This window comes from Lithobates pipiens, unplaced genomic scaffold (genome assembly GCF_037356315.1).
Source record: "Lithobates pipiens isolate NorthernLeopardFrog02 unplaced genomic scaffold, aLitPip1_a1.2 Scaffold_16, whole genome shotgun sequence".
Taxonomy (NCBI): Eukaryota; Metazoa; Chordata; class Amphibia; order Anura; family Ranidae; genus Lithobates; species Lithobates pipiens.
Window position 1 is genome coordinate 551,368,195 of NW_027507748.1, and position 72,089 is coordinate 551,440,283.

The window sequence follows — 72,089 nt, forward strand, 5'->3', positions numbered from 1 at the left end:
ATGGGACACAAATCAAAGAAAAATTTCCAAAAGAGACACTGGGGCTGATTTACAAAGCATTTGCGCCATGAGTTGAGGCCGTTTTCATACTCACAAAGCATTTGCGCCGGTAACACAGCGCAATTCCCCATTTACAATTTACTATCATGTTGCCAGCGCAGGGGCGGCCGCGATCTGTGCGCCGCTATAGACCTGGCGCACAGCATCTTAAACTCAGAATTAAAAGAAGCTGGCAGTGCCAATATTATGGGGGCAATGTGAGGAAGTATAGATAGCAAGCTTGCTGCGCCTGCAAATACACTTGGAACTGCGCTAGGTCAATTTATGCACTGCACATGCGCAAGCTGCATTTGCGCCTGTTCAAGTGCTCTGGTTCACTGCGCCGGCAAAATCTTAGTAAATGTCAAGCCACGTAGGTTAATTTGCATAAGTTGAACAGGGTCCCCCCCCCAAGGCACCTTGTCCCCATGTTGTTGAGGACAAGGGCCTCATCCCCACAACCCTGGCTGGTGGTTGTGGGGGTCCTTCTTTTCTTCATCCTTCAGTTTCTTCCTCCGATCCTCTTCTTCTTGCTCCGGTGTTCTCGTCCGGCATCTTCCTCCACGGCTTCTCTTCTTCGTTCTCGGGCCGCTCCACGCAATGGGAGGCTCCCGCTGTGACACTTTTCTTTTTCTGACAGGTCTTATCTAACGGAGGGCGGGGCCACCCGGAGACCCCACCCCCTCTGATGGATGGAACCGTGCATCATAGGGGGCAAGGTCACGGCTGGCCACGCCCTCCGTTATACAAGACCTGTCAGAAGAAGAGAATCATCGCACAGCGGGAGCATCCCATTGCGCGGAGCGGCCCGAGAATGAAGAAGAGACACTGTGGAGGAAGATGCTGGATGAGAACATCGGAGCAAGAAGAAGAGGATCGGAGGAAGAAGAAGATGGAGGAAGAAGACCAGAAGAAAGAAGATGAAAGAAGACTTTAATAAAGGAATTGTCAAAAATTGTCTCTTGTAATTTTTGTCACTTTTTTGGTGAAATGGTAGGGGTAGTTTTGTACCCCCTTACCATTTCATAAGGGGGGGGCAGGATCTGGGGGTCCCCTTGTTAAAGGGGGCTTCCGGATTCTGATAAGCCCACCGGCCAGGGTTGTGGGGATGAGGCCCTTGTCCTCATCAACATGGGGACAAGGTGCTTTGGGGGGACCCCAAAGTATCCTTCCAATGTTGAGGGCATGTGGCCTGGTACGGTTCAGGAGGGGGGGCGCTCTCCCATCCCCCCTCTTTTCCTGCAGCCTGCCAGGTTGCATGCTTGGATAAGGGTCTGGGGATTTTGAGAGGGACCCCCACGCCATTTTTTTTTTTGGTGCAGGGCTCCCCTTAAAATCCATGCCAGACCTGAAGGGCCTGGTATGGATTTTGAGTGGGGCCCCACACCATTTATTTTTTTTGGCGCGGGGCTCCCCTTAAAATCCATGCCAGACCTGAAGGGCCTGATATGCTCTTGGAGGGGAACCCATGCCGTATTTTTTTAAAGTCGCCTGGCCTGGGGCGACTTAAAGTCGTGTTGTAAGTCGCTCCAAGTCGCGCTGTCATTCACACTCAAGTTGTGTCCAAGTTGCCTCTCAAAGTCACGCTGGAAGTCGTGTTGCCCCTGTGTGAATGGACTGTTAATGATACCCCGTGTGCGCTATTATCAATTGCGCTGGAATATTATGTGTGCGCCGGTTCATATGCTCACTTGATAATTTATCTGGCACACAAATGGAGGTACAAACCTGCGCAGCGCATTCATCTTAGTAAATCAGCCCCACTGTGTAGCAGGGAAATTCAAACAGCTTTTTATTGCCGTCTGAATTCCCAGGGGAAAGTGGGGGCAAATCTCCTAAACAAAACATTAGACAGCAATAAAAAACATGACAGAAGTTTGGACCCTACCCTACCATATCCAAAACGATTTAAAGTTTTTAAATGAAAAGAAAATTTGCATGCCTCTTGCACCATAAACCTGTTTTATAATGTAGTAGAAAGGCAACAAGAATGTTGATCTCCTGCAGTGCTGATGCCAAACAATATGCCGCTGAGCAGAAAGGAATTTTGACCTACCTGTAAATTCTATATCTTGGAACATAATACATAACTGGATATTCATAGATCTTGGGTTAAAGGCAGCTACCTTAAAGGGGTTGTAAAGGCAGAAGGGTTTTTATCTTAATGCATTCTATGCATTAAGATGAAAAAAAAAAAAAAAACTGCGCAGAAGCCCCCCTTAGCCCTCCTAATACTTACCTGAGCCCCATCTCTATACAGCGATGTTGCACAAGACACTCGGCTGCCCAGGACTCTCCTGCTCATTGGCTGAGACGGCAGCGACGTTCCATTGGCTCCCACTGCTGTCAAAGTCACTGAGCCAATGAGGAGAGAGGGGGCAGGGCCTAGACCAGGCTCCGTGTCTGACACACAGAGTTGCAGCTCGGTTAGGGTGCCCCCATAGCAAGCTCCTTTCTGTGGGGGCACTCGTCATGAGGGAGGGGCCTGTGAAGAGAAGGATCCGGGCTGCTATGTGCAAAACCACTACACAGAGCAGGTAAGTATCACATGTTTGTTATTTTTAGAGAAAAATAAATAAAAAAACGAGACAATCACAAGGTGATTAGACACTGGCAAAGATTTTGGACACACCCCATTGGGCATACCTCTATAACAGTCTGTTTCGCAAGCAATGCAGAGTAACACAAGAACATAGGGGCAGGTGCCCTCTGTACTGTACTCCAAAAAATTTAAATTTACAGGTAAGTTGTAATTACGTTTATCTCCATCATACAGTACACAAGTTCAATTTTCATAGGCCCTGGGATGTTCCCAAGCAATCAGAGGGCAACAACAAGGCAAACAAAACTGTACCAACAGGCCCAAAACAGACAAAGGTCAAAGACCAAACTCAGAGTGTTACTGAAAGAACATTGTGACCCAAAGCTGCATCTGCACAGGAAAATCCATCTGTTAGAACTTAAAAAGGGTATGAACTAAGGACCAGGTGGAGGCCTAACTAAGCTGAGCATCAGATGCTTGAAGTCAGAATTGGTGGAGTGAGCACATAAGGGTACTGGAGGCATCTTATTTTTTAGAACATAAGCACTTACAATGTTTATCCATCTAGCAACAGTGGATGTTGAAGCAGGGTGTCCTTTTCATACCCGTTGGCAAGACAGAGATTTAGCTTTCGTGATAGAGGCTGTGGCTCTCCGATAGACCCTGTTAGCACTGACTACATCCAAAAACGGACAGCAATTTCCTAAGGATGTGTAGGGGCAGGGCACAACAACAAAGGACAATGTCTTTATTAGGGTGAAAGGCTGATACCATCTTAGATAGAAAGGAGGGTCTTTGACAAAAGAATACTTTATATTTGTAAAATATTAGGACGGGATAGCCACTATATAGGCCAATTTGCATTAGAGATCACCTAAGGGAAGTTCCCTAATGGGTTCATAGGGTGGTTTCTGCAGGGCAGAGAAAACTAAATTGAGATCCAAAGGAAAACAGGGTACTGCAATGGGGGTTTCTCCATAAAACATCTTGGATGAAGGTTTTAACAAGTGAAAGGGAAGCCAAAGGTTTCTTTTTGTAGATTTGGATGGACAAGGCTGAAACCTGTCCCTTAAGACTACTTAGAAGCAAAGTGTTGTTCAAGTTCTAACTACAAGAAAGACAGAATGTGAGGCACAGAGTTGTCTCTGTGGTTGAAATGCCTGTGTTCCTAGAAATCAAAAAAGGATTTCCAGGTACAGTAGTAGCTTTTTTTTAAAGTAGCTTTTCTGTCTTTGAGTAACGTATAACTAACAGTCAGGCATACCCTTGTTCTTCAAGACCTGGGTTCATGGCTTCAACAGCTATACCATTGAAGCCAGTGACTGAGAAGCAGAATGCAGCAGGAGGGGGGGGCTTTGCAATAGCAGGTCTGGTCTGTTTGGAAGAGGACAGCGATTGTCTAGAAGACGGTCTCTCAGTACTCAGATGGGCATGGCGAGACAAAGCAGCATCAAGTGTGAATATACCATATCTCTTAAACAGAGTGCTCTTAATCTCAGCCTTTTACCTGTATAAATGACACCTGTCCAAAGAAGCAATCAGATTCCAATCTCTCCCCCATGGCCAAGAACAAAGAGCTGTCCAAGGATGTCAGGGACAAGATTTTAGACCTACACAAGGTTGGTGAGAGAGTAACAACAGTTGGTGCGATTATTTGCAAATGGAAGAAACACAAAATAATTATCAATCTCCCTTGGTCTGGGGCTCCATGCAAGATCTCACCTCGTGGAGTTTCAATGATCATGAGAACGGTGAGGAATCAGCCCAGAACTACACAAGAGAATCTTGTCAATCTCAAGGCAGCTGGGACCATAGTCACCAAGAAAACAATTGGTAACACATTACACCGTGAAGGGATGAAAAACTGCAGCGCTCACAAAGTCCTCCTGCTCCAGAAAGCACATGGCCCATCTGAAATTTGCTAATGAACATCTGAATGATTCAGAGGAGAACTGGTGAAAGTGTTGTGGTCAGATGAGAACAAAATGTAGCTTTTTGGCATCAACTCAACACGTTTGGAGTTGGAGGAATGCTGCCTATGACCCCAAGAACACCATCAAACTTGGAGGTGGAAACATTATGCTTTGGTGTTTTTTTTCTGCTAAGGGGACAGGACAACTTCACAGGATCAAAGGGACGATGGACGGGGCCATGTAACGTCAAATCTTGAATGAAAACCTCCTTCCCTCAGCCAAGGCATTGAAAATGGGTCGTGGATGGGTACTCCAGCATGACAAGGATCCAAAACACAAGGCCAAAGCAAAAAAGGAGTGGCTAAAGAAGCACATTAAGATCCTGGAGTGGCCTAGCTACAGTGCCTTGCGAAAGTATTCGGCCCCCTTGAACTTTTCAACCTTTTGCCATATTTCAGGCTTCAAACATAAAGATATAACATTTTTATTTTTTGTGAAGAATCACCAACAAGTAGGACACAATTGTGAAGTGGAACGAAATCTATTGGATTTTTGAAACTTTTTTAACTAATAAAAAAATGCAAAGTGGGGCGTGCAAAAATATTCGGCCCCCCTGCATTAATACTTTGTAGAGCCACCTTTTGCTGCGATTACAGCTGCAAGTCGCTTGGGGTATGTCTCTATCAGTTTTGCACATCGAGAGACTGAAATTCTTGCCCATTCTTCCTTGCAAAACAGCTCGAGCTCAGTGAGGTTGGATGTAGAGGGTTTGTGAACAGCAGTTTTCAGCTCTTTCCACAGATTCTCGATTGGATTCAGGTCTGGACTTTGACTTGGCCATTCTAACACCTGGATACGTTTATTTGTGAACCATTCCTTTGTAGATTTTGCTGTATGTTTGGGATCATTGTCTTGGAAGATAAATCTCCGTCCCAGTTTCAGGTCTTTTGCAGACTCCAACAGGTTTTCATCCAGAATGGTCCTGTCCCCTCAATTTTAACCATCTTCCCTGTCCCTGCTGAAGAAAAGCAGGCCCAAACCATGATGCTGCCACCACCATGTTTGACAGTGGGGATGGTGTGTTGAGGGTAATGAGCTGTGTTGCTTTTACGCCAAACATATCATTTTGCATTGTGGGCAAAAAGTTCGATTTTGGTTTCATCTGACCAGAGAACCTTCTTCCACATGTTTGGTGTGTCTCCCAGGTGGCTTGTGGCAAACTTTAGACAAGACTTTTTATGGATATCTTTGAGAAATGGCTTTCTTCTTGCCACTCTTCCATAAAGGCCAGATTTGTGCAGTGTACGACTGATTGTTGTCCTATGGACAGACTCTCCCACCTCAGCTGTAGTTCTCTGCAGTTCATCCAGAGTGATCATGGGCCTCTTGGCTGCATCTCTGATCAGTCTTCTCCTTATCTGAGATGAAAGTTTAGAGGGACGGCCAGGTCTTGGTAGATTTGCATACTCCTTCCATTTCAAAATGATCGCTTGCACAGTGCTCCTTGGGATGTTTAAAGCTTGGGAAATCTTTTTGTATCCAAATCCGGCTTTAAACTTCTCCACAACAGTATTATGGACCTGCCTGGTGCGTTCTTTGGTCTTCATGATGCTCTCTGCGCTTTCAACAGAACCCTGAGACTATCACAGAGCAGGTGCATTTATACAGAGACTTGATTACACACAGGTGGATTCTATTTATCACCATCAGTCATTTAGGACAACATTGGATCATTCAGAGATCCTCGCTGAACTTCTGGAATGAGTTTGCTGCACTGAAAGTAAAGGGGCCGAATAATTTTGCACGCACCACTTTTCAGTTTTTTATTTGCTAAAAAAGTTTAAAATTATCCAATAGATTTCGTTCCACTTCACTAATGTCCCACTTGTTGGTGATTCTTCGCAAAAAATTAAAATTGTATATCTTTATGTTTGAAGCCTGAAATGTGGCAAAAGGTTGAAAAGTTCAAGGGGGTCGAATACTTTCGCAAGGCACTGTAGTCTCCAGACCTTAATCCTATAGAAAATATGTGGAGGGAGCTGAAGGTTCAAGTTACCAAACGTCAGCCTCGAAAAGGAGTGGGACAAAATCCTTCCTGAGATGTGTGCAAACCTGGTGGCCAACTACAAGAAACGTCTGACCTCTGATTGCCAACAAGGGTTTTCCCACCAAGTACTAAGTCATGTTTTGCAAAGGAGTCAAATACTAATTTCACTCATTAACCACTTGAGGACCGCCGTATTGCCATTGTACGTCAGCACAATGGCACAGGCAGGCATAATCACGTACATCTACGTGATTGCCTTCCAGCGGGTGGGGGGTCCGATCGGACCCCCTCCCGCTGGTTACGGCGGTCCGATTCGGTCCAGGAGCGCTCCGTGATGAGGGGATGGCCGTTGGTTTTCGGCCACCCCCTCTGGATCGCTCCTGGCCAATGAGAAGCTTCCTCCCCTGTGTATTGTTTACACAGGAAGGAGGAAGTGATGTCATTCTCCTCGGGGCGGTCTTTTTGACCGGACTACGAGGAGAACAGTAAAAGTAAGTGTGCACCAACACTACACTGACATGTAGGTACACACAGGCACACAAACCCCCCCCGATCGCCCCCCCTCCCCCCCCAGTCACAGTGTCACTGATTGCATTGATCATTTCTTTACTGATCAATGCATTCAGTGTCAGTTGTGACAGTAAAAACTGTCAGGACAGTTAGTGTTAGGTCCAGGGTAGCCCCCTATCACCCCCCAATAAAGATTTAACCCCCTGATTGCCCCTAGAGTTAACCCTTTCACCCCCTTTTGCCAGTGTCACTAAGCGATCATTTTTCTGATCGCTGCATGTGTCGCTAGGTAGCTAGTTATTTTTTTAGGTTCACCGCCAGGTTTTTATAGCGCTAGGTACCCCGATATACTACCCAATAATGTTTTTAACCCCCTGATTGCCGCTAGTTAACCCTTTCACCCCCTTTTGCCAGTGTCACTAAGCGATCGTTTTTCTGATCGCTGCATTAGTGTCGCTACAGTCGCTAGGTAGCTAGTTATTTTTTTAGGTTCACCGCCAGGTTTTTATAGCGCTAGGTACCCCGATATACTACCCAATAATGTTTTTAACCCCCTGATTGCCGCTAGTTAACCCTTTCACCCCCTTTTGCCAGTGTCACTAAGCGATCATTTTTCTGAACGCTGCATCAGTGTCGCTAGTTAGCTAGTTATTTTTTTAGGTTCACCGCCAGGTTTTTATAGCGCTAGGTACCCCGATATACTACCCAATAATGGTTTTAACCCCCTGATTGCTGCTAGTTAACCCTTTCACCCCCTTTCACCAGCGATCACAGTATAAGGCCGCGTACACACGGGCGGACTGTTCGCCCAACCTTGTCCGCTGAACAGTGTTTGGGCGGACAGTCCGCTCGTGTGTGGGCTTTCAGCGGACAGTTTCAGCGGACAGTTGGACGGACAAAGTCTTTCGGAAATTCCGAAAAACTGTCCGCTGAAACTGTGTTTGAGCGAACAGTCCGCCCGTGTGTGGGCTTGTCCGCTGTACTTTCGAAATGAGCGGACTGTTCCCGCTCGGAAAGTCCGCCCATTTCGAGCGCGTGTACAGGTAGGCGGGGCCCGCGAAGGAGACGTCGCGGGCTCCGCCGCCTGGAATGGGCTTAAAGGGGAACCCCAACGCCGAAAAAAATCGGCGTGGGGGTTCCCCCCAAGTCCACACCAGACCCTTGTCCGAGCACGCTACCCGGCCGGCCAGGAAAGGGGGGCGAGCGAGCGCGCCCCCCCTCCTGAGCCGTACCAGGCCGCGTGCCCTCAACATGGGGGGTGCCTTGGGGAAGGGGGGGCCGCGCGGCCCCCCCACCCCAAAGCACCTTGTCCCCATGTTGATGAGGACAAGGGCCTCTTCCCGACAACCCTGGCCGTTGGTTGTCGGGGTCTGCGGGCGGGGGGCTTATCGGAATCCGGGAGCGCCCTTTAAGAAGGGGGCCCCCGGATACCGGCCCCCCACCCTATGTGAATGAGTATGAGGTACAATGTACCCCTACCCATTCACCTGTGAACTAAAGTACAATAAAAAACACAACACAGAGAAAAAATATTTTATTGCACAGCTCCGGGGGTCTTCCGTCTTCGGGGGTCTTCTCGCCGGACTCCTCCGCTATGTGTGTGTAGCTCTTTTGCTAGCGGAGGAGTCCGGCTTTCTTCCTCCCCGCCGCCGGCCTCTTCTCCCGACTTCGGGGGTCTTGTCCCCCTCTTCGGTTCTTCTGCCGGGCCACCGCGCCTGGTCCGGTGGCCCGGTCTTCTGTCGCCGTCTTCCGTTCTTCTGTCGCCGACTTCGGTTCTTCTGCCGGGCCACCGCGCCTTCTTGTAGCTCTTTTACAGGCGGTGGCCCGGTCTTCTGTCGCCGCCGCCGCCTTCCGTTCTTGTTCTTCTTCTTGTTCTTCTTCTTCTCCTGGAGATGTTGACTCGACGAGCTCTCCGGCCGGAATGCCAGGGACACGCTCCGCTGCCACTTATATAGTGACAATGGGGCGGTGTCACATGGTATATGTCACATGGGTTGGTCACATGGGTTGATGTCACATGGGGACTATGACATCGTAAGGGGGCGGGGTCACCATGTGACCAACCCATGTGACATATACCATGTGACACCGCCCCATTGTCACTATATAAGTGACCGCACAGCGCGGCTCTGGCATTCCGGCCGGAGAGATCGTCGAGTCAACATCTCCAGGAGAAGAAGAAGAACAAGAAGAAGAACAAGAACGGAAGGCGGCGGCGGCGACAGAAGACCGGGCCACCGCCTGTAAAAGAGCTACAAGAAGGCGCGGTGGCCCGGCAGAAGAACCGAAGTCGGCGACAGAAGAACGGAAGACGGCGACAGAAGACCGGGCCACCGGACCAGGCGCGGTGGCCCGGCAGAAGAACCGAAGAGGGGGACAAGACCCCCGAAGTCGGGAGAAGAGGCCGGCGGCGGGGAGGAAGAAAGCCGGACTCCTCCGCTAGCAAAAGAGCTACACACACATAGCGGAGGAGTCCGGCGAGAAGACCCCCGAAGACGGAAGACCCCCGGAGCTGTGCAATAAAATATTTTTTCTCTGTGTTGTGTTTTTTATTGTACTTTAGTTCACAGGTGAATGGGTAGGGGTACATTGTACCCCATACTCATTCACATAGGGTGGGGGGCCGGTATCCGGGGGCCCCCTTCTTAAAGGGCGCTCCCGGATTCCGATAAGCCCCCCGCCCGCAGACCCCGACAACCAACGGCCAGGGTTGTCGGGAAGAGGCCCTTGTCCTCATCAACATGGGGACAAGGTGCTTTGGGGTGGGGGGGCCGCGCGGCCCCCCCTTCCCCAAGGCACACCCCATGTTGAGGGCACGCGGCCTGGTACGGCTCAGGAGGGGGGGCGCGCTCGCTCGCCCCCCTTTCCTGGCCGGCCGGGTAGCGTGCTCGGACAAGGGTCTGGTGTGGACTTGGGGGGAACCCCCACGCCGATTTTTTTCGGCGTTGGGGTTCCCCTTTAAGCCCATTCCAGGCGGCGGAGCCCGCGACGTCTCCTTCGCGGGCCCCGCCTACCTGTACACGCGCTCGAAATGGGCGGATTTGCCTCCGCCTTACGTGGGCGAGTCCGTTCATTTCAAAAGTTGAGCGAACTGTTTGCCCAACCTTGTTCGTCAAACAGTCCGCTCGTGTGTGGGCAAGTCCGCTCATGCAAATTTTGAGCGGACTGTTTGATGAAACGGTTTGCCGAACAAGGTTGGGCGAACAGTCCGCCCGTGTGTACGCGGCCTAAGTGTCACTGGTGACGCTGGTTAGCCAGTTAGTTATTTAGGTTCCCCGTCAGGTTTTTATATAGCGCCAGGGACCCCCATATACTACCTAATAAAAATTTGAACCCCCTGATTGCCCCTAGTTAACCCTTTCACCACTGATCACCGTATAAGTGTTACGGGTGACTCTGGTTAGTTTGTTTTTTATAGCATTTTATATTCAAATCCGGAAGGCAGTGCTTGGTTTTCGGGGTCCCGTACGTGGCTAGGCTCCCAAAAAGTCCCCCACATGTGGTATCCCCGTACTCGGGAGAAGCAGCAGAATTTATTTTGGGGTGTAATTTGACTTCTGCACATAGCATGTGTGAGCAATATATCATTTAGTGACAACTTTGTGCAAAAAAAAAAAAAAGTTTGTAATATTCCCGCAACTTTTGGCAAAATATAAAATATTCCATGGACTCAACATGCCTCTCAGTAAATAGCTTGGGGTGTCTACTTTCCAAAATGGGGTCATTTGGGGGGGTTTTGTGCTATTTTGGCATTTTATGGCCTTCGAAACTGTGATAGGTAGTGAGGAGTTAAATCAAAAATTTGCACCCTTAGAAATCCTGAAGGTGGTGATTGGTTTTCGGGGTGCCGTGCGCGACTAGACTCCCAAAAAGTCCCACACATGTGGTATCCCCGTACTCGGGAGAAGCAGCAGAATGTATTTTGGGGTGTCATTTCACATATGCCCATAGCATGTGTGAGCAATATATCATTTAGTGACAACTTGGTGCAAAAAAAAAAAGTTTGTAATATTCCCGCAACTTGTGGCAAAATATCATTTAGTGACAACTTTTTGTAAAAAAATTTTTTTTTTTTTTTTTTTGTCATTATTCAATCCCTTAGGACAAAAAAAATAAAATATTCAATGGGCTCAACATACCCATCAGCAATTTCCTTGGGGTGTCTACTTTCCAAAATGGGGTCATTTGGGGGGGATTTGTACTGCCCTGCCATTTTAGCACCTCAAGAAATGAGATCGGCAGTCATAAATTAAAAGCTGTGTAAATTCCAGAAAATGTACTCTAGTTTGTAGACGCTATAACTTTTGCGCAAACCAAAAAATATACGCTTATTGACATTTTTTTTACTAAAGACATGTGGCTAAATAAATTTTGCCCTCAATGTATGACTAAAATTTAGTTTATTCGATTTTTCTTATAACAAAAAGAAGAAAATATCTTTTTTTTTCAAAATTTTCGCTCTTTTTCCATTTATATCGCAAAAAAAAAAAATCGCAGAGGCAATCAAATACCATCAAAAGAAAGCTCTATTTGTGGGAAGAAAAGGACGCAAATTTCGTTTGGGTGCAATATTGCATGACCGCGCAATTACCAGTTAAAGCAGCGCAGTGCGAAATTGCAAAAAGACCTCTGGTCCTTAAGGTGTTTATTGGTCCGGAGCTGAAGTGGTTAAAATTCAATTCTTAACTTTTTTTAAATTCGTTTTTCTGGAATTTTTCGTTGTTATTCTGTCTGACTGTTAAAATAAACCTACCATTAAAATTATAGGCTGATCACTTCTTTGTCAGTGGGAAAACATACAAAATCAGCAGGGGATCAAATACTTTTTTTCCTTCACTTTAAATACTGGTGTTAAAGTAGGCCCTGCTCATGTACAAGTGAATTATCTCCTTGCGATATGAGTGCTTTGTAACCCTGTATCACCTGAGACTAAGCTCTGAAAGGTGGAATTTTTACAGCCAAGCTTGAAAGTGTAAATACTCCATAGTGAATAAAGTCAAGCACATTTCCGGTTTGCTGACAATTTTAGTGTAAAAAAAAAAAAATACTATTCAGATACTAGGTTTTATTTTCGCTACAAGGCTACAGTAAAAAGGTATGGCAGCTAGATGAACCTTTCCCTGTATGGGTCCAGCTTCACCCATCAAGGTGGGCATACCTACTGTGCATCAGACTCTGTGGTCTGGACTGTGGTCAGTACGAGTAAAATAAATAAAATGCCCGGTGTCAATGGAAATAATAAAAAAAAGCTCCTGCATAGATGGTCAGTGAGAGTAAAAATTGCCCCTGTGGCAGTGGAAAATAATGCTGCCCAATCACTTGTGTCTATGGAATTAGTAAAGCCCCCCCCCCCCCCATAGGTTTCAGGAGAGTAGTAAAATTTCCTCCTATCCCCCATCCTGCATCTGTGCCAGTGGGAACAGTAAAGACCCCCTAGTATCGGTGTCAGTTGTAGTACTAAAAGACCCCTACAACATTAGTGTCAGTAGTCACTTTATCAGCACAGGCTCCATGTCCTTTGCTGCTCCTTGTGACATCACTTACAGGACTATAAAGGCATTATTGGGCGAGCGATCAATCACAATGATTGCCAGGTGATGGAAATTGGAGTTCCAGTGACCAGCATCCCCTCTGGGCTTGAGGGGCCTTCTTCATTGTGGGAGCCAGTTTATGGCAACAAGCAGGCTGTAATTTGGGAGCCACTTTGCTTGAAGATGGAAGGAAAGAAAGTACTGTATCATGGTGGACATTCACAGATATGTATACAACTCCGAGACTGGATGAAAAGTCTAACTTGAATGTCTAATGCTAGCCAGGGGTTGGGGTGGGGGAATCTTTAATCTTCAGTATATAACTATACCAGACACTGTAATTCAGAAACTATGTTACCCTTCACGAGCTGCCACTTAGGGAAGAATGCCTCCAACGGAAAGAGACTAAATCCACTGAACATGACTGATCTCTATGAAATTACAGCATCAACATAGACACTCACAAGGTAATGTTTATAGTGAACTCAAGGACTGAAAAGCCTCTGCATCAAATAACACGGGTTAATTTAATAACACAGGAGAATGCAGAATCTGATGCACCTCTACATAGAAACCAATCAGCTTCCAGTTTTTATTAGTCAAAACTTAATTGAACAAGCTGAAGTCAGAAGTGGATTGGCTACCATGCATAGCTGCACCAGATTTTGCACTCTCCAGTTTTAATAAATCAACCCCACTATGTTAACCTTTGATGACAACAGAGCTCTATTAACTTAGCGGTTTTCATTTTCCTGAATTTGTATTTATCTTAAGTGCACAACCGCAAAAAAGCTCAGCTTCCGCCTAGGTTCACATTGATGCAATTTGCCGGCAATGGCACCGTTCGAATCAGTCCAGCGCGGACTTTGCGGAGCTACACCGATTCCCAAAAGTAGTTTCTGTACTTTTGGCGACTTACGGTGCGATTTCAATAGACATTTGTGCCCCCCGAAGTCGGACTGACATGCAGGTATGAAATTGTGTGTGTTCAGCTGAACTCGCACAATTTCTAACCCTCTCCAATTTGAACCTAGGCTCAGACATATTATTTTATTTTGTTTTGAATAAAAGAAAGGAAAAGCACACCAACCTGGTGTAGTACAAATGTATTAAAGCTGAATTCTAAGCAGCCATAAAAAGACACAAATTATTTCAGCTCCGTAATCACTAATATCTCATTAAATGTGGGCTGTAAGAGAAGAAACACCACAAAGAGCCAATCAGTTCATTTTCTGACAGGAAGCATACTGGTTAGCAGAGAAAGCCAATTCACAGAAATAAGCTCACCACTGTGCCGCTTCTTCACTGTTCAGTTGCAGGATGGGGCATGCCCAGGATGACCTGGGCTCAGAAGAATTGGGTCGAATGATGCTGGCCATCAGACTGAGGGCATTTTGTGGTAGAAAAAAAAAATGTACTGTGAGAAATCTCTGGATTGAAGGTAAACATTGCAGTTAAAGTGTATTTTGCTACATTATCTTTTATGGGATTTTTTTTTTCTTATTTTGGCTAGAGTTCAGCACTAAACAAACATCATCAAACTGCACCCACAAGTGTAGGCAGTTGCAGTACCCATCTGTTATCCAGTAGAGGCCTTCTGCTTGTGATCTATGGTGGGAATCGCAACTAAAAAGTTCAGAAAGGCTGATTTTAGCTGAAGAACAAGGCCCCCCTAAAACGTTGTATATGACAGTATCCCAAAAATTCACTGCACATTGACGGGGCTGCTAACCTGGAAGTGAAAGGAGTTCTTTTGCACTGTTTTTCAGTGGGTTGTTGCCCTTCAGCCAGTCCCAACCTTTTAACCTGCAAACCCCACTATTGGCCAAGATAAGCAAGCTTTTCACATGCAGAAAACTTTGGCTGGGCTACTGAAAGGATCTTCAGACCTTTCACACCTATGAGTACATTGTAAGGAATTTTGTTTAGTAAACCCCTTTAAAATCACAAGCTCATCTTTAACATTTATATTGGTAGCAGTTTCTACCAGCTTTGAACTACAAAACCTACGTTTCCATCGAATTAGCATCAGTGTGTTTTCAGACATACAAAAAAATAGCCAAAGTTATTGGCTTCTAAGCCATTCTAAACATTCCACTTTGGCACTGGGCGCTTTTGAGGCGTTAGCAGTGCAGTGTTTTTGAAGGTCAAGTGGCTCAAAATAACCAATTTTGAAGCGCTTTTGTGCGCTTCTCATTCATTTCAATGGAGCTTTTTTAAACACTCCAAAGATGCTGCTTGCAGGAGTTTTTCACCGCCCGCCCCAGTCTCTAGTGTTATTTCCTACAATGTGCAACTTCAAGACAACCGAATTGTGGTGCAAAAATGTATGTTTATTACACCTTCTATTTTATTACAAAAAGTAGTAACAAACAGTACAATATAGGAGTTTAAATAAACGTGATGGTGTAGTCTTTTCACAAGGAAAATGTATACAGAGATGAGACTGGAAAACAGGAATATAGTGGCTGCAGAGGCTTCCTAAGTCACTGACATAGTATATATACACATTACCTTACTGGTTCAATGGACAGAGCCACTGTTTTCCATTTGTTTGGTGATGTAGAAGTAGCTCTCATATTCCCCTGATGTTGCTCACAGCCTCTTCTCTGCAGGTGACCAGTATATACCTATCTGAACTGGTACATTATACTATCTTCAGAAAACGAGACATTATTTCATGTACTTGAACATTACTAGACAACAGTTTTCGTTTGACATTTTCACACAGAACGTGATCAATGATCAACATTTCAGTGTGGCTCAAATTAACTTGGGCTGCTCTGCTCTTGGCAAATCACAGATGTAATTTAATCTATAGTGTCACCTTATAGGAAACACATAATTATGGTGTCCTGGAGTATCAGACAGAATAATGGTGCTTGAAACAGACCTCAACTTTCTCCTACCGTATCCCAAGACACTACTGATCCCCAGAAAAGTCTCTTGTTCTACCCCAACTTAAACTCTGAATGGAACATTGTGCTTGATTTTATGTTACCTGACTGCAATTAAAGGGAAACCACAGCGTATTTTCAGTGAGTACTCATTATGGGGGAGATGTACTGAAACAGGTGCACAGATTCTGGTGCAACTGTGCATAGTAACCAATCCACCTCTAGGTTTTATTGTCAAAGCTTAATTGAACAAGCTAGATAGAAGCTGATTACTGTGTGCACCAGTTTTAGTAAATCCCCCCCTATATGTCATCATTACCATTTTTACCTAAACATGGTTTTTATTCAAGTATCACATTTTTACTTGCATACATATTTTAAATTATGGTATTTTATAAAAAAAACACAAGAACATTCTCCCTCTAGTGGTCACCTGTATGCACTTTTTCGATAGCATGGAAAACTGTTAAAAGTTTTTTTCTTTTCTTTTACTATTTGGGTCCCAGATAGGAAGATTTATTACCTACATTTGTCCTGGTTGCAAATGTCACAGGGACAAAAAGTAATAGAGAATTAAAATGGTTCAGTTGCACACTTCGCCCCATGTGGTGTGAAGAGCCAAGTGTTTACATTTTTGTAATAAGGCGCTGATTTTAGTGCAAAATGCATCTACCTGCTTGCCCCCCACTGTACTTGCACTGTCTGTCATCTGGTTTTAATGCTCTGATTGAATAGAGTGTTGGAGTGCAGGTATCCGGATTTTCCTTGTTTGACATTGTGCAGTACTTGATCTTGGCTTGCACCAGACTGGAGGCGCTATAAAGGGATTAACAGAGGTCTCACACCTGGAGCAGCGATATAGTGCTTTTTACATTTTTGTAATGGTAGCCCATACTAGCGAATTAAAGAGAATCAAGAGTACAGATTCACCTGCACAGCCAAGTTTAGCAGTATGCAAGGATGGGTGCACAGTTACCCACGGCACATAGTTTGTGCATTCAGGCCCCCGCACCCATCCCTGTGTACCTGTCGAACTCGGCTGCTGTGCAGGCACGTCATTACAGCCAATGCACTTCCATATAGCAACACGGGCTGCCTGCAAGCAGCTTGTTTACCATGCTGAGCACCCATATGAATTTTACAGCTGCCAGAGACCTTGAAGGGGATTTTACTACTTTTGGAGAGATTTTCCTCTCTCTTTCTGTTAAGTTTTTTAAACAGAAATTAAAAAGAAACCTTCCCAAAGAAACAACTAATATGGCTAAAAAAAAGACATGGGTTTTAAACCTTTCCTACTAAGCAAAAAAAATATATATATATTTTAAATTGAATTTATAGAGAATCTTTTGTTTCAAGCAGCCCTAACGCACTTGCAGAGAAAGGATAAATAATGAAGCACAGTCACTGTGGAGTACAACCAAAGTAGAAAGCGGAGCCTGCATGTGTAATAAGAAAATATAGCTGCCCATGTAAAAAATAATTACAAGGTACACATAGAAACAAGGTTTTTTTTTAACAAATCATCAGCATAATCACACTGACATACATATCTAAAAACACTGTTAAAAAAAAAACAAAAAAACTATAGTTTCCCTTTAAATTTAGAATTGCAACTAATCTACATACAATTCCATGCAATTAATCATTTACTAGACCAAGAGGGGTTTCCTCAGTAATATGTAGCAGATGGTAGGAAAGGTCTCCCTTAAAAAGCAAAATACTTTAGTGGTCTTAATTCTTATAGCTCTGGCCCTGCATAAATGGATTCACTGCAAGAACACCCTGGCAGCCTAGATGCCCTAACATTTCATTGTAGTCTTGAGACCAATTACATCCTCCTCCAAGTTGTCAGTTTCATTTAAATGAAAAGATTTGATATTTTATGCTGCCAAATCTTCTCCTACCAAGTTGTTATACAAACAGTAATATACTGTAATTTTGTACTTGTCACAATTCACCCTTGGTATTGCTTTATACTGTAAATATACATGCTGTTCATAATGTACCACTGTCTAGTTAGCCTATGTGGGGCTGACTATTTTATAGCTGCAACCCATTTACCTGGCTTATTTTTATAACTGCAGCTGTTATTTAAAGTTCACCTTTCATGACACGTTACACCCATATTCGAGGTGTAACATGTAACATTTTATGTATGCACCAGCCCCCGCTCCCTTTTCCCTGTGTCTGCTGCCACAATTCAAAAAAGACACGGCCAGGTGGGAATGGAAAACGACAAGGTCCAGCAGCCTTTGCAGCTGTCAGCTTGTAGCTTTCAATGCACTGTGGTAGTTCATTGAGTCTTCCTGACAGAATGTAACGGCTTCCTTATACACTGAAAGATCTGAAGGAGACCTGCATGGCATGAGCGATCTGCTGATCACTGGTACAATGCTTTACAAGTCTCCAAAACGAATAAATAATAAATGCCTTTTTTTTACCCGCAAAAAAATGTGCATGTATTATTTTTTGTCACAAGGTAAACTTATCCTTTAAGTGGCAGAGGTCTAAAAACTGATGGCAAATAAGATCCCAATGATCAAATGTCCTGTGGGCAATCTAAAAAAGTTATCTCCTGGACAATTCTCACATTTTATCCTAGGAAAACTACAATGAAACAAGTGAACAAGAAATAAAGTAAACAGAAAATGCCAAACATGTCCCCAGGAAATCTAGCCCACAATAAATGCCTTCTGCTACTAATTTGAAGCCTTCTACAAGTCCAGTTCTAGGTCTTCAATTTCCTCCTCTAATGCTTTCCTCCTGGACAGCTTTTCTAACTGCTCTTTGGATGGCTGTTTAATCTCTCCACAGTCAATTTTTTGCTGTAGGTCCTCCACCTGTCGAAGCTTCTTACGGAGATTCTTGAGTTTCTTTGCCTTCTCAGCTGCTGGGTTCTCGTTGGTCATTTTGTCCTTTGCTTCTGTGGTTTCTGAAATGTTAACCTTCTCCAGTTCCTGTCTGGCCTCTTCCACTGGCTCCCGCTCACCTTTATCTTGTTTTCTTTTCTGACTGCGCTTCATATTCCTTTTGGCTGTCTTAGAAAGGGCGGTTTCTGTTTCTGGTTTTGTGGACTGCTGTGTCTTGTTAGCAGGGGGTTCTTGATGGCTCAGGCCTGGAGGAAGTGAAGGCTTGCTTTTGAAAAATTTGACATATTTGTTTTCATAACTGTAGGGGGAGAGATAAAAAATTGCTTGTTTAAATGCAGGACAAACAGTTTTACAAAAAATGGCCTAGACACAAAATTTTCTGTGACCATTTATTAAAAAGATTTTTATTAACTTGAAGAGACCTAAATGGAAACAAAAACGACAGTGATAGTAAGGCTTTGTTTTTGTTTTTATTAAAACAACATGTCACCCTTACCTGCTCTGTGTAGTGGTCTTGCACAGATCAACTCTGATCCTCCTCTTCTCGGGTATGTCACTGGCTCCTCTCCTCCAATGAGTGCCCCCATAGCAAGCCGCTTGCTATAGGGACACTCACGCATGCTCGCTCCTGAGCCACACGCTGTGTCTCCATAAGACACACAGAGTGGGGCTCAGTCCTGCCCCACACTCCCTTGTCACTGGCCATGATTGACAGCAGCGGACGCCAATGGCTTCTGTATCGCTCCTGTATCTGAGCGAGCCTTGGCTCTCATGCACATCGCTGGATCAAGATTGGGCTCATGCAGGTATTTAGGGGGGCTGCAGGTTGGAGCTGCATGTAGATTATTTACCTTACTGCAGTGAATACAATAATGTAAAAAAAAATAAATAAATAATAATCTTCTGCCTTTACAACCACTTTAAGGCCTTATGTTCACACAGAACTGCTGTGCCCCCAATACAATATGCAAAATCAGCTTAGAAAGAGTTTAAATGCAGTTCAGGAGGTCAGAAGCACCTTTGAAGGAGAGCCTTCCTAAACTGCTCTGATATACAAGCTGAATGCAATTGAAAACAAGCTGTTCTTCCTACTTCACATTCCCCCCTGGTTCCAATCTTGTTTTTTGAAAGGCAAGCAGACTCCAAGAGCACAAGCATCTAATCAACTCACTGCCCTCTCAAATGTCTACACACCTTTTGATCTATAGTTTAACAAATGTTCTTATTGGTGCCTGGCATTTACCATTAGAATGACATCTACTATCAGACAGCAGACATGCAGATATTTAAATACTATATGTGGTCTTTTTGGAGTCCTGACACCAAACCCAGTAGCAAACCTCCAGTGATTTATCACACAATTTAAAAGGAACTGCATTATAATGTGACCAATGTCCTCTGCACAAACCTCCTTCTCACTAGAACATATAAGGATTATGGATAGAAGGAGAAGCTAGTATTTTGGTTGTGCAATGTCTGAAAGCTGCACATAACTTTCATAACTTTTGGGAACATTAATTGTGATCAATCCAGTACAAGTGACATTCCAAGTTTCAAAAATCTTTGCTAGTTCATAAAAATATATTTGGGTGGCAAGGTTACCACTAAACCACATGCAAACTCTAAAAGTCCACTTGCGCATTACAAGTAGATCAAATGTATAGGCTTTCAACTTAAAGCAGAACTAAATTCCTGAATATACTCACCTCCATCTTCCAGTGATGCAGCCATTACACGGCTCGCTGGCCGTGGTCATCCTCTCCCCGGGTGACAGGTTTTCAGCCTCTTGACTGGGCGGTGTGGGGACATCATCCCACACATGTGCAGGGCAGTCAGTCATTCCAGCATAGCTGGAGTGCACACTAAGCCGCACATGTGCAGCCAAGTGCACATTCAATAGAAAACTGCAAACAGGCAGGTAAGTGTGTATTATTGCAGAAGAGACATACAGGGCCTTGCAAAAGTATCACCCCCCCTTGGCATTTTTCGTGTTTTGTTAAAAAAAAAAAATTGAACTAAAGGCTGTAATTTATCTAAATTATATGTGATGGATCAGAACACAATAGTCTAAGATGGTGAAGTAAATTAGAAAAATGTATACATAAAACAATTTTTCAGAAACAAAAACTGATAATTGGCATGTGCGTATGTATTCAACCCCTTTGTTATGAAGCCCATAAAAATCTCTGGGTATTGGAGCACGTGTGTGAAGTCATCCTCTTTTTCTGATCAGGATTATCATCACTAGAGTCCCTTTTTGGATAGTAAGATATTAAGGAATAATACTAAATTTCGTTCACTGTGAGCTTGCTTGTTACAAAAAAAAATAGGATTTTTTGTACTCATTGTAAAATCCTTTTCTCTGTAGTTCCATCGACAGACACAGCTCCTCTCTTAGACCATTGGGTTGTTACGCCACCTTCAGGAGAGGACTAGGCATAACATGTTAACATGTAATAATAAAACTTTCTAATTCCGCCCAGGGGCGGTCCCTTAGGCAACAACCCCACAGCCTGCATTGCAGCTTCAGTATGTCAACAAGCAGTATAACGCAGAGAAAAATAGGAGGGGGGGGGGGGGGTGCTGTGTCAGTCGGTGAACTACAGAGAAAAGGATTTTACGGTGAGTACAAAAAAAAATCCTATTTTCTCTTACGTTCACCGACTGACACAGCTCCTCTCTTAGACCATTGGGATGTCCCCAAACAGTGCCAAATGAGGGGTGGGAAAACAGCATAAAGCTTCACCCATAATGTCATATGGGAACTAGTATAAAAACTTTACCCACAAAAACAACAATGTGTGGGAATAACCAAAACTTTTTTACACACAAAAAAAAAAAAAAAAAAAAACAGGGTGCTCCTCAACTGAGAGTCACTACCTCCAAACCGCACCAGAACTGCGGTAACAAATGCAACAGTGCATTACTTAAAAAGGTACTGCGTTTTTACCCAAAAAACAGGAAAAAAATTTAAGTGCAATTGCAATTATACAGCCGCCTGCAAAACTTTGCTGCCAAAACAGGCATCAGCCGATGCACTGATATCTACCTTGTAGAATTTTGTAAAACTGAACAGACGACCAAGTCGCCGCTTTACACACTTGAGTGACAGATGCTTGATGTCGGAAGGCCCAAGATGTTCCGACTGCCCATGTGGCGTGGGCTGTGATCGGAAAGGGGGGCACCTGCCCCTTCAAGGCATAGGCCTGTACTACAATCTGTCTGATCCACCTGGAAATGGTGGCTGACGAGATGACCATGCCTTTTCTTCGGACCAGCCACCGAAACAAACAAGGAATCTGACTTCCGAAAGGGAGCAGTAGCAGACAAATACACCCTCAGAGCCCGAACCACGTCCAGGGAATGAAGGGCCACCTCCTTAGGATGTGTCGGCTTAGGACACAGAGATGGTAACACAATGTCTTCATTGATGTGCAACGCCAAAACCACCTTCGGCAGGAAAGAAGGTTGCGGACGCAACACCACCCTTGTGGATAACCAGATAGGGCGACTTGCAAGACAAGGCCGCCAATTCTGAAACCCTCCTGGCCGAAGTAATGGCCACTAGAAAGACCACTTTCTGGGAAAGGGTCAACAGAGGGATCTCTCTGATATTTTCATATGGCGTTTTTTGAAGCGCCGATAACACCAGGTTCAGATTCCACGGGGGTAATGGTGGACACACCGAAGGAACCACATGTCGGACCCCTTGAACAAAAGTGCTCGCTAGAGAATGAGATGCCAGGAGGTCGCTGAAAAAAAAAAAACAGTCAAAAGCTGATATTTAAATAAAAAACAAACAAAAATATCGCGCTTGGGGCAAAACCCAAGAGCTGCAACTGAAAACCATCAAATATCAAAATTATGGCTCAAATCAAAAAAGTTATACATAAAGTTGCGCTAAATATGCGTGAAAGCCAAGGTGAAAAGAGTAATAAAACTCAATATAAATTATATAGAAAAAACGAATAAATCAAACAAGCACCATATAAGAAATTCAATCAAAAAAAAGGAAGTGCTATCAATCCCCCCGACTTGGAATTGCCGGGAACCACAGCACAGGGATTACTTCACCTGTGCCCGAAAATCATCAAATAGTCCCGTCGGAGCAGCACAGTGGTGTAGTGGGTAGCACTTTCACCTAGCAGCTAATAGGGTTGCTGGTTCAAATCCCAACCAAGACACTATCTGCCTGGAGTTTGCATGTTCTCCCTGTGCCTGCGTGGGTTTCCTCCGGGTACTCCGGTTTTCTCCTACACTCCAAAGACATGCTGGTAGGTTAATTAGACCCTGTCCAAAAAAAAAATTGCCCATAATATGTGTATGTGTATGTCACAGTTGTAAGTGTGTCGGGACTCCACAGGTTATAAATAGCTGCAGATGGACACCGGTGGCAAGAAAAGCGCCCTGAGGCGATTCAGTTCGAATAGGTAGCGCTATACAAGTCATTCATTCATTCATTCATTCATTGATGATTTACGGGCACAGGTGAAGTAATTCCCGGCAATTCCAAGTCGGGGGGATTGATAGAGAAGTGGAGGTCTGGAGTGTGACAAAGAATGCTGCAAGATAAGGATTAACTACTTCTGTTCTTTCCCCAGCCTGATCAGACTCTTGTATCCTGGTTGTTAGATTAGGAGGTTTGCGCATCGAAAAACCTTTGTATTTGACGATTCATTGGAGAGCTCTAGATAATTCCAGGAATTCAGAGTGATAGGATGGCCACCTTGCCTTTTCTCCGTGGTGACCAAGAGGAAAAGAAGGACGTTCGACGGGTTCCGAAACTCTTCGACCCGGGCCAGTAATCTTCGAATGATCCGCACTTACTCACGCCCCCAGTAGTGTGTGGGAACGGAATACGCTCAAGCGAACCATGCAGAGGGCTGCCTGCCAGCGCTAACGACTCCGTTGATTTGGAGTCCACCCATTGCGGTAAGAGTCAAACTTTTTTCCGGTCTGGAAGCGATAGTGGCAAAACCAGGAAGGTCTCATCGAATTTGTGAAAAGGACCGATTTCCCTGTTCATTATTCTTTAGTTGGAACCAGGATTTCTTAATTATAAGGACTTCTTTTTTTTGATTGAATTTCTTATATGGTGCTTGTTTGATTTATTTGTTTTTTCTATATAATTTATATTGAGTTTTATTGCTCTTTTCACCTTAGCTTTCACACATATTTAGCAAAAGCTGATATTTGTCCTTTAAGGGTTCTTAAAACCAATTTCTGGTCTACTCCTTGCTGAAGAAATAGCAGGATCCTGGAAATAGAAAAGGAACGCGGATGCCATCCTTTCTCCTCACACATGGAGATGTAGGCTTTCCAGGTACGATGATATCTTCCGGGAGGAAGCTTTTTCGCGCTCTCAGCATAGTTGGAATCACCAAGTCTGAAAGACCCCCGGTTCCTCAACACCTGGCTCTCAATCAGGGCCGTTTTAAGGCAGGGCAAAAGGGGCAGCTGCCCTGGGCCCTGTCATTGTTATGGGGCCCAAAGCAGCTGCCTCATACTTAACAACTATCCCAGTTTAAATTTCCTTGTCTCTTGCTGTGTCCTGATATCTCAGTGTGAAGTCCTGCCCAGCTCTGCCCTATTGCTGTGTACAGATAACTGACCTACAGACCCTGTGTTTACATGTAAATAACCAGCAGTCATATGTAAATAGCAGCAGCATTCATATATAAATAAAGGCGGCATCCATATGTATAGCATGGCCCCTGGAGTGAGGAGATGATGTGCTGTAACCTCTAGCAACTAATCAGTGAGTTGTAATGTGTGCTGTAACCTCTAGCAACCAGTCAGTGAGCGGTAATTATACACTGTAAACTCTGGCAACCAATCGCAATAGCTGCCTGATCTGATTTAATAAAACGATTTTGAGTCTAGCTGCTATTTTATGTCTCAGAGCATGTGGAGAGCAAAACTGCATGGGGGAGGGGGAGGGTGCAAGAAAAGTTTTGCCCAGGGTCCAATCAATATTAACCCTTTCATGACTAAGCCTATTTTTGGAATTTGGTGTTTACAAGTTAAAATCCATATTTTTTGCTAGAAAATTACTTGGAACCCCCAAACATTATATATATTTTTTTAGCAGAGACTCTAGAGAATAAAACGGCGATTGTTGCAATATTTTATATCACACAGTATTTGCGCAGAGGTTTTAAACGCAACTTTTTGGGAAAAGGGACAATTTCACGAATAAAAAAAAAAACAAAAAAACAGTAAAATTAGCCCAATTTTTTTGCGTAATGTGAAAGATAATGTTACGCCGAGTAAATAGATACCAAACATGTCACACTTTATAATTGCGCGCACTTGTGGATTGACGACAAAGTACGGTACTTAAAAATCTCAAAAGGCGACGCTTTAAATTTTTTTTACGGTTACCAGGTAAGCGTTACAGAGGAGGTCTAGTGCAAGAATTATTACTCTCGCTCTGACGATCGCGGTGATACCTCACATGTGTGATTTGAACACCGTTTACATACGCGGGCGCGACTTCCATATGCGTTTTCTTTGCTTCGCGAGCTCGCGGGGACGACGGGCGCTTTAAAAAAAAAAATTTTTATTTTTTGATTTATTTTCAAATTACTAATTTTTTTTTTTTTTTTTTTAATTGATCACTTTTATTGCTGTCACAAGGAATGTAAACATCACTTGTGACAGTAATAGGTGGCGACAGGTACTCTTTATTGAGGGATCGGGGGTCTAAAAGACCCCCCACCCCTCCTTTACACTTCAATGTATTCAGATCGCCGAAAACGGCGATTCTGAATACCGGATATTTTTTTTAAACCGGCGCCATTGGCAGCCGAGTAAACGGGAAGTGACGTCATGACGTCGCTTCCGTGTTTACGATGAGGAGCCTGGAACGAAGCCGATTACGGCTTCATTCCAAGTCCCTTCCCAGCAGCCGGAGGCAGCGGAATTTGAATCGGTGCTCCCGATCGAGCGGGAGCACCAGTAACAGCGGCGGGAGGGGGGGGACGTCCCCTCCCGCTCCTCCGGCATAACAGCCGAGCAGCTTTTAGCCGCATCGGTTGTTATGCCTGGATAGCCAATCGCCTGCTGAAAAAAACGGTACCGGGATGATGCCTGCAGGTTCGGGCATCATCCCGGTATACCCCCCGGAAGCAGAGTACGCACATCTGCGTACGCTCGGCAGGAAGGGGTTAAAGACGGCCCTGCTCTCAATAGCAAAACCAGCGACGGTAAAGCAGGATGGAGAATCGGACCTTGAGACAGAAGGTCTTCTCGTAACGGCAGTCGCCAGGGGGCGTCTGCCACCAGGCGCACTAGTTCTGCGTACCAGGGATGCAGGGACCAATCTGGGGCAATCAGAATTACTGGAATCTCCTCGGCTTCCACTCTGCGGAGCAAACGTAGCAACAGTTTCACCGGAGGAAAGGCATAAATCACCTGGTACTGATCCCATGGAGCCACCAGCACGTCTGACGCGTCTGCCCAAGGATCTCTTGTCCTGGACACAAATCTCGGTATCTTCTGATTGAGACGGGAGGCCAGAAGATCCATGTCTGGTGTGCCCCATCCCAGGCACAGTAGCCTGAACACCTCTGGGTGCAACGCCCATTCTCCTGGGTCCGGCATCTGGTGACTTAGATAGTCCGCGTGCCAGTTCTCCACTCCTGGGATGTAAATGGCTGACAGGGCCGGTACATGTCCCTCTGCCCATTGAAGGATGTGAGCAACCTCCTGTGCGGCGGCCAAGCTTCTTGTTCCTCCTTGGTGATTGACGTACACCACCACCGTGGCATTGTCTGACTGGGTCCTGATCGGACGCCCTCGAAGTCTTATTGACCATGTGGAGAGGCATAGCCTGATCGCTCTCAGTTCGAGCAGATTGATTGGCAACTTGGATTCCTCCACCAACCAGAGGCCCTGGGTCGACTGAACTCTCATTACTCCCCCCCAGCCGGATAGGCTGGCGTCCGTTGTGATCACTGTCCATTTCAGAGGTAGGAACGACTTCCCGGACCGAAGTGCCGGGGACCTCAGCCACCAGAGCAGGGAATCCCTGACTAACTGGCTCACCTGAATCTACCGATCCAGGGACAACGGAACTTTGCCCCATTTTGTCAAAATCTCCTTTTGCAGGACTCTGGTGTGAAACTGGACGCATGGTACTGCCTCGAATGAGGCCACCATGAGCCCCAGGACTCACATGCGTAAGCATAGAGATGACCACCTGCAGTTCATCAACAGTTTTACCGCGGCTCAGAGTCTGCAGCTTATCTGAAGGGAGAAACACTCTTGATTCCATGGAGTCCAGCAGTAAGCCCAGGTACTCCAAACGCTGAGTCAGCACAATCACCGACTTTTTTAGGTTCAACAGCCACTCAAATTCGACAGGGTCTGCATGGTGATTGCCACATCCTCCTCTAACTCTGAGGCGGAAGATGCTCGCAGGAGATCATCTAGGTCAGTGATGGCAAACCTCGGCACTCCAGATGTTTTGGAACTACATTTCCCATGATGCTCAACTACACTGCAGAGTACATGAGCATCATGGGAAATGTAGTTCTAAAACATCTGGGGTGCCAAGGTTCGCCATCACTGATCTAGGTAATCCACGATCGCGATCCCGCAACGCCAAACAGGAGCCAATACCTTGATAAAGACTCGGGGGGCCGAGGCCAAACCAAAGTGGAGAGCCACAAACTGGTAGTGGGCTTCCCCAACTGCAAATTGCAGAAACCTCTGATGCCGAGGGAATATGGGTATGTGCAGGTACACATCCTGGATGTCCAAAGACGCCAGGGAGTCCCCTTGATGGAGTGCAGCAACTACTGAGCGAACCGATTCCATTCTGAACCTCTGTACTTTTACAAAGTAATTGAGGGCTTTCAGGTCCAAGATTGTATTCTCCAAAAAGGAAGGGGTACATCCAAACAGGTTTGAGCAGAAACCCTGGAAATGTTTAGATTCTGGAACAGGTACTATCACCCCGTGACTCAGCAGGTCCCTTACCGCCCCCAATAGGGCCTCCCAACGAGCTGGGAGTACGGGTATGCTGGAGGGGAAGAATCTGTTTTTTGGCCAAGAGAGGAACTCTATCTCGTAGCCTGAGGAAATCAGATCGCCGACCCATTGGTCGGACAGCCGAGAGGCCCACCGGGCTGCAAAATCCCAAAGGCGACCCCCCCCCCCCCGTGTTGCGGGCGGGGGCAATCCTTCATGCAGTAGCACTTTTGCTCACAGGCTTGTTAGGCTTGCAGTTTCAGGGGCACTTTGGTCCTTCAGAGGTCATTCTGTCGGGCTGGGGTCGCTTCGGTAAAGCCCCGGGCGAACGAAAAAGCCATTTGTGAGCGGAAAATGAGGGCCCTTGCCTACGGTGTGGCTCCTTATCCTTACTGGCCTGTGGGAGTAGTGTACTCTTATCACCTGTGGCATTTTTCATAATGTCATCCAATGAGGCTCCAAAGAGATGGTTGCCAAAGAAGGGAAGATCCGTCAGGGCTTTCTTAGATACCTAGTCAGCAGACCAGCATTTTAGCCAAATCAGGCGCCTCAGCACCACTGCTGATACTGAAGCCCTGGACAACAGAGGGAGAGTGTCCAGGGCCACGTCACAAATGTACTTAAGGCCTTGCACTAACTGATCTGCTAGTTCTACGCAGACAGGAGAAGCCTGTTGCTTTCCCAATTTGCGGTGCAAAAGTTTTGCCCACTCAGTGAGTGTCTGCGACTCAAGTGTGGATTCCAGTACTGGTCGCATAGTTGACCCCACAACCGTAAACAAGGAACGAGCCACTGCCTCGGCCTTCCTGTCCATGGGATCCTTAAAGGCAGGAGTCCACTCTACCGGGATTGTGGTTACTTTGTTTAACCTGGATACTGGGGAGTCCACGACCGGAGGAGCCGACCACTTTTTGAGAAGGCTCTCCTCCAAGGCGTAACGCACCACCATGTATTTGGGGACCGAAAAGGTCCGTTGCGGTCGACCCCATTCCTTGTAAATGAACTTATCGAAATAAGTCAGATACGGGAACACCTTAGGTGAACGGGCTGGCTTATGGGACCCAAAAGGGGCCGCTACATCAGCAGGGGGATCTGCTGGCTCCTGAATTTTCAGGGTATCGCGCACAGCTGTGATAAGTGCTCCAACGAGCAATTTGTCACGCACGGACCCGGATGGGGACTCATCCTTACTGTCCAATCGGTCCTGGTCAGAGTCATCTGAAACGACAGATCAGGGGTCACCAGCCTCAGCAGGGCCTGAGTCTGCATCAGAGCTTTCCCCGGAGGACGGGGGGCGTTTACCACCTTTGCGCCCACGCACCGCCTCCATCTTGGCAATGAACGTATTGAGGACCGCCGACAAAGTGTCCAGAGGCACTGCACTGTCTGCAGGCGTACCGGTTGCAATTGCCTGGATTTCGGGGGAAGAAACACCAGTTTCAGAAGCCATGCTGACTCTACCTTGTCTGCCACCTGTTGGGGACTTGGGACAGTGATGGTCCCACCCTCCTAACTGCTGCTGGCTGAGGAGCTCTTTCCGGCAGGACTCACCACCCTGAATGGTTCTGCGCCGTCCAGCTAATAGTGCCTGCGTCAGCTCCCAGGTGCATAGGAGACCACACCACACTGTGCAGAGCCACTCTGAATGGCGCTGAAACTGACCAAAAACGTGTTCAGGCTTCAAGAAAATGGCCACCGAGTGTTCAGTATACAGGACAGGGAAAATGGCTGCCGAACTACAGGAAAATGGCCACAGAGCAGCTGCTCCTTGGTCACACCAAAAATGGCCGCCGAGCACTGTATACCATGAGGGACAGTGATAAAACAAGCAGAGAAATGGCGGTGAAACAGCGCTACAGCGATCAACAGACACAGCCTCCAGACACCTCCAGGAAGAGACCTACACACATCCAGGGCACAGCCAGCCAGCGCAGCCCCCTCCCCAGGTGAGAGCCCGCCCCGGAGAGCCCGTCTATGGCACACACACTGCTCAGCAGCCCATGCTGCATTCCCCACAGGGAAGGGGGGAGGGAAGATAGGGACAGGGAGAGAAGAGAGGGAGGTGAGGGACCCCCGAATTGACCTACCAGGGAATGCCCAGCTGCTCAGCCGCACCGAGGCAGGGAGAGCTGTACTTACCAGTCCTGAAGAACTGGGAGACATTCCAACACAGACCCACTCTCCGATCAGTATGGGGTGGCTGCTGGCCCGGCACACTGTGTCGCAGACATCAGTAGCCTGGTCATGTGTGTGCCCCAGAGCAATTACACCCCTGGAGCTGAGGCATGTCGTGGCCGACCCAGCGTGGAGCTCTGGTCTGCACACGCTTGCTGGCCAGGCTGGGGAGACTACAAAGATAAGAGTATTCAGCCTGTCACCCAGCCAGCTGTTCATAGCAGATCACAGAAGCGAAGCTTCTGCAGAAAAAAACATGAACTGATGGGCCCGCAGGGTTCCTAGGTCCTTCTCCTTCACTAGGCAGAAAAAAACTGAAGCTGCAATGCAGGCTGTGGGGTTGTTACCTATGAGACCGCCCCTTGGGCAGAAGTAGAAAGTTCTAGTTTTATTATTACATGTTAGGCCTAGTGCTCTCCTGAAGGTGGCATAACAACCCAATGGTCTAAGAGAGGAGCTGTGTCAGTCGGTGAACGTAAGAGAATTTTTAATTTTTTTTATGTTCATAGTTATATTTTTTAGCAATATTGATTTACATTTTTTTTTCCCCAAATAACATTTTATTATTATTATTTTCATTTACAATACAAGAATACGTAAATTAAAAAATACAGATCGTATTATGCATCAATTCTTTCAGTCATTTACTTGAAAATTCTTTCCATATGCTCTAAGATATTAGTAGTCACATATCTGATGTTGTATATGCATCAGGGTGCCATGTAATGACGTGTAGCAACCTATGTAAGGTAGTGAGAATCACAAGACTACTCAAGGTAGAGGAAAATGAGAGGGATAGAAAAAGAAGGAAGAGGTCATTGTAGCAGCTAATTTACCTGGTCATGGTGGGTCCTCCCGAAGGTGCCACAGCTCCCAGACTTTGTCATGGGCATTCAGCCTGTCCTGCTCCCTGGCAGTCATTTTCTTCATCAGCTCCACATCTTTAATCCTTAGGCTCGGTTCACACAGGGGGCGACTGCGATCCGACTTCAGGTCACTCTAGGTCGCCTCAAGTCGCCTCCAAGTCGCGCTGTAGAAAAATGAATGTGAGTCAATGGAGCTGTCTTAATATACGCTACTGCAGTAGCTCCGACTTTAAAAGTAGTACAGGAACCTTTTTTTAAAATCGGAGCTACTGCAGTAGCGTATATTAAGACAGCTCCATTGACTCACATTCATTTTTCTACAGCGCTACTTGGAGGCGACTTGAGGCGACCTAGAGCGACCTGAAGTCGGATCGCAGTCGCCCCCTGTGTGAACCGAGCCTAACGTGCAAGGCCTCAGGAGTGGGGGGGGGGGGGGATAGTTTTTTTTCCAGTTTAGAGCTATAAGACAGCGTGCAGCTGTGAGGATGTGGCTTGCTAGTTTTTTTGTAGGCTGTGGGGGTCTTTAGTGGTGATGGGCCTAGTAGGAACAATCTGGTGGTCATGGGGAACAGTGTTTCTAGAAGACGGGTCAACAACTATCGGACTGTGTACCAGAAGGGGGTAATTAGTGGGCAGCGCCAATAAATGTGGAGAAGGGTGCCTTTATCTCCTTGGCATCGGCGACAGCGATCAGAACTAGTGGGATAGATGGTGTGGAGCATATCTGGAGTCATGTACCAGAAAAGGAGGATTTTATATGCGTTTTCTTTATATAGTGTGCAGAGTGAGCTCTTTGCCACCTGAGACCATATCCCCTGCCATTGTTCTATAGGGATTTCCTCATTGAAGGCCTTCTCCCATCTAGTCATATAGGTGTGTTTACCTTTTGTTTCTAGAGGCATTTGGTATTTTGCAAACCTCAGAGATTAGGCCCTTCTGGGCAGAGCCTGCTAGAATTAGATTTTCAAAAGGGGTTGGGGGGGGGGGGGGGGGGAAATTGCAGGTTAGGTGCTATGGTCATGGCGTAGTGGTGCATTTGCAGATAACCATAAAACACCTAGCGAGGCAGATCAAATTTGGTCTGAAGTTTGGAGAAGGGCAATAACTTGCGTGATCTAGGGTTCACATAGTGAAATAAATTCTGTGATGTCCACGGATATGACATTTGGTGAGTGAGGCTGACACCTTGGGGTTGGTTGCAGACAAATGAGGTCAGGAGCGATATTTCTAAAGACAGCCCATGTGGATGTGATAATTTGCGCAAGTGACGCTGAGGTTGAGACATAGATCTCAGCAAACAATCAGGGTCTACCTCTGCATTCGCACTCCAAAGTAGGCGAGTCGGGGCCAGACAGATTTTTTTTGGTTTCTGTCCACTTGTTACAGGGCCATTGGGTGAACCACACAGCTATTGCACAAAGTTAGGTCGCTTGGTAATATTTGATGAGGTTGGAAAATGCGAGGCCTCCGCCCGAGCGTGCTGCCATTAGTACCGATTGGGGTACTCTATGCCTTTTGTGGTTCCAGATAAATTGAAATGGGTCAGATTGGAGCTTTCTCAGGTGTTTGTAGGGGACAGATATGGGTAGTGTTTGAAAGAGGTATAGTAGCTTCGGGAGGATCATCATTTTCACTGAAGCAATCCAGCCTAGAAGGGAGATGTGGTGCTTCTTCCACTGCAGAAGCAGGGTTCTGATCAAGCGGGGGGGGGGGGGGGGGGGTTCCTGGTATAGAGTAGTGAATTTGGAGGTGCTGTGTATTCCCAGGTATTTCAGGGTGGTGGTTTTCCAATGGTAAGAGAAGTTGGCTTTCAAGTCGTTTCCGCTGCAGGGATAATTGGAAGGGCCTGATTTAGATGTATTAATTTTATATCCCGACAGGGCTCCATAGCGGTCAAGTTCGGCATGGAGGTTTGGGAGGGAGATCCTAGGTTGTGTGAGGGTGAGGATGAATAGTGAAACTTTAAACACTCTGCCCCTGACCGATACACCCCAGATAGCCGGATTACCTCGGGTAGAGGCAGCTAAGGGTTCAACACACAGCACAAATAGCAGGAGTGAGAGTGGGCACCCCTGCCGGGTGCCATTAGTTACAGAGAAAGAGGAGGAGAGGGCAAAGTGAGTCCTAACCTGGGAAGAAGGGTTGGAGTAGAGTTGCTGGGTCCTCGTAGGAAAGATCCCCGAAACCCAGCATGATGTAGTGCGCGAACAGGAAAGGCCACCCAAGACGGTCAAAGGCCTTTTCGGCATCCAAGCTAAGAAGCAAGGATGCAGAGTTCTCCCTGTTCGCCACGTCCACCAGATCGATCACCTTTCTGGTGTTGTCACCCACCTGTCTGAATGGGACAAAGCCCACTTGATCCTTGTGGATGAGAGAGGGGAGGAATGCATTAAAGTGGATTGGAGTTCAGCAGAGCGATGGGCCTGTAGTTGGCACATAGGATGGGGTCTTTATCTGATTTGGGGATCAGAGTGATAAAGGATCGCTGCATGTCCGATGGGATGGGGGTGTCCCAGAGAAAGGCATTGAAGAGTTTGCACATGTGGGGGAGTAAGAGGGGAAGGAAAGATTTGTAGTATTCATAAGGCAGTCTGTCCGGGCCTGGGGATTTGTGGGATGGTAGATATTTAATGGTCAGTTCTATTTCTTCTTCGGTAATAAGTGTGTTTAGGCATGCTAGGTCAGAAGCTTGTAGGGAAATTTCACTCTGTTCGAGATATTGTTGCATGCGATGGGAGAGGTCAGGGGGGGAGGGGGTTACTGGGGCTGTCAGGATTGTTGTAGAGGTCTGTGTAAAATTCTGCAAAGGTATGGGCTATGTCTTTGGGGTGGGATAGTAGGCAGCCTGATTTGATCTCAAACTGGTGGGGTGTTTTCGTGTGGGAGGTGTCACTTAGCTTCTTCGCCAGAAGGGAGTGGAACTTGTTGCCTTTGTCATAGTATATTCGTTTTAATCTAATCAGCGCTTTTTCTACATGGCCCAATGGCAAATCACTCCGAGTCGCTCACAGGTTTGTAATTTTCTTGAGTAGGGGACAGTTGTGGCCGATGCTCTAGGGCCCTAAGCTCCTTCTCAGTTTGCAGCTTTGTGGCCAGAGCATCTTTTTTCATGACAGAGGATAGCGCCATACATTTACCTTGGAGGACTGCCTTATGGGCTTTCCAGAGGTAGGGAGGGATATATCGGTAGTGTTATTTTCAGCTAAGTAGAATTTCAGGGTGGAGGTTAGCTCTGTTTTTGATTTGAGGTGCTGGAGAAGGAATGTGTTTAGTTGTAGGGCCTATGGTTGGGGGAGCCTAGCTCTAATGTAAGCAAGATAGGTATGTGGTTAGACATTGCGATCGGGAGTATCCGCGCTTCACGTGTTATTCTAAGTGTGGGGTTGTTGACAAAGAAGTAATCAATCCAGGAGTGTGTTCGATGGGGGGCCGAGTAAAAGATGAACTGCCGATCACCTGGGTGGAGAGCCCTCCAGGCATCAAAGAGAGCATAACGTCTGGAGAGTTGGCGAAAGAGCTTTGAGTCCCTGATGGCTCGAGCCGATGATGCCCGGGGGCTCACCACGTGGCGAACCGCAGTTGCAGACTGGGTTATATTAAAGTCGCCCCCCACCCTCAGAAAACCATGGTCAGACCGAAAGAGTCGGGTAAATGCTTTAGAAAGGCATCTATATTGTTTAATGTTTGTGGCATTTAGGGCACAGAAAGTGAATGCCTATGTTTGCCATAGACCTCGGAAGATGACGAAGTGGCCATGTGGGTCGCTATAATGTTCAGAACAGGTGAATGGGGACCCGTGTTTAAAGAGTATGGCGACCCCCGCTTGCTTATGAGGTCCTGAGGAAGAGTAGATACAGGGAACTTGTTTAAAGGCGAATGTGAAGGAGCCTTCTTTATCGAAGTGTGTCTCCTGGACAAAAATAACGTTGGTGCCGGTCAGTCTAAACTCCCTTAGTGCCAGATGCCTTTTTCTATTGGAATTTAGGCCATGAACATTCAGATAAAGGATCTTAGCCATGGTGTCGGGTAAGGGGTGGGGGGAGGTATCTTACCTGATGTGGTGAGGAGTTTCCGGAGACTGGAGGCCAGGAGCGGGCACACTTCAGGAGGAGGAGGTCCAGGCAAATTTCGCAAACTGCGTGGTGCGCTACATGATGACGGAAGAAAAGAGGAGAGGGAAACTGAAAGAGGAAGACAAGGTTAGTGCACAAAAAACATTGAGAGATTAGAACAAATGTTTTCACACAACCTTGAGAAGCTGTCAAGCCTAGGTCTATACGGTTTCCCAGGGATCCCCCTAACCCTAATCCAGGAGGATAGGTCAGGTGGATGCAAGGGAGCCCAAGATTGGTCATATAAAACACAAAAAGTGAAACTGCGGTAACGTTAGTCACTTAAACGGGGGGGGGGGGGGAGTGACGCGGGAGGGGGGGGTGGGACTAGATATTCAAAAGTGTCCAGGGCAGGCTCACCAGCCTTGTTGGGTGGTAAGTCAGTGCATTAGCAGGCATCATATGAAGAGGGTGCATAAAGTTCAGCCGTTTCTGTGTTTGGTGGTCTTTTGAGGGATGCATCCATGCTCCGGGAGCGGTTGGAGGGGGGACCTTCTGCCAAATTGTGAGTGGTGGAGGTGGTGTGGCCACAAGATCCCAATCTGGGAGCTGGGGGATAGGGATCACTAGGACGTCACAAAAGGCGGTCAAGATCCTCTGAATATCGCAGGGCGGCAGATTTGCCCTGGTGTTTACCTGTGAGGCTAAAGGGGAATCCCCATCGGTAGGGAATGTTTTGGTCTTGTAAAGTGTGTAATAGGGGTTGAAGTCGTCTGTTTTTTTAAATGTAATATAAACAAAGAAAACACGGCTCACAAAACAAAAAACATAAACGCATTTAAAAGTAACGCATTCATGTGTAAAAGTCCAAAACAGGTACTGAAAGTTCAGTGAATCCACAACAGATCTCCCTCCACCTCATTCAGCAGAGATAAGGATAGTAGGGGTCCCATCACCATCACCCAACACGACAGACCCTTACCATCAGTGCAGCGATAATGCACAAATTAGAAAAGCCACTTTGCTCCACTACTCCTCACAAGCAGTACACTGGAACCAGAAATCTCTCCAATCATGAACAGGTATTAAGATTCCCATGCAGTTCAGCAGTCATGTGGATATAGAAAAACAACAACGCTCATTGCACAGATATCTTAAAAAAACAATGCCCAATTTATTAAGAAAATACAATTCCACTCACACATTTAAGTTGATTAAAATAGGCAAAACAACTGAAGCGTCCAGTCTGTCCAGGTCCCACGTTAAGCCAGGCTCTGCCCAAGGTAATGCATGAAAGGTCTGGGTACAGTTGTACTTGGACATCTTTGAAAGTCACTTTGCATGCTAGGCGAGCTTGTCGCATCTCTTCCTTCAGGGGGTAGGAACTGATCCTACAGATGATATCCCTCGGTTTGGAGGTGGTGCTCTTAGAAAGTAGGGCTCGTGGGCTCTGTCCATTTCAATGTGTTTAGCGGGAGGTTCGTCTAGGAGGTTGTTAAACACAGTCTGCAATGTAGCCTTATAGGTCCTCAGGGCCTTCAGATTCCGGAACACCTCTCACTTGGATGTTGTTTCTGTGCCCCGTTGTCCAGATTGTCCACATGGCGTTGCATGTCTCTCAACATGGTGCAGTGGTCTGCACCCTGGAGTTGGGCCCTGTGGACTGCTAGCTTAGTTTCCTGTATTTCTTCTTCAGCCATTTCCACTCTATCTGCTAGGTGCTTAAAGCGGAGTTCCATCCAAAAATGGAACTTCCGCTTTAAGCACTCCTCGCCCCCTTACATGCTAAATGCAATTTTTTTTTTTGGGGGGGGGGGGGGGGGAGTGGGGGCTTCGTTAGGAGGACTTCCTGTCCCACTTCCTCCTTCTACACAGGGACCGCTAAGGTGACTCCTCCTTTCACCTTAGGCGGCCCTTCCCTCTAGGCAATCTCCTGGGACACGTGACAGGTCCTAGGAGACTGCCTGTCCACTCTGGGAGCGCAGCAGGACTCGCGCATGCACCGTGCGTGCCTGGCCGAAAGCGGTCACGGCCGGGTGCCCAGAGTAGCAATGGAGGCAACGGTGGAGGGGAGGGGAAGAGGAGCGGCCGTCCCTCCATTCGGAGGCAGCGATGGATCGTGGAACAGGTAAGTGTCTGTTTATTAAAAGTCAGCCACTACACTTTTTGTAGCTGCTGACTTTTAATAAACATAAAAAGCCTGGAACTCTGCTTTAAGGCCTGACTGGAGCACTTGTATTTCTGAGCGGTATATGGACTTTACATCTTCTATCAGCTACCCGAAATCCTCCTTAGTAGGCATCTCCTGTAAATATGAGTGCCATTGTGGGGGTACAGGGTGGGTTTGGGCCGGCATTGGGGTTTGCTGTGGTGGAGGTGGGTAAGGCGGCATTGGTTGAGGATGTGGAGTGGCACTGCCATGGGCAAGATGTGCTAGCCCTGATGGCAAGTACCATGGTTCGCCCCAGGTTGGTGTCTGAGCAGGTGGAGGGGCCCTCATGTTTTCTATTCCAGTGGGGTGAGAAGCAAACTTTCTGTGCATAGGTGGTTGGTAGTGCAGCTTGTTCCCTGGGAGAGCTGAGGGCCATGCGGTGAGGCCTCAGGGGAGATGGAGTGGTGAGGGGGACGAAACGTTCCTGAGAAGGAAGTAACATCCATGGTGCCCTTCGGAGCCGGCGGGAGACCTGCAGAGGTCCAGTTCGATCTGTGAGCCAGAAGGGAGAGCTGTACCAAGGTTCGGGAGCAGAGGCGTCCGGCACCATTTTGTCAGCTCCGCCGGGAGGCATGTCTGGCGGCGGGAAGAAGGACCGGAGGTCCATGGAGGAGCCAGGCGGGGGTTACGATGATCCCTGGGCTTTTGTTGAGCAGGTGGTCCTGGATCTGGCCATTAAATTGCAGCAGAACGTCCCCAAATGTACGGGCTGAAAGAGAGCAGGAGAGTCTGGCTTCCATCCAGGACGGCTTCCTGTCATGCCCTCGATTTTCATTGTTTATGGCACTATCAATTTGTAAGGTTCAGTATCACACAGCACTGCATTTTTTTGTACAACAGCAAACCTGCCAAGAGATGGCCGCACACCAAAACTGACAGACTGGGCAAGGAGGGCATTAATCAAAGAGGCAGCACAGAGACCTAAGGTAACCCTGGAGGAGCTGCAGAGTTCCACAGCAGATACGCGTACCTGTACATAGGACGACAATAAGCTGAGCGCTTTATAGAGTTTGGCTTTTTTAGATTGTAAGCTCTAACGAGCAGGGCCCTCTGATTCCTCTTGTACCAAATTGTAATGTAACTGTAATGTCTGCCCTCATGTTGTAAAGCGCTGCGCAAACTGTTGGAGCTATATAAAACCTGTATAATAATAATTTATGGCAGAGTGGCCAGAAGAAAGCCATTACTTTCAGCAAAAAACAAAATGGCACGTTTTGAGCTTGCGAAAAGGCATGTGGGAGACTCCCAAAACGTATGGAGGAAGGTGCTCTGGTCTGATGAGACTAAAACTGAACTTTTTGGCCATCAAAGAAAACGCTATGTCTGGTGCAAACCCAACACCACCCCCACAATGAAACATGGTGGTGGCAGCAACATGCTGTGGGGATGTTTTTCAGCAGTCGGGACTGGGAAATTGGTCAGAGTTGAGGGAAAGATGGATGGTACTAAATACAGGGATATTCTTGAGCAAAACCTGTACCACTCTTTGTGTGATTTGAGGCTAGGACAGAGGTTCACCTTCCAGCAGGACAATGCCCCTAAACACACTGCGAAAGCAACACTTGAGTGGTTTAAGGGGAAACATGTAAATGTGTTGGAATGGCCTAGTCAAAGCACAGACCTCAATCCAATAGAAAATCTGTGGTCAGACTTAAAGATTGCTGTTCAAAAGCGCCAACTATCCAACTTAAACTAGAGCAGTTTTGCAAGGAAGAATGGGCAAAAATCCCAGTGGCGAGATGTGGCAAGCTCATAGAGACTTATCCAAAGAGACTTGGAGCTGTGATAGCCACAAAGAGTGGCTCTACAAACTATTGACTTTAGGGTGTGAATAGTTACGCACATGGAAATTTGTTGTTTACTTCACAATAAAAAATAAAAATCTTCAAAGTTGTGAGCATGTTCTGTAAATTAAATGATGCAAATCCTCAAACAATCCATGTTAATTCCAGGCAAAACACGTACAATGCCAAGGAGGTGAAAACTTTTGCAAGGCACTGTAGCAATTAGGAGCTGCCTGCTCACACAGGTTTTAAAGCAAAACGAAACCTATCTCCAGGGAGAATGAAAATCCCCCCCTAGCAGTGAAACTGCCCTTGCATTGCAAGTGTTAAATGCTAAATTTATGTCTGGGGTCCAGGAACAATCATTTCACTGACCTGATTTTCCACTCCCCTGGCAGCCAGTGCTCACCTCTACCCCCCTATGTGCCAGCCATGCGCTGTTCCTTAGCATCCTCCTGTTCAAGACTATTGGGTCTTCTTTGTACTATCATGTCAGAGGACCTAGGACTGCTGAAGCATAGGGCATAAGCGGCTAAGAGGACTGGTCTAGCAGCACAGAGGGACCCTGCAGGAGCAGATCAGGTAACTGCCTTTTCCAGTCCACCAGACCCAAACAAGAATTTTAAAACTTTGAAGAGCAGGGGCAGCCCTACTGCAAGAGAGGAGAAGTTTTACTTTCCCTGAAATTTAGCTTTAAAGCCCCAACATACGTTTCTTTGCAAAATGTCATAGAGATAGATATGATCAGGACGGTGATTCTGAAGACACTATGAAGCACACAGCTTAAGGCAGAACTTCACCCAAAAGGCCTATTCTCCCCCACTACCACTTTTGGGCATTTGTTTGGGGGGAGTGGGTACCAGGTTCTGACAGAAACTGACTCCCACTTCTGTTTGGATAGCCTAGGCAATCTGAGCAAAAGTTCAATACCAGCCCCCCGTTGCCCTTGACATGGCACTGAAAGAGCAACATGTTTTTTGCTGCTGCTCGTGTTCACTGAAAGCTTAGATGTGAATGGAACCTGAAGGTCAGTGTCTGATTTTGAATAAAAAGTGGGCTCAAAGAAGAAGACTCCACTGTTGAAAGTAAAACAATTACAAAATGCATAATCGACAAGCATAATTGCTTCTGGGAGAATGTTCTCTGGAAAGATGAGATAAAACAAGAGCTTTCTGACATGTCCCATCAGCTCTATGTTAGGGGACAAAAAATGTTTTCAAAGAATAGGGTACCTACTGTGAAACACAGGGGAATAATCGGTTATGTTTTCAGGCAGCTTTGCAGTATCTAGCACAGAGTACCTTGAATCTGTGCTGGGCAAAATGAAATCTAAAGACTGTCAAGAAATTCTGAAGTGAAATGTACCGTCCAATGTCAGAAAATTCTGTCTCACGGGTTATGAGTCCTCCAACAGGATGACCTAAAACACACAGCTAAAAACACCTACAAATTAATATCTCCAACTCTATCCACTTTTAGGCGATCCCTGAAAACCTCTCTCTTCAGAGAAGCATATCCTGCCTCCACCTAACAACTGTACTTTCATTCTCTTCATCAGCTCATCCCCCACAGTTATTACTTTTTGTATTACCCTCCCTTGTAGACTGTAAGCTCTAATGAGCAGGGCCCTCTGACTCCTCCTGTATTGAATTGTTTTGTAACTGTATGGTTTGTGCTAACGTTGTAAAGCGCTGCACAAACTGTTAGAGCTATATAATTCCTGTAGTATAACAACAAAAAAGTTGGACTATTCTGAAGTGTCTTTTTCTGGGACCTGATCTGAATTCTATCCAACTATGGAAGGAGCTAAAAAATGCAGTCTGGAGAAGGCACCCTTCAACCCTGAGACAGCTGGCGCAGTCTCATACTGGGACAAACTACCAGTTGGCAGGTGCATAAGTCTTGGTGAGAGCAATAGAAATAAAATGATTTTAAAAAATGAAGGTGTAAAACCCATTAATGTACTCAGTAAAACTCAGCTTCCTTTAACATCACTTTTTCATCCGCTTACATCCCTTTTTCGTCTGCTTCTGTTTTTGTAAAAAGAAGAAAAATGAAGACTTTCAGTTTAAACAAAACAAACCTGAACGAAAGCGGATGAAGTAGTGAAAACGGATGACGTTTAATAGACGGATGAAAAACAGACGGAATGCCCATGTGAAAGGGAATAAGTGGCTGTTTTATATTACTGCAGAATACATCACAGAAGATCACTGGAGCCATTTACCCAATGTGGTCATTTTGTAAATGTATCCTGCCCACAGAACATGCACTCACGGGAGTGACAGCTGACTGTCAGCTGTCAGATGGAAGCGATCCGGAGGCTGTGCAGCTGCTGGATCACTTTTATCTGACAGTAAGTTTGTTAGATTTACATGCACTCTCGGAGGATGGCATCACCAGGAGTGTGTGTAAAACGCCCCGCCAGCAGTGGCAGTATAAGGGTTTAAGCCTTCTACAACAAGCTACATTTTGAATTACAATAATACTTACACAGGAACCTCTTCTTGAGGCACATAGCCATCCTTCACTTTCCGTTGTTTCCGCCATGTACCATCCGGACGCTGAGTGGCTGCTATGTATTTTCCTACAAAAGAAAAGCAACACAAGAACAAAATAGTAACTATATTTATCATGATAACATTTTTATTTTGCATAAGCGCACTGTTATCAATAGGTTTTGTTCTGTATCCATAAACATTTCTAATAGATTTACATGCATATGACAACATAAAAAACAAAAACAATGAATGGCACCCTGTGAAATCAGTGAACAAACATAATGGAATATGTCCCTTTAGAAGTGAACTCCCCGAAGATGCCAATATGGCAAAACGGAGCAGAGGAGCAACCATTCCAGGTTCTGATCCCACATCCTATTTAGGCTTGGCCTTTAGAGAGACTGACTTCACACTATCCCTTTAGGACCAGCCGGCTTGCAAGTGCTGATTACACCTGGTGCCCGGATCGGCACTGTAACATGCGAGTGTAATCACCATTTGCTTTTATCTATTAAAAATACTACACTATGAGACCTCCCTCTAGGTCTCTTGTGGTGTCTTTTTTCCCATCCTATTTTCATCTAGAGGGGCAAGTGGAATCAAGTGATATTCCAGAGGCGCTGTTTGACCTTTCTGTAAAAAGGGGTCATGATTCTCTGGTGAGTGGCCACCCATCTCTTGAGCAATTGTGACGAAGAGCTAGAAATCTGATTTTGAGCATCACAATTTGGTGTTGGATTTATCATATATGGACTTTTAGCTTGCCATTTATTTGTATTTGCATTTTTGATTCACTGAAAATCACTAGCGCCTCATCCATGCATATGATAACGCTAGAGAAAGAGGTAGCTGGGGTACCAATCCAAGCCCCAAGTTCATAGAATAAACTAACATACAGCATGAATGGTTAAAGTGTTTAATGTCACATTACCTACTATACAAATTAACAGCAATAAGATCAGTCATCAATGCATAGTGTGCCAGGAATAGCAACAAAGCCAAGTAAAGAAGCAAGGTAAATTGTTGTTGTTAACCACTTCACCCCCAGAAGAATTGACCCCCTTCCTGACCAGAGTACTTTTTGCGATTCGGCACTGTGTCGCTTTAACTCACAATTGCGCGGTCGTGCGATGTGGCTCCCAAACAAAATTGACATCCTTTTTTTCCCACAAATAGAGCTTTCTTTTGGTGCTTTTTGGACAACTTGCCAGTTTTTATGCTATAAACCAAAAAATAGCGACAATTTTGTAAAAAAAACAAATTTTTTACTTTTTGGTATAATAAATAGCCACAAAAAATATTTAAAAAAATTTTTTCCCCTCAGTTTAGGCTGATACGTATTCTTCTACATATTTTTGGTAAAAAAAATAAATCACAATAAGCATTTATTGATTGGTTTGCATAAAAGTTATATCGTCCACAAAATAGGGGATAGTTTTATGGCATTTTTAGTGATATATTTTTTTTTTTTACTAGTAATGGCGGCGATCAGCGATTTTTATCGTGACTGCGATATTATGGTGGATACATCGGACAATTGGCATTAATACAGTGATCAATGCTAAAACATTGCATTGATCACTGTAAAAATGTCACTGGCAGTGAAGGGGTTAACCACTAGGTGGTGCTATAGGGAGTGATTCTAACTGTGGGGGGCTGTGTGTGACACGTCACGGATCAGCGATTACAGGAAGAGCTGATCAGTGACAGTGTCATTAGGCAGAATGGGGAGATGCTCGTTTACATTAGCATCTCCCCGTTCTTCCTCACTGTGAGGCGATCGAGGGAATCCCCGTGGACATCAGGTCTGTGGGACCCGCGATCACGGAGCTCCCGGCATACGCGCAAGCCGTCTCTTAAAGGGCAATGTACAGGTACGTTAATGTGCCTGTATGTGCCCTTCTGCCGCATATATCTACGTGAGGTGGTCAGGAATCGCAGGCAGAATCGTGTGATCCTACCGGTGATTCCAGTGCGCTCAGGTGTGAACGGGGGCCTAAAATTTGGTAATTACTAGTCCTTGGAGGCTTTCTATAAGTTTATACTCCAAATGTGAAACGGAGTGTGCTCTCTCCAAAGTTCTCATACTGAGAATTTTAAAGGCATCCTGACTTAGAGAGTACATTTTTATTTAAAATGTTTTGGCAGTGGCAGTACTCTTCTGTTACTGGCTTACACTAGAACTTGTGCGGGCTGATATTCAAGACACTGGTCCTGGCTTGTGTTCTGGGCACCGGCTCTGACTGGCACGGTTATGGGCTGTCCATCAGACAAACGCACTGGTTGGTGATCAGGATTTTGGTACCAGTACCATGGGAAAAGAATAATCCATCAAGTATTTTTATGGTACCAATAAAATTCAAAATGATGCGATTTTTGAAAAAAGCCATACTTCTATATATTCACAGACCTCTCTTTACCCAGCGAGTTAACAAGAGTTATCATATGTCACCACAAGTGAGTGCTGCCAACTAAATGTTCTAATTAACTCGCTGAAAAATGAATGTAGGTCAAATTAAAAAAAAAAAAAAACATCAATTTGTCACACCCATCTTAACTTAATTAAAATGTACAAAATACAGGTTTTAAAAGTTCACATCCACAGATGGTAACTGAATACTTTTTTCCCATCACTTCCAAACCAAAAAATGCAAATGGACCATTGCATGAAACAAGAAAAAAAAAAAAAACACTCAACATTAAAAAGACACTAGTTATTACTATTTTTCATAATATTTATATGATGTTGATGTAAACACACAACTTGAGGTTGTGTATGGCCTGAGTGACAAATAAAGGATATTTATAATTGAAGCAGAGATCGTTTTAGTGCTGGCATCGGTTCTGCTCCTGATTACAGTAAGTCAAACCTGTCATAACTGATCATATAAAGATAAGGAACACAGGGGAGGAGTTCCTGCTTTCAATACTATATTAGGTAATGATTACATCACCCGCCATATTTAGTACTGGACCTAATAAAGTCATATACTCAATGATCTAAGCAGGGAAACCAACCAGTCACCCATACCACATTACCTGTGTTTACCCAGCAATGTACCAATGATTCCAGCTAGTGTGTGGGAAGGCAGATGATAAAGCTTGCGCTACTTGTTTGTACATACTGGTCAAGGTTTAACAACTAGGGAAACCTATGCTTGAAATGCTGTCGCATTGAGACATTTTTTTTCCCTTCTTCGCCTTCAGTTCCGGGGACTGACATATATGTTGGACTTATTTTCTGTGACACTCACAACTACCACCAACACAGTAACCAAGCACGGATCTTCTCAAGGACAGAGCAATAAAAACCTAAAAAAGTAACTACAGATTTTCCACATGCGTTAAGGCCCCATTCACACCTCAGCGTTTTGTAGCTTGAAGCCTGAAGCTCCAAAACGCTGGAGGAGAAAAAAAAAATCTATTATTCTCTATGGAGATGGTTCACCTCTCCACTCCAAATCACCCGAAGCTCAAACAAGTTCTGGAGCCTTTTTTTTTAGCTCAATTCAGGTGTTTTTCTGCTTTTTACATTGGTGACCTTTTGACCTGTACAAAATCATGGCAAAAATCGCACGACTTTCTGCCTGAAAACGATAAGCTCAGGTGCGAATGCAGCCTAACATTATTAATCATATAACTTGAAGTTGAATTAACTTCATACTTATAATTAACCACTTGTCGCCCGCCAATAGTCAAATGACGGCTGCAAAGTGGTTTCAAAATACTGACTGGACGTCATAGGACGTCCTCAGGATTTTAAACCCCTGCGCGCTGCCGGGGGCGCGAGCATCGCCGCGATCGTTGTTGTGGTGTGCCAGTCAGTCTGACGGAGACTCTTTACCACGTGATCAGCCGTGTCCAATCAAGGCTGATCACAGTGTAAATAGGAAGAGCCGGTGATCGGCTTTTCCTCACTCACGTCTGTCAGACACGAGTAGAGGAGAGGAGAGCGGATCGGCTGCTTCTCTGGCAGGGGGGGTCGGTGCTGATCGATTATCAGCACAGCCCCCCGAGGATGCCCACACTGGACCACCAGGGACCCAACCAGACCACCAGGGATGCCCAGCACCAGGTATGCCACCCTAGACCACCAGAGATGCCAGTCAGTGCCCACAATGGATGCCAATCAGTGCCCACAATGGGCATCACTGATTGGCATGCATTATTGTTTGGAACTGACTGGCATCCATCAGTACAAAACAATGCAATTGTGCCGCCTATCCATGCCCATCTGTGCTGCCTATCCATGCCCATCCGTGCCGCCTATCCATGCCAGCTATCAGTGCCAATTTGTGCCACCTATCAATGTCCATCCGTGCCGCCTCATCAGTGCCCGTCAGTGCAGCCCCATCAGTGAAGGAGAAAATGTACTTATTTACAAAGTTTTGAAACGGAAACAAAAAAAACCTTTCAAAATTTTCGGTCTTTTTTTATTTGTTTAGCAAAAAATAAAAACCGTAGAGGTGATCAAATACCACTAAAAGAAAGCTCTATTTGTGGGGAAAAAAATGATAAAAATTTCATTTGGGTACAGTGTAGCATGACCACGCAATTGTCATTCAAAGTGCGACAGCGCTGAAAGCTCAAAATTGGTCTGGGCAGGAAGGTGCTTAAGTGCCCAGTATTGAAGTGGTTAAAGTGCTTGTTAAAGGGGTTAGGGCAGTGCACACAAGTACTGCCAGCCCCTCTGCCAGGATAACCCATAGTATATACTGTATGCCGTTTTGTAAAATTAATCGCAAAGTAGTCCATAATGTTTCACTTACCTGAAACCGAAGCCTGCGATGTCACCGCTGTCCCCACTAGCAGCGAGCGTCCATCTTCACCCCTCCTCCCGGGGCCGCAAACTCAGGCTCTGTGACTGGCCGGAGTCAGGCGGCAGCCATCACGGCATGACCCCCTTTAGAAACGGCACAATTTGTCCTTTCTAAAGTGCGCATGTTCCATAGACACCGGCACATAGCTTTATTGTAATTATCTCCTAAACTGTGGAGGTCTTTTATATTTACTAAAATTATAGATTTCATAAAACAGTTGTGCAAGATTTCTACTTCTTAATGAGTTTTCACAGTTTTTTCTTTTTTTACCACCTGAACACTCTAATTGCACCCAGCCAGGAAAAACAAGGTATTAGCATATACATACTAAGCCCTTGTACACACGGTCGGACATTCAGACAACAAAATCCATTGGATTTTGTCCAAAACTTGTGTTGCATACACACAGTCGGACAAAGTTGTCGGAAAATTAGATCGTACGTAACGTGACGACGTTATTTCGTTACGACGGGACTACGTTCAGGCTAGTAGCCAATAGCTTTGGTCTAGGAATTTGATCTGAGCATGCGTGGCACTTTGTCCGATCGGAATTCTCTACACACAATCGGACAAAGTCCAATCGGATCATGTTGTCGGAAAGTTTTATAGCCCAGCTCTAAAACTTTGTCCGTCGGATATTACAACGGAAACAGTCTGATGGAGCCCACACACAGTCAGATTATCCGACAACACGGTCCGATCGGACATTTTCCGTGGGAATGTCCGACCGTGTGTACAAGGGCTTATACATTTGATATTTTCAAAAAGCTTGAAGTATGCAAATAAAAGGCTCCGTTCTCACCATGACGATCCGGATCGCGGATGGAATCAACCCTTCTGCCAGCGATCCTGAATCGCCACAAAAGGCAGGACGCGCTTGCGATCCCCGTTGCTTTCAATGGCACCTCAATCGCAGTGCGATTTTGCCACAATCGACGCCTGACGATTTGCGTTAAAATCGCACAAACAGAATCGGGGGACACTTGTTGCCCAAAAGAAGTTCCAGAACTTCTGCCCAAGTTTGGGAATGCCATGGTGTGAACAGAGTCTAAGAAAAAAAAAACTAAAAATATTTAAATATCATTCAAAAATGAGCATAAAATATTCCAAAGTCTAATGCCTCTTGCACATGATACTCATTTGAGCATCTACTTTGTCTTTTTTTTCCACGAAAACTTATTCTCACGCTTTCCTTCTGCACGATATGTAAATGATCATTTGTGTGCATTCGCATGTATGAGGCATAAATTACTGACCAAAAAGACAGATTTTTCAATTTCTTTTTTTTTTACTGAAGATTGCACAGCGCTTGTTTATGCGCCTGTGTGCAAAGGCTCATTACAAATAATGTGCTGTATTTTAGCTCAGTAAAGAAAAAAAACAATCAAAAAACGGTACTTCACTTTTTTAAACTGTAGTCTGCAAGAGGCCTAAAAGAGTTTAAGGGCGGGCTGGCACCAGATGCAGCCCAGTGCGCTTTTAATCTGCCCAGCGTTTTCAATGTATTCCAATGGCCCTAGTTCACACCAGTTCAGTCAAGAGAAGTAAAACATGCTGCATTTCTTCTGTAGGGAGTGCATCTGAAACATGGCAAAATGTATCAAAAATGCACATGTAATGAACTGAAAGGAAGAAAAATTAGAGGGGAAAAAACGCATCACAAAAACACAGGAACGTATCAAAAACACTCATGCAGAAAAGGATTAGGAACAAGAAATTGTAGTGTGAACTGACCCTTAAAGCGGAGTTCCACCCTAAAGTGGAACTTCCACTCATCGGAACCCTCCCCCCCTCCGATGCCCACAGTTGGCACCTTTCAGGGGGGAGGGGGGTGCAGATACCCGTCTAAGACAGGTATTGGCACCCACTTCCGGGCATAGACTCCCACGGGAGTCTATGCCTATTCCTGTCCCGGCGCTCTGTCTGCTGGTACACACACGGGTCCCCAGAGACAGCGCGGACCCTACCCATTGCGCTGCGCGTCTCGCGCATGCGCAGTAGGGAACCGGGAAGTGAAGCCGCAACGCTTCACTTCCTGATTCCCTCACCGAGAATGCCGCCGGCAGCAGCCGAGAGCCGACATCGCTGGACTCCAGGAAAGGTAAGTGTTCATTTATTAAAAGTCAGCAGCTGTAGTATTTGTAGCTGCTGGGTTTTAATTAAAAAAAAAATATTTTGTGGACTCTCTCTAAGCACAATACACACTATCGTTTTTTCTGCTGAGTTTTTCCTTCAGGTTTACAAAAAAACATGTAGTGCAAGGACCTGCCTGATTGCATACAAATTGAAACTCCTAAGGTTTGACCTCATATTATATGGTTTTGGTAAATCTGAAGGAAAAACTCAGCAGAAAATCTGATAGTGTGTATGGGGCTTTAGTGAATCTGCACTTTGTCCATGCAGGAAAAAGCAACAGATTCCCTTTGATAGCAGCTTCTCCAGGACACAAAAGAGAAGCTACAATATATACATCTGCGTATAGGGTAGCATGACCCGATCTGCTACCTTCCATGTGACAGCACTGCTGCTACCCAGGCATCCAATGATGTTACATGGAGAGGGGATACAATCCTTAAAGGGCAACGGGGCCACTCACCGAAGAGGAGGAAGTGCTGCGGAATAGGAAGAGGCAGATTAGGAAGAGTGCCTTAGCAACAGCGTTTCAGGTAAGTGAAAAAAATTTTTTATTTTATTAATGCATTTTTTTTTGGGGGTAGCCCTCCACTTTAACTTCAACTCGAAGCTTACACAGGCCCTTGTTTTGCTTCCTGCAGACAAAGGTAGGTAAAGACATAAAAAGAGCAGATTGCTTTAATTCTAGCCTAGGTTTCCTTCCCCTTGCAGTCCCCTGAGATATTAACGACATATCTCATGAGGCTGACGGGTTCCAACAGCGCCAGGAAAATGCGTCATCAGGAGGGGGCCAGCTGTAGGAATCAGGAAGAGACAGTCAACAACCTGATGATGTCATAGAGGAAGGCACAGGATAGGACCTACAGGAGGACAGCGGGGAGACAGAAGGGGACAAATTTGGATTCGCTGGGCTTATGATAGAGATTATATAATATTCTCAGCATAAAAACAGCAGCAAACGTAAAGGGCACATGAACTGAATTTGTTTGTGGGGAGAGTGAAATTCCTCTCTAATGTTCTCCAGTTTCTTCAATGTCAAATCAGCATCCTGGAGGCGTGTTCTTGACCAAGATGTGTACAACTGCAGTGTAGATAAAAGGTCTCTCTATGTTGACTAGCTAGGTGCCTGTATCATAAAACTAACTGCATAGGAATACTAACACTTTTGTAGGTACGGTAGTTTCTATATACAGTATATCAACTATTTATGTAGTTGTTTGCTTGGAGTTTATCTTAAAAGGGACTTCAAAGCCATGTCACAGAATGCTACATGATTAAAAAACACCTTTAGCAAAGCAGCACTTTCTATCTTTTGAACATATCAAGTTCTAGGTAAAGATAGTACTGTAGTGTCTCACAGATCAGATTTCAGGTCATTGAAGCTGCTGCTACAAATTACAAGGGTCACATCATTTATTTACCATGTTCTTCAGTGCTCTTTTATATCAATAAACACATGGCAATGGAAGCGCCTTGGAGAGGTGGCTTCGCAGGGAAAAATCCCTTGGATGGATGGAGCCCACAGAAGCAATAAATAAGACAAGTATTAGGGCCGGTTCACACAGCGAGGCGATACGGCTCGCCTCGCCTCGCTCCCGCAAGTCGCCCCCGTTCTGTACAATGGAACCGTTCTGAGAGGAGCGACTCGAGTCGCTCAGACTCAGAAAAAAGGTTCCTGTACTACTTCGGGGCGACTTCGGGGGCGACTTGCATTGACTTCTATACAGAAGTCCTCTGCAAGTCGCCGCTGAGGTCCCCGCAGGTCGCGGCGAGGCAAGTCGGAGACGCCTCGCCGCGCCTCGCTGTGTGAACCGGCCCTTAGGCCTCATGCACATTAGAAAGCTAAAAAGTGCTGTAAAAATGTTTTAGCATTGTTTAAGCTACGTTTAGTATCTGCAGCTTTAAGGAGCGGGGCTGCCAGACAGATAGCTGTTTGTTAAGGAGCAGGCCGGGAAGCTGGCTGCTGCGTCCTTAACAACAGATGAGTCATCAGCTGTCAGCCCCCCACTGACAACTGAATGTAAAAAATAAAAAAAATAATAAAAAAAAAACATTCCCAGCAATACAAACATGTGAAATAAACGGCGTGGGTGTCTTCCCCCCCCCCCCCCCAATCCTTACCAGGACCTTTGGGTCTAGGAATGGATTCTAAAGGGAACCACACGTGAAAAAAATAAAAAAAGGGTCATCATCAGTGAGGTGGTAGCTCTGGCTGTTGTAGACTAGATGTTTTTGGAGTTTGGAGGTAAATGGGATTAGGGAGATTGGTCATAGGTTGTCAAGATTGGTGAGGTCCAGCATTTGTTTTGTTTTTTTTAAGCATAGGGTGAAGAGTGCATATTTTAGAGGTTTGGGAAGGATGCCATTATATAGGGAGATATTGACTATGCGAGCTGGAGTGTGTAGGATTGAGCAAGGGGGCGGCCATAGTAGTTATGAAGGAATGGGGTCCAGAGGGTAGGTGGTTAGGTGGGCATTAGAGAAAGTTTAGCAACTTCCTCTATAGTGAAAGGAAAAAGCAGCAGAAGTACTGACTGACGGAAGACATGGACAGGTGGGCAGTGACTGACTTAGAGGGCAAAAGCAATGCAGGACAAAGTAGAATGTTAAAGATAGAAGAGAGTTGACATGGAATGTATGAGAGGGTGTGAATGAGTGATAAATTAGGTAGAGCTGCACGATTTTGGCTAAAATTATAATCACAGTTTTTTTGCTTAGAATAAAGATCACGATTCTCGCAGGGTAACATCTTTCACATTATACAAAAAAAAAAAAATTGGTCTAACTTTACTGTTTAGTTTTTCTCCAAAAATTGCTGCGAAAATACAGTGCGACATAAAATATTGCAACAATCGCCATTTTATACCCTAGGGTCTCTGCTAAATATTATATACATATATAGCGTATTTATCAGGGTATAACACGCACATTCATTTTAAGAGAGAAGTTTCAGGAAAAAAAAACAAAAAAAAAAAACTTACATTTTAAATAAGGAACTTTTAAGCAAAATAAGGGTCAGTGCCCATCTGCAGCCTCACCATTGCCATCAATGCAGCCTGATCAATGTCCATCTGCATTCTCACAAGTGTCATCAATGCAGCCTCATTAGTCCACATCAATGCAGCCTCACCATTGCCCATCTGCATCCTAGAGGGGACAGGGGGACGAGTGCCAACAGATTATATACAGGAGAATCTCCTATGATAGACAGAACAGTGGTCCAATGGTGGCCCAGGAGATGGGACTTCCTATTACAGAGACAGGAGATTCTCACTGTATGTAATTGACGGCTCTTGTCCTGCCCCCCTCCTTGTCCCCTCAGAGGCAGGTAAAATTTAAGTATTGGCATAAACACGCAGACACGGTATTTGCATTTTCATGGTGAATAAGTGAGTGTTATACGCCAAAATATATAATATATATATACACACACACCGATACTGGTATCGGTGCCGATACTAGGCATTTTCACGAGTATCGGTACTCGGGAAAATGCTCCGATACCGAAAACCAATGCCGGAAGTGATGCCAGTTGGGGGCGGGACACCTCCTCCTCCCCTCCGGCAGTGGGGTTCGGAGCAGTACGCACCAGGACGAGGGGGGGGGGGGGTCAGGAAAATCCACAGTACAGTGGGAATAGGCTGACAGCTGGCCACACCGACACTCCTGCTCCCGGCTGTCTTTCTCATTATGCAGCACTGCTGCAATCCTCCGGCCTCTGTAAACAAGAAGAGTGTGGGTGATGTCATGACTCCTCCCATCCTGTTCCTGCAGATAGAGAGCTAGCTGGATGGCTGGCCGCTATCCAATAGCAGAGAGTGGAGGGGTCGCCAAGGGCAAGGGGCTTGACAGCATCAGCACATCTGTTTCTATGTGAGGCAGCTGTGGAATCGTCCCTGATAGCAGAACTGAGTAATGAGGAGAGCAAGTCCTACAAACAGGTTAGTGTAGTATGTGTAAGGAAATGTAGTTACTCTTTAGATATTGTAAGGGAAGGTAGAGAAGGTAGACTCCTTAGGTCTATTTTTGAAGATAATGTTTTAGAAAATGTTTTCATCTCATGCTAAGCTTGTGCTAAAATTACCAGACGTGCTAAGGCGAAGTGTGAAACAGGATGCGTCTGCGGTTAGTTGTTGGACATTAAGAACATATATTGTTTGTTGAGAACATTGGCCTCAAGCCAAGGTGATAAGGTCAAACATTGTGACGCCGAGTCTGTCACTAAGCAGAATTACAATGAATATCTTTTAGGTTAATATTAATTGTATTAACATAATGCTTGAATGTGATTGGTTGTTCATGGGGCCTTCCCCCTATACAACCCTTTTTTGTTTATTGCATATTCTGTGAAGCCGGAATAATCTTTTGTATTCTTGATCATCCACACATTGTGTATGGTGTCTTGACTACCCGACCGGTCAGAGTTTTTCCAATGACCACCAGAGTCCAGCTCGAGCAGAACTAGAGGGGTGCACCTTACAGTATGTACAGGACAGCGTCAGCAGGGTACAGACCAGTCTTATAAACTAGCACCATACAGTATATACAGACCAGTCTGTACCCCAACACTGTACTGTATATGTTATACACATACCAGTCTGTAAATAATGTAAGGTACAGTGTCAGTGTACAGACTGGTTTGTACCTAATGCCCGTACTGCACCCTCCTAACGCCCTGTACTGTGCCCTCCTTGTGTTGCCTCGCTATAACAATCTGCTATGAAATCATCTTATCCCCTCTGTACCTTAATAACATGTGTCCCTGTGTCTGTTTAATGTAAAAAAAACATTCCACCAATGTGTAACTTGTATGAGCGCTGCTACAGGTGCTCTCTCTCCCCCTCCTCCCCGGCTGATGTCAGTGGGAGGGCTCGGCCCCGCCCACTGCAGCTGTGACTGGGAGAGAGAAGGAGAGGAATCAGCTGTGTGCCCAGAATGGAGTTTATATCAGTGGATTTTCTTTTTACAGAACGCAGGCACAGGGACACGTGATTAAGGTACAGAGGGGTTAAGAAGATTTCAAAGAAGTGGGTTAACAACCACTTTAAGTTCATTCCTTTGATATAACAACGAAAAGATACTATGTTTATAGTTATCTACCAGTGCGGACAATGTTGTGAAATACACGGCAGGCTGCCCGTTTTTTTTTTTTTCCTTTTGACAGCTTAGTGAGCAGAGAACTCTCTACACTTGTTACATGAATGAATCTGGAAATTCTGCATAGAGATGGGGTGGAGGTTGAATCAAGATCACCATTTTTTTAATGATTAATCGCACAGCTCTAAGAATAGGTCTGTTTGGCAGTGCAAAGGCAGAAATTGTAATCTCGAAGGGCAGATTTATACAGGGTGAAGTCTTGCTGGCATTTAGTTTTGTCATTGATGCTCAAGACTGTGATTGTGTCGTTTGAGACTTTTGGGGTTGTCTGTTTGCCAAAGTTGTAGGGGTTGGGACCTGATTCTGTGTTTAGTGAGGGAAGCGTGTCTAATGGGTGGATGGCAGTGAACTGTTGGAGAAAGAAGTGTCCAGGTTGGGGCAGGACATTGGTGAGATTTTGTCACAGAGGCTGCCTGTCGCAGAATAGAGTTAACCACTTCCCAACCAGCTCACTTAAATATATAGCAGTAGGTTGGCTCTCCTGCACGAATCAACATATCTGAACGGCGGCTCCTTTAAGAGCCATAGCAGGCACGCCCGCTGCACTGGCGGGGTCCCGATGCGAGAGCCAGAATGGGATTTGTGTATGGAAACACACAAATCCCTGTTCTGACGGGGAGGAGAGACAGATTGTCTGTTCCTAAGTAGGAACAGCAGTCTGGCTCCTCCTCTATTCAGTCCCATCCCCTCACAGTAAATCCTCGTACACACGGTACGAGTGTTGGCAGGGGATTGTCTGTTGACAGACTGTTGTCCTAAAATCTTACCATTAGGACGCTCCTTTTGACAATTGTTGTCCAATTTTCCGCCAACAAATGTTGGATGACAGGCTAGTAAATTGTTGGTGGATAACAGTTTGACGTCAGATTTTCTTATGGTCAGTACACAAATCCGTCACACAAAAGTCAAAAGTACAAAACACGCATGCAGGGAATCAATGCTCAAACACAACATTAGCAGAGGGGGCCCAAAGGGTGGCGCTCAAGAGCTGAAATACCTTTTAGTACGTCACTATGTTCATGTTTGTTGCATGACAATTGTGTACTGTTGGTATGAAAGACAAGATCCTGGCACACGCCCTTTTGACCAAAATCCAACACCCGAGTTGGCCAACAATCTTACCGTGTGTACGAGGCTTTAGAAACACACTTAACCCCTTGATCGCCCCCCAGTGTTAACCCCTTCCCTGCCAGTGACATTTACAAAGTATTCAGTGCATTTTATAGCACTGATCACTGTACAGATGTCAATGGTCCCACAAAAGTGTCAAAAGTGTTTGAGCTGCCCACCGCAATGTCGCAGTCCAAAAAAAAAAATCGCAGATCGCCGCCATTACTAGTACAATTTTAAAGACTGCCATAAATCTATTCCCTTTTTTGTAGACACTATAACTTTTGAGCAAACCAATCAATATACGCTTATTGCAATTTTTTTCTTTACCAAAAATATGTACAACAATACATATTGGCCTAAACTGAAGAAATTTTTTTATATATATTTATTATAGCAAAAAGTAAAAAATTGTGTTTAGGTTTTTTTTCGAAATTGTCGCTCTTTTTTTGTTTATATCGCAAAAAAAAAACAATAAAAAAAATAGAGATGAGCAAATACCACCAAAAGAAAGCTCTATTTGTGGGGAAAAAAGGACGCAAATTTTGTTTGGGTACAACATCGCACGACCGCACAATTGTCAGTTAAAGCTACGCAGTGCTGTATCACAAAAAATGGCCTGGTCATTCAGGGGGCAAATCCTTCTGGGGCTGAAGTAGTCAAAGTGGCAAAGGTTTCTATAGGTAACTGCTTTTTCTCTTAAAAGTATAGGAGTACGAAGAGAGGAAGAAATTGAAGCTAATTAGGTAGTAGTCAGATAGAAGAAAAGGATTATTGGAGTGTTTAAAAGGAGTGTAGAGGTGGGAGAATACAAGATGAAGGGAGTTGCCATTAGCACGAGTAGAAGTGTGTCCATTTTATTGGGTCAAAAGGGGGAGGTTAGGCTGAGAATTTTAGAGGTAGCTGGAGTGCGAGCATTTGCAGGGATGTTGAAGTCACCAAGAATAATTGGGGGAACTTCAGAGGAGAAAAGGTAGGGTGGCAAGACAAACATCATCACGGAAACTTGATATTGGTCCAGGAGGCTGATAGAGCACTGCAATCCTCACATAAAACTGGAGAAAATAGATGAATACAGTGAGCTTCAAAAGAGGAGAGGGAGGACTTTAGAAGGTACACAGTTTTCATGATAGCCAATCACATGGATTCAGATTTATTATGTTCTCTTTGGTAAAACTCCTACCCCATAAAAAAGGTACAAGTACATTACAAGGTTGGAAGTACTCATCAAAGACAATGCCTTACATATACTTATTCACATTTTTGTGCTTTGCCTATTGACAACCAAAGATAACATAATAAACTTGATTGGAAATTGTAAATCTTCAAAATTCTAAACATTTGAAACTACATATTTGTTGTATGTGGCAGGGATAATGGTACAAAGATGGCTTTAGCCAGTGTGAGGAAACTGTACAAATACACCATTTACTAAATGGGAGAGACAGTGAGGGAGGTGAGGGGAGAACCTGAAAGGTTTCCGACTCCACCTCCCACCCCCATTTACTGGGTCTAGGTGATCAAGTCCAGTGGAAGCCACCATGGGAGAAAGTAGCTGGAGAGGCAGAGTCAGATTCTTGAAGCCAAGTTTCAGTAACAGTGAGTAGGGTAAAGGAGTGCTTTATAAAAAAAAAAAAAGAAAAAGAAAAAAAAAGTCATAAGACAGAGGTTGTTACAGACTGAGTTGGCATTCCAAAGGACACATTAGAAGGGGTGGCTGGTTCTGGAAAAAAAAAAGAAAATTTAATTAGAGTGTGTAGATTGCAGCTGCTGCCAGAGTCAGAGGGGTGCTAGGTGTGGGGTGGTAGTTAAATGGAGGAGGGCCAAGATTAGGGGATATATTCCCAAAAGCTGGGAGAAGCAAAAGTATGAGGGAGGTACTATATGTTTGTGATTCATATGAGGGGATATGCCCTAGTGCCCTGGAGTTTTTGTCAGCATGGGAGCTAAGAATTAGCAGAAGGTAATGAGTGCAGTAAAATGGAGGGGTTCGATCTGGAGTAAGGGTGATGCATATAAGCTGTAGAGCGGAGAAAAGGCTTGAAGGAAAGAGAACACAACTGGAAGAAGGAAAGGTAGGGAATGCATGTTACAAGGTGGAGAGATTAGAAAGCAGACTGGGAGAGAAAGATGAAAAGCAGGATGGAGATGCATTGGATACCTGAAGTCTGTTTTGCAAAGCAGTTTGTTGGCGATTTTTCTTTTTGTGCTTTAGCTCAAAACATATTTTCACCCACCCCACCATTTTTTTTTTAAACCCCCTACTTACCTATTGGCGAGTTTGGCACAGTTCAGATATTCACCCACCCAGCAGATCCTGTGTTTTCCAGCTGAGATGTTCTGGTAGCCTATGGTCCCGCGCCACCATGTTTTGATGGGACATCATGGAGATGCTGTTGGCTGTCCTGGGTTCAGCCGATGCGCCTCCTGGGATATGTGAAATGCTTATCCCAGGAGGCAAAGGGAGGACAGTACACTTTATTTGTCTAGGCGAATAACACACTATCCATACAGAGAACCGGAGGAGGGGTGGGAAGGAGGGATCATGTTTTAGAGAGTAGATCTGCTTGAAGTGCAATTCTAAAGTGCCCTTGGTACTTCAAAGTGGTATCTGAATAAACAAACAAACAAACATACGTGATGGGGGGGGGGGGGGGGCGTCGGGGAATAAACATACACGATGGGGGGGGGGGGGGGGGGGGGGACGTGCGTCGGGGGAATAAACATATACGCGATGGGGGGGGTGCGTCTGGGAATAAACATACGCGATGGGGGACGTGCGTCGGGGAATAAACATACGCGACTGGGGGGGGAGGGGGGACGTGCGCCGGGGAATAAACATACGCGATGGGGGGGGGGCGTGCGGCGGGGAATAAACATACGCGATGGGGGGGGGGCGTGCGGCGGGGAATAAACATACGCGATGGGGGGGGGGGCGTGCGGCGGGGAATAAACATACGCGATGGGGGGGGGGCGTGCGGCGGGGAATAAACATACGCGATGGGGGGGGGGGCGTGCGACGGGGAATAAACATACGCGATGGGGGGGGGGGGGCGTGCGGCGGGGAATAAACATACGCGATGGGGGGGGCGTGCGGCGGGGAATAAACATACGCGATGGGGGGGGGGGGGCGTGTGGCGGGGAATAAACATACGCGATGGGGGGGGGGCGTGCGGCGGGGAATAAACATACGCGATGGGGGGGGGGGGCGTGCGGCGGGGAATAAACATACGCGATGGGGGGGGGGGCGTGCGGCGGGGAATAAACATACGCAATGGGGGGGGACGGGACGTGCGGCGGGGAATAAACATACGCGATGGGGGGGGGACGGGACGTGCGGCGGGGAATAAACATACGCGATGGGGGGGGGGGGGGGGCGGGACGTGCGGCGGGGAATAAACATACGCGATGGGGGGGGCGGGACGTGCGGCGGGGAATAAACATACGCGATGGGGGGGGCGGGACGTGCGGCGGGGAATAAACATACGCGATGAGGGGGGCGGGACGTGCGGCGGGGAATAAACATACGCGATGAGGGGGGGGGACGTGCGGCGGGGAATAAACATACGCGATGAGGGGGGGGACGTGCGGCGGGGAATAAACATACGCGATGGGGGGGGGCGTGCGGCGGGGAATAAACATACGCGATGGGGGGGGGGGGGGGGGGGGGGGCGTGAGGCGGGGAATAAACATACGCGATGGGGGGGGGGGGGGCGTGAGGCGGGGAATAAACATACGCGATGGGGGGGGACGGGACGTGCGGCGGGGAATAAACATACGCGATGGGGGGGAACGTGCGCAGGGAGTAACCATGCCCCGATGAGGGGAACGTGCGCAGGGAGTAACCATGCCCCGATGAGGGGAACGTGCGCAGGGAGTAACCATGCCTCGACGAGGGGAACGTGCGCAGGGAGTAACCATGCCCCGACGAGGGGAACGTGCGCAGGGAGTAACCATGCCCCGATGAGGGGAACGTGCAGTAGGAACAAAACTACATGACATCACAACCTATTGATCATGCTTGCCTATCCTCTACCACGCGATGTTGATGGTGGAGTTCTCCATACACGTGTCTTGTTCGATGCATATTTATTTTGGTTTCCATAAGCCAGTTCATCTCCATGGAATATTTGCTTTGCAGCAAGCAGGATTTTCATTTTTCCTCACCAAACTCACTTCACAAGCCACGAGTCTCAGAAATATATATATTTGTACATAATAATAATAATGCTAGCCCCCGTGTGAATGACGGCTGTCACCAAGAGTTCGTTTTTTAATGCAAAAAACGCAGTACAAACCCATGTGCAAAAGAAGTACTCCAATGAGCATAGTTCACACCATTGCAGCGCTCTCATGTGCATTTAAAACCAATACATCACGTTGCAAACACAACGTAATACAGGAAATAAATAAAATATACCAAACATGCATGTAAACACACTGCAAACACGTATGCATTAAAGCCGAGTGAGTGCAGAGCGTGTGATATAAATGGGATCCAATGAGGGGGGGAGGACCAGGTGTCAGCGTGTACAGTGAATGGAGCTGGATGCTGCCACCATACACCACACTACGGTCAGGGGATGCTCTGAACACAGTACACACTCATACACCGATAGAAACACAATGAAAACAGAAGCTTTCCGGTGAGTTAGCAGTCAGCGATGTGTACAGCACACACCATTGCCGCCTAGCAGCCCTCCACTCACCGGATTCATCGGTCACATAGGGAGTGGCCATCTTGGTCCTCTCAACACGTTCACTTCCGCCGCCGGTGTAACGTGAAAGCAAGCATGCGGGAATGCCTGCCTGCGTGCCCGCTCCCGTGCGCGTTCCCGCTGCTCAGAGTGAGTACCGCGCATGTGCGCCCGGTCATGTGGTGCGAACTAGCGCCAGTCAATTATTTAGGAGTGCCTCGGTTTAGTGCGAGTGTTTTGAGCCCCGACCTCTCCATTCATCACTGTGTCTGTATCATAACAAGGGTTATTTAGTCGTTTTTAGGTTTGGATAATGTGGGCAATGGTCTCCTGTCTCTACAGGATCACTTTAAGCACTTCAGCTCCAGAAGGGTTTACCCCTCTCCTGACCAGAGCACTTTTTGTGATTCGGCACTGCATTGCTTTAACTGACAATTGCGCGGTCGTGCGACGTGGCTCCTTAACAAAATTGACGTCCGTTTCCCCCCACAAATAGAGCTTTCTTTTGGTGGTATTGGATCACCCCTGCAGTTTTTATTTTTTGAGCTATAAACAAAAAAAGAGCGTCAATTTTGAAAACGCATTATTTTTGACTCTTTCTATAATAAATATCCCCAAACAATATATAATTTTTTTTTTCCTGTTTAGGCCAATACATATTCTTCTATGTATTTTTGATTAAAAAAAAAATCACAATAAGCGCTTATTGATTGGTTTGCGCAAAAGTTATAGCATCTACAAAATAGGGGGTAGTTTTATGGCACTTTTATTTTTTACTAGTAATGGCGGTGATCAGCGATTTTTTTATTGTGACTGTTACATTATGGCGGACACATCGGACACTTTTGGTGCTATTTTGGGACCATTCACATTTATACAGCAATCAGTGCGATTAAAAATGCATTGATTATTGTGTAAATGTGACTGGCAGTGAAGGGGTTAATACTAGGTAGCGCTGTAGGGGTTAAGTGTGTCCTAGGGAGTGATTCTAACTGGGGGAGGGGCTATGTGTGACACAACACTGATCACCGCTTCCAATCACAGCTAGCGCTGATCAGTGTCACTAGGCAGAATGGGGAGATGCTTGTTACATAAGTGATGATCGCAGGTATCCCTGCAGACTTCGAGTCCGCAGTCTGATTCACGGAGCTTGCGGTGGGCACGTGTTGCGTGCCTGCTATACAGGCCTCGCAAGATCAAATACAATAATGTCATTTAGCGGAGCGGGTCTGGTCTGCAAGCGGTTAACAAGAAAAAAAAACACTTGCAAAAGAAGTGTTCATTTACTTACCTTTCCAGCAGCCTGTGTAAGGAAAAGCCTCAGCTTCTCTGCTTCCCAGTAGCTGCAAGCATGATGTTGGCATAGTTGCCAACATTCTCAAAACATTTTTAGGGACACTTTAAAAAAAAAAAAAAAAAGTGTGAATCAGGGATGCTGACTGAGATTTTTTTTTAAATGAAGGCAGAGTATTGTTTTAATAAGGGTGGGGCATTCGTGTGTAGGCATGGCTTATTAGGAGAGACAAAATGCTGCGAACAATGGGTGTAGTTTCAATGCCGCTAAATATTGGGCATGGCTTAAAAAGGGTGTGGTTAAATAGAGTCTGAGATGCCTTACATGGTGGAAAATGGGCTAATATATAGGGAAAGAGAGGGGTGGAGGGAGAGAGAAAGGGAGAAGGAGAGAAATGTTGTGGAAAATTTTATGAAGATATATTTTAATGTATTGTCATAAGAGTCTCCCAGTGTTAGCACTCCCGCAGGCTGCTCTAAAGAGTGGCCTGGGGCAGACTGACACTGGTTGAAGATCCATTAGATAGTGGAAAACTTCCTGTTGTTTGGAGAGAGGTGTTTGCAGAGTGGGGGTCCACCAGCGAAAGGGCCCCTGTGCATTGCACAGACGATCGTCTGATGGGATGTGATGTTTGCTCTGCAAGAATCGGTTATGGGCAGATGTACACTCTCTGCTGTGTCTGATTAGCACATGTCGAGATTCGCAATGTGCACCTGCTAATAGCCTTCCATCTACAAGGAAGGGTAGCATAATCCAGGTATGCATTGTTCTCTGGAACAATGCACAATAAGGATTGCTATCAGCAGAATTGTAGTTATTGTATAAATGTATTTATTCTGTGTCATGTCTTTATTTAGTCATGTCCTTATATGGTCATTCATATCCTGTGTTGTTCATTTCCTGTGATGTCACTTCCCATGTAAGAAGTGATTGGCTGGAACCAGCACTTCCTGTTTGTGAAAGCTTTAGTGATAATAAAAGGCCATGCTGGCTAGTGTGAGTCAGGGATGCTGACTGAGATGAGGACGTAAGAATCTGGTGATGTCTTTTTACTGGGAAATGGGGAACCAGAGGAAAGACATGGAATGATAGGCAAGGTACATTATATCATTAAGGCCGGGTTCACACTGCTGCGGGGGGAGATCCGGATGTGATTCGCACCGCACTGCAGTGCAAATCATATCCGATCTCCGTAGCGATGCGAGTTCAGCCATACAGATAGTATGGCTGAATTCGCATCGCTCCCGCAGCAAACTCGCACGGGACCCTTTTTTTGGTCCGCAACAGAATCGGATCGCATGGGTGTTCACACCATGCGATCCAATTCCTGTGCGAGTCTGCAGATCGCACTGCGATATGCGGACGGATCTGGGGGTGTCATTAACATTTCATTGACACTCCCAGCCGTTCGCATAGGGCAGTGTGAACTGCCGGCGGGAGTCATGCGATGCGGGAAAACGCCGCGGATTCGCGGCGTTCCCGCATCGCTGTGGTGTGAACCCAGCCTCAGACGGAAATGGGTGCTTATTAGCACAATAAATATGGCTGTGCTCTGCATACAGCCACATTTCTACCACAGAAAGAAAGTGAGGGAGAGAAGGAAAAAGGTATAGAGAAAGAAGGAAAGAGGGATAGATAAAGAAAGAGGGAGGGAGACAAAGAAGGAAAGAGGGATAGATAAAGAAAGAGGGAGGGAGACAAAGAAGGAAAGAGGGATAGATAAAGAAAGAGGCAGGGAGAAATGGAAGGAGAGAGAAAGAAAGAGGAATGGAGGGAGAAAGGGGAAAAAAAAGAAAGGGAGGGAGAAGGAAAGAGAGAAAGAAAAGGGGATAGAGGGAGAGAAAAAAAAAAAGAAAGAGGGATAGATAAAGAAGGAAGCAGAGAGAAAGAAAGAAAGAGGGAGAAATAAATAAAAAGGAGAAATAAATGGAGCAAGAAAGGGATGGAAGGAGGGAAAGAAAGAAAAGGAAAGAAATAAAGAGGAATATTGAAAGAAAAAGGGAAGGCAAGAAAGAAAGAGGGATAGAGAAAGAGGGAGGGAGAAATCAATAAAATAGAAGGAGAGGGTGGAGGGAGAAAGAATGAGAGGAAGAGAGAGACACTTTCAATTATTGTTCAAAGAGCAGCTCCATGCCACGACACTGGAAGCCCGGACAGCGCACTCATTGGCTGGGACACAGTGCAGCCTGCCTCCCGCTAGCTCCTCAGCCAATAGGTAGCCACAGTTTGCTCTTACATCCCTCCCAGAATCTCCTGACTCCCAGCCCACCCAACTTACTATGTGGGTGGGCCGGGAGGACATGGAGACCAACTGTCAGGGCTGGCTTAGCCCTTCCTCCTCTGGGCTGGCCGCTCAGCTGTCGGCTAATTGCCAGCTCTCTTCTCTCTCTTCAGTTACCGGCTGTTCCCGATGATGCTCGTCTGGCCTGCCTATATATAAGTCTTCCAGCTCATTTTTTCTTTGCCTTCACATTTGGTCATATCACTAGGAACCATCGCCTGCTGTTGTTTCAAGACTGGCTTGCTAACATCCCTCCTGGCTTCCATCCTGCTTGCAGTTGCTCTCCATGGATCCCTGGCGTCTGGACTGGCTGATTCCCAGATCTGGCTTATGAACTTGGACTGGCTGATTACCTGATCTGGCTTATGAACTTTGGACTGGCTGACTACCCGATCTGGCTACTGGACTCTGGCTTGCTTGACGACGCTTTTCCCTATTTATCTTTTTATTAATAAACAAGTGTGATTAGATTGTACTTCTGTCTCTGTCTGTTTCATGGTTCCTGATACCATTCACACACCACACCAGGTGGTGGCAGAGTGGTGCAGCATTTTTATGGGGGGGGGGGGGTTAGACCCCCCGACACAGTCGGCCCCTGCCTGGGACAAAGCCTATTTTCCGGGATTCTGCCTGGGACATGCTCAGATCGGGATATGGTTCTGAATTTTGTGAATATCCTGGGCATATCGGGACTGTTGGCAACTATGTGTTGGTTGAATAGAATGCTTTCTACCCCAACCAACTGATGCTGTTCCTCCCACTGCCTCCTGCATCTTGTCGTGATGTATAAACCAGCAGAAAAAAACACAGCAGCCATTGGAGGGGTGCAGGCTGCAGTAGATTTCAAGCATTCAGCAGGGTCACTTTAAATTCACTGTGAAGTATTTCCCTGACTGTACAGTTGGAAAGAATTTCCTCTTCCTGTCAAAGAGTCATAATATATAGTTGCAAGAAATCGTGTTGTGAGTTCATTTATAAAATGAAGGGGCCAATAAATTACATATTTACTGGCCCTTCCTCTGCTCTCCATTTTAAAATGAGCTACCACAGCGCTGCCAGCTTCCCCTTCTCTTCCTCCTGCAGGCTGCTGTGAAGGTTCATTTCACACAAGGGAGTCTGGGCAACAGAATGTGCTGAAATTGATCCCCTGTGGTTCCCCCCAGCAGCAGCTGAAAGCTGACAGGAGGGAGAGGAGGATATTCTGGCTTTTAGCTGCTGCAGGGGGAAACTACTGGGGATTGGTTTAAGTGTAAATGCTGCCCCCCGCCACCCCTCCTGTCCAGGTTCCCCTTCCTTCTGCTTGTCAACTGCCTGGGCCCCCCCGTTGAACTGATGGGGCCCAGGCATCATACAGGGGAACCAGTGGTTCCACCCTTATCGGCAGCCCTGTATCCCATAGTATCTTGCTACTTGCAAGCAGTAAGGATGAGCCGAACACCCCCCTGTTCGGTTCGCACCAGAACCTGCGAACAGACCTAAACTTTGTGTGAACTTTTGAACCCTATTAAAGTCTATGGGACTCGAGCGTTCACAATCTAAAGTGCTAATTTTAAAGGCTAATATGCAAGTTACTGTCCTAAAAAGTGTTTGGGGACCTGGGTCCTGCCCCAGGGGACATAGATCAATGCAAAAAAAAGTTTTAAAAACGGTAGTTTTTTCAGGAGCAGTGATTTTAATAATGATTAAAGTGAAACAATAAAAGTGTAATATTCCTTTAAATTTTGTACCTGGGGGGTGTCTATAGCATGCCTGTGAAGGGGCGCATGTTTCCCGTGCTTAGAACTGTCCCTGCACAAAGTGTCATTTCGCAAGGAAAAAAAGTCTTTTAAAATCACTTTCCCTTGTCGGCTCAATGAGTGTTCTCTGTATTAGCCAACAATTCATTCATTGATAAAAAAAAAAAAAGCGTGGGGGTTCCCCTAAATTCGATTACCAGGCCCTTCAGGTCTGGTATGGATATTAAGGGGAACCCTGTGTCAAATAAAAAAAAAAAATTGACGCGGGGGTCCCCCTAAATATCCATACCAGGCCCTTCAGGTCTGGTATGGATATTAAGGGGAACCCCACATCAAATAAAAAAAAAATTGACATGGGGGTCCCCCTAAAAATCCATACCAGACCCTTTATCCGAGCACGCAACCTGGCAGGCCGCAGGAAAAGAGGGGGGGACGAGAGAGTGCCCCCCCCTCCTGAACCGTACCAGGCCACATGCCCTCAACATTGGGAGGATGCTTTGGGGGTCTGTGACCCCTCAAAGCACCATGTCCCCATGTTGATGGGGACAAGGGCCTCATCCCCACAACCCTGGCCGGTGGTTGTGGGGGTCTGCGGACGGGGGGCTTATCAGAATCTGGAAGCCCCCTTTAACAAGGGGTCCCCCAGATCCCGGCCCCCCCTGTTTGAAATGGTAAGAGGGTACAAAAGTACCCCTACCATTTCACAAAGAAAGTGTAAAAATTGTTAAATAAGACAAACACACTTTTGAAAAATTCCTTTATTAAAAAAAATTAAAATAAAAAAAAAGATTCCAGCGGTGGCAATCCACTCTTGCTATCCAGCGACGGATGATCATCTCTCCAGGGTCCAGCGTTGGCTGATCTGATCCAGCGACGGGGGATCTCAGCGAAGGAGGAGGCTTCTGCATTACATCAGAGGGGGGCGGGGTCAACCATAAATCACTGGGGAACCCCATGGCTTCCCTCACCAGCGTCAGAGGGGGTGGGTGTTGGGTGGCCTCGCCCGCCTAATATAAGAAACGTCAACGCTGGGATCCCCGCAGTGTCTCCGCAGTGGAGACAGAAGACGGATGCATGTATGGACAGCGCTGGACTGAGAGATCCCCCATCGCTGGATCAGATCAGCCATCACTGGACCCCGGAGAGATGATCATCCATCGCTAGACAGCAAGAGTGGATTAGCACCGCTATAATCTTTTTTTTATTTTTTTTATTTTTAATAAAGGAATTTTTCAAAAGTGTGTTTGTCTTATTTAACCATTTTTACACTTCCTTTGTGAAATGGTAGGGGTACCCCCTTACCATTTCAAACAGGGGGGGCCGGGATCTGGGGGTCCCCTTGTTAAAGGGGGCTTCCAGATTCTGATAAGCCCCCCCGCAGACCCCCACAACCACCGGCCAGGGTTGTGGGGATGAGGCCCTTGTCACCATCAACAGGGGGAAATGGTGCTTTGAGGGGTCGCCGACCCCCAAAGCATCCTCCCAATGTTGAGGGCATGTGGCCTGGTACTGTTCAGGAAGGGGGGGGGCGCTCTCTTGCCCCCCCTCTTTTCCTGCGGCCTGCCAGGTTGCATGCTCAGATAAAGGGTCTGGTATGGATTTTTGGGGGGACCCCCACGTCAATTTTTTTTTTATTTGATGCGGGGTTCCCCTTAATATCCATACCAGACCTGAAGGGTCTGGTATGGATATTTAGGGGGACCCCCACGTCAATTTTTTTTAAAAATTTGACATGGGGTTCCCCTTAATATCCATACAAGACCTAAAGGGCCTGGTAATTGAATTTAGGGGAACCCCCACGTTTTTTTTTTATCAATGAATGAATTGTCGGCTATTACGGGAGCCGACAATGGAAAGTGATTTTAAAAAACTTTTTTTCAGTGCGAAATGACACTTTGTGCAGGGACAGTTCTAAGCACGGGAAACATGCGCCCCTTCACAGGCATACTATAGATACCCCCAGGTACGAAATTTAAAGGAATATTACACTTTTATTGTTTCACTTTAATCATTATTAAAATCACTGCTCCTAAAAAATTGCAGTTTTTAAAACTTTTTTTTGCATTGATCCATGTCCCCTGGGGCAGGACCCGGGTCCCCAAACACTTTTTAGGACAGTAACTTGCATATTAGCCTTTAAAATTAGCACTTTAAATTTCTCCCATAGACTTGTACAGGGTGTTCCGGCTTTTCAAATTTGCCGTGAACAGCCCAAATTGTTCACTGTTTGCTGAACAGGCAATGTTCGACTCGAACTCGAAGCTCATCCCTAGCAAGCAGTGATTCCGGTACTGACTCTGCCACATGAAACTCCTCCGCTCATCACCTCTGTAGTTCAGGCTCTGTGAAATGTGCAACACACCAGTGCCTACTCACAGGGCAGAGTGAATATGTGTTGGAAAGGTGCAGCGTGGTATGGTAGGCAGTAAACCTCACAATTTGCAAACAGCGTTGTATTGAAAAAGTGAGTCAATAACACAAACAGGCCCAGTGGGAAGCTCATCTATCTGGTGCCACTTACAACTATGCAACAAATTGACAGCAAGCAGAGGACTAGGGGATCATAATAGCATTTGCCATGAGGAGCAAAGTGTGGCCTGGCTGGCCCAACCCAAACCCAAAACAAGGCAAAATCCTTTTTATAGTTTTTAAGTCTTCCATCTTGTTTTAGCTATGGGATAAGAAGTGAGAGGAAACCTCCAAAAATAAATACATAAAAAAAAAAACTGAAGGGGTTATAACTCTCCCTTACTCTATCCAAAATCTTAAAAAAAAAAGCCTTTAAAGTGTTACTAAACCCAGGACCCTGCATTCACTATATCTCATCTCCCACAGCACGCAGAGCATGGACATGCAATTATTCTAGTAAATATAAACTGCATTTTACGTACTTGTTCCCTTTTTTATAAGTGATCGCATATCCTCTGTTCTGCATAAAATCTTAGGGGAGGAGAAGCAGCAGCACACTGATCTTCCCAGTGACAGCCTTTACAGGGGAGGCATGTCAGAACAAGTCTGATCATAGAGCAGGCTAAGTTCACAGCATAGCTAGAGAACTGACCACGGTGTGTTCTCCTGCTTAGTGTTGTCAGTTTTTATTAGGAAAGTAGAGGAATGGGCAGGAACACCAGGGATTTCATACAAAGGAAGCAATACAAAGAGAACAGGATACCTTCTCATACAAGTACATGGTACAGAAGGCACATATCAGGACCCTTTTTAACCACTTTCTGCCCAAAGACGTCATATGAAGTCTGACTTTCAATGAAAATATCTGAATGATGCCCGCAGCCACATGCATAATTCAGATATCCTTGTTTTTAGCCGGCGATTCTGTGCACCATAAGAATGATCATAGCTGTGCACCATAAGAATGATCATCGTTCTTACATGCGACGGGAGGGGACACCCCCCTCCTGCCGCCATCCGGAACTCCTCCAGGCTCTCCCATGTCATCGGGGACCTGGAGAAAAAAAATTGGCCGCCGCCGGATGATGACATGACTGTCGGAGGCCCGGGGCGCCATGTTATGATGTCACGTCCAGGCCGAGGATGTAAACAAAGCCGCGATGTTGGCTGGTAAGCATGAGATCGTGATTTTTTTTCCTCCAATCTTATGCTTTCGAACCTGGAGGAGAGATGTGGGGTCTTATTGACCCAGCATCTCTCCATAAAGAGGACCTGTCATGAACAATTCCTATTACAAGGGATGTTTACATTCCTTGTAATGGGAATAAAAGTGATAAAAAAAAATGTAAAAGAAAGTGTAAAAAAAAAAAGAAAAGTAAAACGCCCCTGTCCCCGGTAGCTCGCGCTCAGAAGTGAATGCACACCTAAGTCCTGCCCACATATGTAAGCGCTGTTCAAACCACACATGTGAGGTATCGCCGTGTGTGTTAGAGCACAATCAAAAATTCTAGTACTCCTCTGTATCTCTAAAAATGTAACCTGTAAACATTTTTAACCACTTCAATACCAGGCACTTAAACACCTTCCTGCCCAGACCAATTTTGAGCTTTCAGCGCTGTCGCATTTTGAATGACAATTGCGCGGTCATGCTACACTGTACCCAAATGAAATTTTTATCATTTTTTCCCCACAAATAGAGCTTTCTTTTGGTGGTATTTGATCACCTCTGCGGTTTTTATTTTTTTCTAAACAAATCGATCAGCACAGACCCCCCCCTGTCAGAGGAGCAGCCGATCGGCTCTCCTCTACTCGCGTCTGACAGGCGCGAGTGAGGAAAAGCCGATCACCGGCTTTTCCTATTTACACTGTGATCAGCCGTGATTGGACACGGCTGATCACGTGGTAAAGAGTCTCCGTCGGAGACTCTTTACCGAGATCGTAGTTGCCGGGTGTCAGACTGACACCCCGCAACAACCATCGCCGCGATGCGCGCCCCCGGGGGCGCGCAGCGGCTCATAATCCTGATCACGTCATATGACGTCCGATCAGGATTATGCAACCACTTTGCCACCGTCAATTTGTTATAGGGCGGGCGGCAAGTGGTTAAAAAATCGCCTATGGAGATTTTTAAGTACCGAAGTTTGGCATCATTCCATGAGTGTTTGCAAATTTAAAGCGTGACATGTTGGGTATCTATTTACTCGGCATAACATCATCTTTCACATTATACAAAAAAATTGGGCTAACTTTACTGTTTTTGTTATTTTTTAAATCATAAAACATTTTTTTCTCCAAAAAGAAGCGTTTGAAAAATTGTTGCGAAAATACCGCTTTATATATATATATATATATATATATATATATATATGTTTGGGGGTTCTGAGTAATTTTCTAGCAAAAAAAAAAATTATTTTTACACGTAGGAGAGGAGTGCCAGAAGAGGCCGTGTATGGAAGTGGTTAAAACCGCACAGCAACTAGGGAACCAGCTCCATTGAAAGCTGGTCCGATTTCACATGTTATGTGCATTGGATTCCCTTAAAACAAATATAAATCTCATATATGTGAACCAAGCCTAAAAGAGAGCTATATTCTGGAGTGAAGTGAAAGTCAAGCCAATAATAACAGGATTTTATTGAATTTGTTTTCTTGGTGGTGAATAGAGGCCATAAGATCTATGTGCATTGCCTTGTTGATTCAGGCAAACCATTGTGTCATATAGGGGAGGTGTAGAATATAGGCTCTAGCAGCATTTAGTAGTAGCTGAACTACCAAGGAATGTTTATATGTTTTTGAGGGAGAGATGCTTGATATTAAAAAATGAGAGCGGCTTAAATGTGAAAGGTATTTCAGTTTGCTTAAAGCTTATCATATTCATGGAATTTCAGTAGGGTTTAAGAAGGGGGCACACCCAGAAGATATGGAGAAGGGTACCTCTTCAGGAATGGCTTTGCCAACAGAGTGAGGACCTTTGAGGGTATATTTTGTGTTGAAAATATGGAGTTTTGTACCTACAAATGTGAGAAATATGTATCCCGATTCCTGAACCCTACTGGAAATTGAGGATTTATGTGCCAGTAACAAAACACGGTCTATCTATCTGATTCTGCATTAGGGAACGATTTTGTTCTTTTCCCCATACTCATATATAAGTGGGAGGGTAGTGGGTATTCAGTTTAACTATTGAATAGTGGGCAATAGAGAGTGTATGTCGATGAGGAGAAGTCGCTAGGCAGACTTTTTTTTAAATTGAATGTGTCTCTATATATTTGGTTGGTAGATGGTATGGAGTAAAGTCATCTAAGAATGATCAAAACTGAGTTATTAGAAGGGTATTTGAATCAAGAGCTCCATTTTTTGAAAAGTATAAGATCCAGAATGAGCCGGTTTGGGATAAGTTCAGTAAAGGGAGATCGGAGTGTCCAGGGGGAAATGTCAGAGAGCCCAAAATGGGGGTTAGGGAAGAGGGGAGAGAGGAGAGTTAAGAACTGCGAAAATGTTTGCCTGCTATTGTCCAATTGGGGGCAATCAAGGGGTGTTGCTTAAAGTGATATTAAAGGCTTGACTTTTTTAATCAAAAATAACAAACATGTTATACTTACCAGCTCTGTGAAGTGGTTTTACACAGAGCAGCCCAGATCCTTCTCTTCTTCGGGTCCTTCGATGGCTCTCCTGGCCCCTCCCTTCTGCCCAGTGTCCCCACAGCAATAAGCTTGCTATGAAGGTTCCCAAGTTGAGTCGCAACTCCGTGTGTCAGACACGGAACCAAGGCCTCAGCCCTGCCACCTCTATCTCTCCTCATTGGCTCTTTAACTTTGATTGACAGCAGACAATGTCCTCCGCTGCTGTCTCAGCCAATGAGGAGGGAGAATCCTGGACAACGAGTCTCTTGTGCAACATCGCTGGATCGAGATGGGGCTCAGGTAAGTAATAGGAAAGGAAAGCTTAATGCATAGAATGCATTAAGATAAACAACCTTTTGACTTTACAACCACTTTAAGTTCAGATGGAAATGGTCCGCATGATAGACCCTTCAGGGGAGGGGGGTTAATGTTTGTTCCAACTTAGCCCAGATTTTGTGCGAGTGTGAAGTGCACCAGTCAATTAGTCTAGCCCAGGGTTCCTCCAAATATTATTAGGAGTTACTTGAGCAATGAGCAATTTCTGCCACTCAGATAAGTTTCAACTGACACAATTGATCTTTTTAGTTATCTGTAAGATGGTAATTCTTCCCAATGACCACAAGTGTCAGAAACATTTTTCCCACTGACCATCACACCAATGTATCATGATTTATAGATATAGTCATTTTTAGCAGGGATTGTCTGATATTGGAAAGTTATTTCAAGGGTTCCTCTGTGTTAAAAAGGTTGAGAAAGGTTGCTCTAGCCAGATGGGCAGCTTCATAATATCTAACTAAAATCCTAACCAACCCTTGGATTTTAGTAAGCGGAAGATCTGGAAGTCGATTCCAGTCTTCTTTCCGACCCACAGGATGCGTAGAAAAGGTACAATGAACATCCCGTAAGATGTGTGGAGGAGTGGCAATGGGTATGCTGTGAAGAAGGTAGGGCAGTCGGGGCTAACCTTATTGTTTACCAATCGCTCTGCAAAACATGTAATAATTTTTTGCTATATTTTTTAAATTCTTAAATACTTAAAGTGACACTAAATATTCTGACTCCAATAGTTGTAATAGTGACTATCCCTTCCTGAGACCTCTATGCCTGGCCTGTATATAGCAGAAACACTCACCAAAGACAATCTTCTAACACTGGAAATCCACAAATGTCTGCATGCAAAACGCTAAGACAAAAATAAGGTGCAGTAGACTTAATAGAAGTACTTAAGGTGGTCAAAAAGGAGTACTGGCCTTTCCTTACTCCAGTATGTGTCTTGAAAGGGGAGGAAGGATAAAACTCACAGACAAGGAACAGAAAATTAATTTAGAAGAGGAAAGGAAATACAGAAAATATTAAATAAAATGTAATACAATAAAATAATCACAAGGTGGCAGCATAGTAAAAAAACTATTGACTAGGAAACCAACGCAGGCAGTATACTCAAATACAACTAGATTTTTTATGTACTGTGGGGGTAGCACACTAAATAATATGCTTATTTTCCAAAAAGAATCATACACATCAACTAATTAATGGCCCTGTAATATATTTGTCATGAAATTGTGTTAGGCCCCTTTCACACATGCGGATGATATGTCCGTATTTCATCCATCCGTTTGCGGATGAAATACGGACATACATTCATCCCTATGGGATAGCGGGTGTCTGCGGACGAACATCCGCAGACACCCAATTTCCTCCGCCTCCGCAACAGTCCGATTCTGCAGACGGAGGAAAATCCTATTTTTCTATCCGTCTGCAGAGCGGATCGGATGAACACGGACACACGGTCCATGCTCATCCGATCCCCATAGAGGAGAGCGGACAGCTGACAGGGCGGTCCCCGCACAGTGTGCGGAGACCGCCCTGTCCGCAGCTGGCTCAGCGGGGACAACGGAGCGATCCCCGCTGAGCG

At 45.7% G+C, this 72,089-nt stretch overlaps 1 protein-coding gene across 1 annotated transcript; it reads right to left on the reverse strand.

Moving 5' to 3' along the window:
• Positions 1–14,894: 14,894 nt before the first annotated feature.
• PYM1 (PYM1 exon junction complex associated factor) lies at positions 14,895–58,970 on the reverse strand. The gene is made up of 3 exons (XM_077483448.1): positions 58,845–58,970; positions 40,908–41,001; positions 14,895–18,647 (listed from the first exon to the last, which is right to left on the reverse strand). Exons 1-3 carry the CDS (start codon positions 58,873–58,875, stop codon positions 18,194–18,196), a joined length of 579 nt encoding a protein of 192 aa, XP_077339574.1. The 5' UTR covers positions 58,876–58,970; the 3' UTR covers positions 14,895–18,193.
• Positions 58,971–72,089: the final 13,119 nt, after the last annotated feature.

What these genes read in the sequence shown, in the direction of transcription:
- PYM1 (XM_077483448.1), bottom strand. Translation starts at nt 58,875, where the DNA reads ATGGCCACTCCCTATGTGACCGATGAATCCG. An exon ending in CTATGTGACCGATGAATCCG is followed by an intron (nt 41,002 to 58,844) that starts GTGAGTGGAGGG and finishes TTTCTTTTGTAG; the next exon opens with GAAAATACATAGCAGCCACT. An exon ending in CCTCAAGAAGAGGTTCCTGT is followed by an intron (nt 18,648 to 40,907) that starts GTAAGTATTATT and finishes CTCCCCCTACAG; the next exon opens with TTATGAAAACAAATATGTCA.